The following is a 72089-nucleotide window of genomic DNA, read 5'->3' on the forward strand; positions in this document are numbered from 1 at the left end:
TGCTTCCTGACCTGAGGGTTAGATCTGTGCGAACGCTTGTGAGTAGATTTATTTAATTATTTTATACTCGCTGCTCTTATGGAACGTTATACTTGTACTCCATATACATACTACACATTTTGACAGATTTATAAAGCTTCAATACATTATTACACTTACAGTTACTTAATATTTTTGATTTATAATTAGTTGTGAAACAATTACTGGCCTGAGGGTTCAGATTTATATGACATTTGCGAATAAAATTATTTCAAGTAACCCATATATTCATATTGTAACCAAGTTCTATATTACACTTGATTTTAGTAATAAACTTTTGATTAATTTGATTGTTCATTAAATATACCCTTCAATTATTATTGTATTAATCATTGAGAATAATGTTAGTGGTACAAAAGTTGCAATTAACCATAATTTAACTTTAACTTTTGTTCAGAATCGCTCGCCAGCGTAAATTCGCAGCGAAGCGTCATCCTATATTGAATATATAGTGCATGAATGCATTAATTATTTCAATTTATTTGTGCGAGGCATACCCATTTATTTCAATTATATTAAAAGCGTTAATTCGCTTTTTCCCTTTGAATACCATTAACAGCGACTTTATTCGCTGTGATTTATCCTTTGAAAACATTCGAGGGCGAACATTCGCTTCCATACCTGTCATATACCACGGCGTGTATAGCCGCCATTTTCTCATGCTTTAGCTCGGTATAAGAACATATATGCCTCATTACACAATTAAGTCGCATTTAATATTTAAGTGAATTAAAATCAAATCATACCATTATTTGAAGGATAATTCGAGTATAAACATTAATTTAACATTTGTATTACAAGTTTATTACATTTGTGTACTTAAATCAAGTGGTAAAAGTTCGACTTACACTAATGACAATAGTACGACTTACGCTAGTGACAATTACGCTAGTGACAATATTAAGAAATTGCTGGTGTTACGTCCCGGTCGGCCGCGGTTGTTGATTAACTCGGGCAAAGACACGGGGCTGGATCGCTGTTTTCGGGTATTAACGAATCCGAGAATTCTTCCCGGGGATACCGCGATCGGAGTAATTTCGTAGAGGGAAACGGGTCTAGTTATCGCCAGGTGCAAGAGCTAGAGTGCTTATTTCGTCGCCCTGTACCCGCACCACGGTCGGGTCGGGGAAATCAAGAATACTTTCACCGGCTGCCTGTAACAAACTGAGCAGTGCCGAATATTCGAGCGCACAGGTATCGCAGCTTAGCACCGGAGAGTAAGACGCAAGGTTACTTCTGCAATCGTGGCACGTAGGAATGTATCGTGTGAATCCTACCACTAAATCGTGCTTCTGTATTAGCTCACAACTCAATTTCTCTGAAGTGGAAATGGCGTTGGTATAGCAGTTCCGACAGAACAAGTTTCTAGACTCTGGATGGAAGTAGGCCGAATACTTCATACACGAAGTGGCGGTGGTCCGCAATTGATGATCCAGTATGGGAGGAGGAGGTCGGGAGAGGCTAAATCTACGCGTTATGAAGCGGCACATCACACGTTATTGCGCCCGCTTCCGGGATAAGTAAGTTCTGTTAAGCCGACCGGGGCAGGAAGGGCGGTGCATGCCCCAAGAAGCGATGTTCGCTCTTCGATTTGTCGTAGGGTATAGGGGGGAGAGGGGTAAGGTAAAAGAAATATGCATACAGTTGGTTAGCTTACGCTACTTCGGTAAATTTATTAAACAAACTCCATTTCCTCGGGGAATTCGGTCGTAGTGAGCGAGTGTCCGCTCGAGAAATGAGCGTTATTCGCCCGAGGAGAGGTTATGTTTCCCGACGAACACGTGGCTCGAATAATACACGTTGAGGTTAGACGTTGAGGTTATATCTCACGACAACACGTGGCTCGAATAATAAGTAAGGTGGCACGACCAAAGTGAATAATTAATGGTTTAAATTACGTAAGCAACACTATAGCAGTGGGCTTAAATGTAAATATAAGTTGTACTCACCGTTGCTGGCCACATGTCTATGAGGTTAAAACTCTAGCGTAGCGTGCGTCTACTGGATTTGGAGGTTAGCTGCCTCGTGGTCGTCCTTCTCGTGGTAGATCGTTTGTAATACGCACCACAACTTCGTATTTTAAAACGCGCACACTTATTTATTACTACGTTCGCTGAAGGAAATGGGAAGAATGGATGAGAAAATTAAATAAACAGTGATTACAATTATTAATATGTATAATTGAATACTCTCGAAAGGAGAAGTCGAGTTTACATACGGTATGAAAAATATAAAAGAATCTACGATAATGTAGCGATATCTATAAACGCTTAATTATTAGTTACAAATAATAGTAATGATAGTAGTCGATATAATAATGGTTGAATAAATGGAACTTGGTTGTAGGTTGATTCGCGCTAAAACTTTGAGGTTAATAATGAAAATAGAATCTAACACTAGACCCCGAAGGGATGCGAGGAAGGTTTGGAGGTGTTACCTCGACGACGGCTGCTGCACAAGAGAGCGATCGCGGCGGATGTTCCGAGTATATAGTCGGAGATTTGTGTTGTCTAGTTCCGTCGGGTGGCGTTCCGAGTTGTAACTAGGAACTAGGGCTGGTGACGTTAGTTACAACTAGCGTCGTCTGATGGGTCTAGTTCCGAACTAGGATTTTAGTAACTTGTCCAAACCTTACTCTAGGAACTTGCCCAATTCCCAAGTTTTGTCCAATAGTGTTAGTGATATGTAACAGCTTCTGATTGGTCTATTTTCGAACTAGTGCAAATACTTGGCCAATGGCGTTGGGATTTGTTCAAGTGTTTTTCCTTATGATCTAGCGCTCGCAATTATTACTATATATAGTCTAACGCTGGAGATTGTTATTGTAAAAAGGAAATTTTTAATTCTGCGGTAGCGGTGGACGTGACACTGGCTTACCATAAGGCAGTGCATGGTGAAGTAATAACTTTAATTATGGTTACAGTATATCACTAACAAGATTTAAGTTTAATAAATTACATAAGTTTCGTTCATTGCATTGTTAAGCACGAACATAGATTCATTCGTCTGACCAATTCCTTATGTATACTACGGCTGACCAATTCATTATATATTCTACCTGATACATTCAATTTAGTCACAAGAAGTATATTTTATTTAATTAACGAATAAAGCATTAGGAAATTATGAATAATAATTAATAACGAATTAGAATCAATATTAAATTGTTTTAAATCACTATTTTATTCTTCAACTCCATCACCGTGTATGAGCATAAAAGTGCTCGTCTCCTTACCTTGTGTTACATTCCACTTATAAAGAAAGGCATAGTAACCTGCCTACTTTTCTTTTGAGATATTTTATTTTATTCAATCCTTTGCATATGAGCATTATTATTGCTCATCCTTTTCATTTTTCCATTAGTAAGAGCGAAGTGACGCCCTTATTTTCATATTATACTACTGTCATACACTACACAGCGACATTACGCTGTGATTTTCTTTTCAATATTTTCCTATTCTTATACCATAATTTTGTTGAAGAATTAAAAGAGATAATAATTTAAAATCATTTTTCATTTATTAAATAATAGGGAGATACCAAGTTACAACCAAACGGGTGGCTCAATTACTATAGAAGTAAGTACTCAAGCGATAATCCGCTTTATTGAGCGAAAACCCGCTCAGAGTACTAATTTTTATTATTATTATTTTCGCATGTAGATGGTTAGAAGGAATAAGCATAGAGCGGGCCGCCGTAAAAGGGAAAGAATCGAGTATCTGCTGCAGTTGCGTCGAGCTCAATTTTCCGACTTCCTGCGCAACCTGGGCGACCAACCGCCTAGTCGATCTGTAAACCCTGACAAACGGCAGAGCGAAGAAACCGCTACACCAGATCCTTCAACGTTAACTCAGGAAACCTCTTCATCTCAGTTACCATCACACTGCAGCGAGTCCTCGCCGCAAGTTACTGAATGTACATCTTCCCCAGAAGAATCTGACGCATCTACGGTGAAAGTTTTTGTAAAAGAAAATCAGCCAGTTGATTCAACGGGTGATTCAGATATTGAATTTATCGAAGAAATTGAAGTTATTTCTAAACCTCCCTGTGATCCTATAATTAATGCATATTTTATGAAAATAGAAAAACTTGTTAGAATTACACTAACAGACAGCACCACAAACACGAGTGTAACACACGAATTTCCAGACGAACTGGAATCAGAAGTTGAATAATAAATGATATTGATTATGTTATACTAATCCAAAGGTGCTTATTATTTTATTTGACAGACAACCATTCCTATTATATAATCTTATGACGTAATTGGCCATTTAAGAAGTTTCGTAATTGACTTACAATATTATTATATTTTTGACAATCACGATTTCATCACCGTAAGAGTTAATCGCAAGCTCTCTCCATTCCCGGGTAAAGTCGGTGTATGCAGATTGACCCATAATCAAAAGAGAGCACCTGAAATCAAATCGCCTGAGGGATAGATTTGGGACAGGTACCTGATCGTCTACATTCTCACTTCCCCGGACGTGACAGCTACCTAGAAATACTTTAAATAAAGACTTTCTTATAATAGTCGAGTGATGATACGCTATATTACCTGCAGTCCGGAAATATTATGTGTTGATGTTGCCGCGTCGAAAACTGACGAGAAACTGCCATACAACCGCTCTACAAGTTTTCGGAAAAGTCACTTGTCGATATCGAAATGAGTGAAATGTCACTTATGAGAAAATGCCAACCAGAGAACCATACAGTAGTATTACAATTTACCAGCTATTTTATTAAATTAAGATTTTATTTGGAATAATTATTACGCCGAACGATGATTAAAAACTAAAACGGTCGAATTATTCATGATCGGAGGTATATCGCGAATTGATGAACTCAAGTCTCTACAAGCCTGATAAAATCGCGATCGGGATAGATATGCATCTGATTGTATACGCAATGCTATCTAGAAATGCTTTAAATAAAAACCAAAACGATCGAATTATTCATGATAAGAGCAATGTCGCGAGTTTTAGACGATTAGACGTTCGCGAAACTTCGTTTGTTTATAACTTTATTATTAAAATATTATTAAGATAGCAATAAATTGTAAGTTGAAAAATAAGATGTGCGTGCGTGCGTGCGTGCGTGTGTGTGTGGGGAGGGGGGCGTGCGTGGGTGTGCGTGGGCGTATTTGGGTGTCCGTGAGTGTGCATGGGTGTATGTGGGTGCGTGCATGTACGTGCAAAAGACCTGTAGAGATTTGGTAACATTATATTTACATCTTTTGTACTACACCGTATTACACTTTTAGTTGAGTTGTCTATCTAGACTTTATATACTCCTAGTTACTTTTAACTTCCTTGGCGCGAAGTTTCGCCTTTGTTACTCAGTTACTGTTACTCGATACAGTTCGTCGAAAACCTCCGAACCACACAAGTTTATACGAGTGTACGCGAGTGATACCAATAAAACTATCATTATCAATTACGTTGAGTCTTTATTAAATCTCCACTCGTGCTAACGCTATAACTGGTGACCCCGACGTAATCGCGAAAAAAGACATTTTTCGTAACGTCGCACTTGAGTGGAGGTCGCAATTCGCTCGTGTCGTAAAAACTCGCTCGTGTTGTGCAAACGCATTCGTCTTATCACCGTGTTTTTGCCGACAAGAAACGCAGAACGCGTGACCGGGTCTATGAACGATAATCGCATATTGAGATCGGGATTCTCATACAACCCCGCGGAAGTTCCTGCGAGAAACATGAGTGTGGTGCATTCTCCTAACAAAAGTAAAACAGGAGAGCAACCCGGAGAAGAAACGAAGGGCGCAGAGTAACTTGAAAGCAGCCTCATCGAACTAGATAACGGCAGCCATTGTGGTGAAGCCGCGAAGAAGGACCGGCAAGGCCGCCATTGTGGTGAAACCTCTCAGCAACAAAATTACTTCGCTCCCGCGATGGAAAATCGACAGGCGGAAGCAACAAACTCGAGAACCACAGCCCAGGTGTTGCTCGAACTGCCGTATCATTACTTTTCACCCGAAATGCCGCACACTGGTAACGCAACGTATCGAAGTTACACTGAATACAAGGTAACGTTACACAAATTTATATCTGGCACCAACGTGCGTGCATGGTTCGAGATCGCTGAAAACTAATTTCGCGAACGGAAGACATCGGAAGCGGACAAATTCACAGCATTGGTATCTAGTCTCGACGACGACATTTACGAGAGCATGTGTAGCGCGATTGCGGGACTTCCCTCAGCTCACCGATACCAATCATTAAGGATGTTACTCGTAGAACATTATTCTTTAACGCGAGGACAAGAACTGCGGAAATTGCTATCCGGCTTATCCGTTAAAGATAAAAAACCTTCGCGACTACTTGTGGAAATGAAATCTCTGACCGGCCCTGGAAGAATCGATGACGAGGATTTCAAAACTTTATTTCTGGAATATCTTCCGAGCGACGTGCGCATGACATTACAAGTCGTTCCCGGAGACGTTAACGCATTAGCCACTGTAGCCGATAAAATAATGGAACAGCGACCACCAGACGATAATCGCGAACTAGTGGCAATTCAACAGCCGGAACACGATCTTGCCAATAAAATAGCGGAACTCACGAAACAATTGAATGAGTTGAAGGCGCGTCATGAGTCAACATCTCGTTCTCGTCTGCGTTCGCGTTCGCGCACGCGCACCAGTACGCATTCAAAACAGACGCGTAGTTGATCGCGCAAACCAAAAGTCTGCTATTACCACAGACAATTCGGACAAATGGCGAAGAAATGTACCGAACCGTGCGAATGGCCAAAAGGAAAAGCTAACAAACAAACGTCGGAAAACTAACGCAGCCATCGTTAGCCTCGGCGACAATCGACAATAGCAACTCTTCTCGCCGACCGTTTATAGTTGACAAACAATCTGGACTTCGTTTCCTGATCGATACAGGGGCGAAGGTCTCAGTCGTCCCACCACGTCCTTCAGATCCAACCAATTGCGTTAAAGGCACATTGTATGCCGCCAACGGCTCACGCATTAACACCTATGGCGAATGAGCAATGTTATTAGATTTCGGACTTCGCAGACCGATCCGTTGTCTTTGCTTCATCGCGCAGGTACCATACACTATCCTAGGAGCCGATATGTTGTACCAACACAATTTTACGTTGAATCTTCACGGACACTCTTCGTTCACGGACACTCAAAGATAAGGAGACGGGACTTACGGTCAAACTGCAAGTGGACAAGGCACCGTACACTGGAATACCTAGTTTCAACAAGAATACTCCCATGGCCGACATCCTTACGGAATTTTCGGACCTCACCAAACTCTCCACTGTCATTATAAAACCTCAGCACACCGTCAAACATCACATAGAGACGTTAGGACAGCCAATATTTGAGCGACCGCGACGTCTTCATTCGGAGAGGTTGAAAGCAGCAAAAGTTGAATTCCAGTTTATGATAGATCAAGGTTATTGCCGACCATCGAACAGCTAATGGGCTAGTCCCCTTCACATGCTCAAAAAGAAGGATGGCAGTTGGCGTCCGTATGGTGATTATCGTCGGTTGAACACACAAACACTACCCGACAGATGTCCGATTACACACATTCATGATTTTGCATCAATTTTACATGGAAAGACTGTATTTTCCACAATTGATCTATCTCGAGCATATCATCAAATACCCGTGGCTGATGAAGACATTTCCAAAACAGCAGTCACAACATCATTTGGTCTTTTCGAGTTTTTGGTAATGCCATTTGGTCTCCGCAACGCAGCCCAAACATTCCAACGATTTATCAACCAGGTTTTGGCAGGACTTGATTTTGTCTTCCCGTACATCGACGATTTTCTCGTCGCTTCTTCGTCCTTAGAAGAACATCGACAACATTTACGAATTATATTCGGTCGATTGAGAGATCACGAATTACGTATCAACGCCGACAAATGCACTTTTGGAGCAGAGTCGGTGGAATTCTTAGGATACAAGATCTCTAGCAGCGGATCCACACCATTGCCGAGCAAAGTCAAAACAATACTTGACTTTGAGAGACCTCAAACAGTCCAAGGACTGTCCGCAGATTTTTAGGGGCAATTAATTTTTATCATCGTTTTATCCCAAACGCTGCAGAGACGCAGATTCCGTTAAACAAGTATCTTAAGGACAGCAAGAAGAACGATAAATGAGAAATCGAATGGACTACGGAAGCCCTCGAAGCTTTCGAGAAGGTGAAGCAGCAACTGGCCAACGCAACTTTATTAGTACATTCAGCACCTAACGCCAAGATGCAATTGACGACGGACGCATCAGGAATAGCTATGGGCGCAGTATTAGAGTTATATGTATATTAGAGTTATATATATACTTGTTTTAACTTCCTTGGCGCGAAGTCTCGCTTTTGTTACTCAGTCAGTCAGGCTCAATTATCTTATTACTGTTACATAGTTCGTTAGAAACCTCCGAACCACACACAAGCTTATACGAGTGTACGCGAGTGATCTCAATAAAAACTATCATTATCAATTACGTGTCACGTCCACCGCTACCGCAGAATTAAAAATTTCCTTTTTACAATAACAATCTCCAGCGTTAGACTATATATAGTAATAATTGCGAGCGCTAGATCATAAGGAAAAACACTTGAACAAATCCCAACGCCATTGGCCAAGTATTTGCACTAGTTCGAAAATAGACCAATCAGAAGCTGTTACATATCACTAACACTATTGGACAAAACTTGGGAATTGGGCAAGTTCTTAGAGTAAGGTTTGGACAAGTTACTAAAATCCTAGTTCGGAACTAGACCAATCAGACGACGCTAGTTGTAACTAACGTCACCAGCCCTAGTTCCTAGTTACAACTCGGAACGCCACCCGACGGAACTAGACAACACAAATCTCCAACTATATACTCGGAACATCCGCCGCGATCGCTCTCTTGTGCAGCAGCCGTCGTCGAGGTAACACCTCCAGACCTTCCTCGCATCCCTTCGGGGTCTAGTGTTAGATTTTATTTTCATTATTAACCTCAAAGTTTTAGCGCGAATCAACCCACAACCAAGTTCCATTTATTCAAACATTATTGTATCGACCACTATCATTACTATTATTCGTAACTAATAATTAAGCGTTTATAGATATCGCTACATTTATCGTAGATTCTTTTATATTTTTCACAACGTATGTAAACTCGACTTCTCCTTTCGAGAGTATTCAATTATACATATTAATAATTGTAATCACTGTTTATTTAATTTTCTCATCCATTCTTCCCATTTCCTTCAGCGAACTTAGTAATAAATAAGTGTGCGCGTTTTAAAATACGAAGTTGTGGTGCATATTACAAACGATCTACCACGAGAAGGACGACCACGAGGCAGCTAAACTAACCTCCAGATTCAGTAGACGCACACTACGCTAGAGTTTTAACCTCCAAGACCATGTGGCCAGCAACGGTGAGTACAACTTATATTTACATTTAAGCCTACTGCTATATTGTTGCTTATGTAATTTAAACCATTAATTATTCACTTTGGTCGTGCCACCTTACTTATTATTCGAGCCACGTGTTGTCGTGAGACATAACCTCAACGTCTAACCTCAACGTGTATTATTCGAGCCACGTGTTCGTCGGGAAACATAACCTCTTCTCGGGCGAATAACGCTCATTTCGAGCGGACGCTCGCTCACTACGACCGACTTTCACGAGGAAATGGAGTTTGTTTAATAAATTTACCGAAGTAGCGTAAGCTAACCAACTGTATGCATATTTCTTTTACCTTACCCCTCTCCCCCTATACCCTACGATAAATCGAAGAGCGAACATCGCTTCTTGGGGCATGCACCGCCCTTCCTGCCCCGGTCAGCTTAACAGAACTTACTTATCCCGGAAGCGGGCGCAATAACGTGTGATGTGCCGCTTCATAACGCGTAGATTTAGCCTCTCCCGACCTCCTCCTTCCATACTGGATCATCAATTGCGGACCACCGCCACTTCGTGTATGAAGTATTCGGCCCACTTCCATCCAGAGTCTAGAAACTTGTTCTGTCAGAATTGCTTTACCAACGCCATTTCCACTTCAGAGAAATTGAGTTGTGAGCTAATACAGAAGCACGATTTAGTGGTAGGATTCACACGATACATTCCTACGTGCCACGATTGCAGAAGTAACCTTGCGTCTTACTCTCCGGTGCTAAGCTGCGATACCTGTGCGCGCGAATATTCGGCACTGCTCAGTTTGTTACAGGCAGCTGGTGAAAGTATTCTCGATTTCCCCGACCCGACCGTGGTGCGGGTACAGGGCGACGAAATAAGCACTCTAGATCTTGCACCTGGCGATAACTAGACCCGTTTCCCTCTACGAAATTACTCCGATCGCGGTATCCCCGGGGAGAATTCTCGGATTCGTTAATACCCGAAAATAGCGATCCAGCCCCGTGCCATTACCCGTGTTAATCAACAACCGTGGCCGGCCAGGACGTAACACAACGCATTGTTCACCGGGATCAAGGTCAACTCAACCTCTTCACACAGCATCACCTTCGCCGGAACCATCGGGACCGACGGACGATGCTCGGGCACGCAATTCAGCGACCCCTACGGGACCTGGGACAACGCCGTCGTTCAGGCAACCGTCAAATTTACCATCAGAAGCTTCCAGATACCGGTCAAACACTCTTCGAATGAAGTGATCTTACCGTCCGATGTCCGATGCAAATCCTCGGAGGGCGAGTGCCGCGATGCCGACGGAACTGAAACATATTGGACCATCGCACCCTCTGATAGTTGCCGGTTCAATCAATATGACGCGCTATACGAAGGTACGGCACACAAGCTGACCCGAAAACAGGACAGGAAGTTCCGGTCATATATACGGTTACGACAAAAGAAACGACGTTCGCTCTCGCCAGGACTACCGATTTCGACCTGTGTGGATATCGAATCATTCAAACTGAACACCCAAAACTCTTCATCCTGGAAACACAAAGAGGATGGACGTTCAAGGCACGCACAAGGGTCTCGATCGACAACCTGGACATCTTTTCTTACGTAACTTCTAAATTTATGTGGAAAAGCATTTGAAGACACAACTCACCCAACTGTATGGCGACATCATGTGTGACGTCCTGACGTCCACCTCACACCCATTTTTAATTTTTTTTTATTTGCAATATTAATTATTAATGTATAACCGCTGTTAGTTATTTTTGAGCGCCATCGATAATTACCATTTTTGCTTCACTACTTATTATTAACCACAGGCTTGCGTACAGTAGCCTGTTATTAGTCCACCCAAGAATATTATTTACTTAGCAACCTAACCGACACATTTATTATGTTAAAAGCTTTAGCTTGATAATAGGTTTAATATAAAAATATATGAAGTAATGTTAATAATATTAACATATATAAAGGGAAAAGAAAATATTAAAACCACAAAAACAATATATATGTACAACTTATGTATGAAGGAAATAATTTGTTATAATTATATTGAAGTATCTAGGTCATAAGAGGAAATTAATAGGGACCTCAGATTTTGAAAATAATCATTTTTACGGAAGTGACCAACAACTTTTGGGAATCATCATTTTTAGCTAGGCTGATGGTACCTGTGATGAAATTTTCCTTATCGCACCACGGGATCATTGAGAAACCGCAAAATTGCAAAGTCACTATTTGTTAAACAAATCAGCGTTATTTTTCAATATTTATAGTGTAGAAAGTTTTAACGAAATATTAATAGTTTAGAAGTTACAAAGTCAAAAACAATTAAAGTCAAAATCAATTAGTGAATAATTTAATATAAAAGGAAATAAGTTGTTTAACCCAAAAATATTAAGAAAAGAATAAATCGTTAATTAATTATGAATAAAAGTATATTACACATGGTATTACATTTATAGTAAGGATTATTGAATTTATTTAAAGGAATATTTTATGTTACTGAGCATTAATTTAGGTATATAATTATTACGGATTTAATCCATTAATACTTAAGTATATTAACCATACCATATACGAACAAACTTATATATGTGCGTATAACCCATAAAACAATTATTGGTTATTTAAGATTTTATGAATAAATTAAGACTAATATTGTATTGGAATAATAATTTTATACGGTTTAATTATAATATTAAACCCGGCACACCAATAGTTGCTTTATTAATAACCAAAGAATAGACGTGCAAGTACATACACGTGTATATCTATATATATAGGTATCCCTATAAATATAAGATAATTATTGGTTGAGTGAGATTGTATAAGTTTAGTAGAATGATATATTGAAATAATAATTTTAGATGATTTAATTACATTATTAAAGGCTGATGATACCAATAATTGATTTTACAATAATTTACAATGATTATTATTAAGCTGAGTGCGTTATATTATTAAGTAGGCGTATGCAAGGTCTTATAATAATTCATGCATAAGACTAGGAGCATATAAAATGCATATGTCAAGCGTTATAATTTTAAGAATTAAATTTGTGAGCATTACAGAATTATTTAAATATTAATTTGAATAAGACAGTGAACACAGCGTTAAGTAACAAAGGAATAAAGATTTAAATTCACGAAGGAATATTATTTCATGATGACTAATTGTAAAAGACGGTGGCTTGTCGGCACCTGATTGAAATAATAATCCAAGACCGCTGTCTTAATCAAAGGTTGAATAGATATCTCGAGCAAGATATATCGGCAGGAAGTTGCAGCTGCCATTTGATTCGGAGAAACTCCGGTTGATTAAAAAGTATAACAGATGAGCGATAATTCTGTACTGAGAACTTTATGTTGAACTTACGCGTCAAAATACGTTTATCTTTTGTAAGCGTTGAGCTCACCGTTGAGCTCATCGTCCCCACTAGACGCACCGTGAGACCAATCCCACCACTTAAAGTTTCGATCCCACCATAAGAAGCTTCGAAAACGCAGAACCAATGAGTTAAGTGGGCAGAGCCTCCCTACTATTTTAGTTTTTGCTTTAACCGTAGCGTCCCCACTTATTGTAATCCCTTCTCGAGCTACAGGGACCCCGTCCCCACGCATCATAATTTTCGAGTATATAACGTGGTGCAGCAGCCAGAGAAACTCACTTGACTTTGACTTTTTATTGACACACTTTTATTAAGACTCTCTCACGACTTTAATTATTATTACTTTACATCTTTATTGGAGTCGCTAGCTAGCGTAAATTCGCTAACTAAGCGTAAAATATAACGTAGAGCCAGTGAAGTTTGAGTTATTACCGAAGTCTGATTGACTTATTCTTTTGCTGCTACATCATCAAGTGCTTCCTGACCTAAGGGTTAGATCTGTGCGAACGCTTGTGAGTAGATTTGTTTCATTATTTTATACTCGCTGCTCTTATGGAACGTTATACTTGTACTCCATATACATACTACACATTTTGACAGATTTATAAAGCTTCAATACATTATTACACTTACAGTTACTTAATATCTCTGATTTATAATTACTTGAGAAACAATTACTGGCCTGAGGGTTCAGATTTATATGACATTTGCGAATAAAATTATTTTAAGTAACACCTACATTCATATTGTAACCAACTTCTATATTACACTTGATTTTAGTAATAAACTTTTGATTAATTTGATTGTTCATTAAATATACCCTTCAAATATTATTTTATTAATCAGTGAGAATAATGTTAGTGGTACAACAGTTGCAAATAATCATATTTCAACTTTAACTTTTGTTCCGAATCGCTCGCCAGCGTAAATTCGCAGCGAAGCGTCATCCTATATTGAATATACAGGGTGATTCAAAACAAACGTCAGTCCTTAAAATGACGTATTCCTGAGGTAATTCTAAGACAATTTTTCCTGTAGCTAAATTTTATCCGAAGCTTAGTTTTCAAGTTGTAAGCGAAGATAGTTAGCAAATTACGGGCCGAGTACGGACGATACGCAGGGGCGGCGCAACTCACCGTCGACGCGGGCCCGATTATGCGATCAGCTGCTATCACGCAGTGGTACGCGCGCGCGCACACACACACACGCTCACACATTCTTACCTTATAAGATATTCGATGTCTTCATACTGTTGTAAAAGGCGAAGAATAAGTAAATGTCCCCATGATCGCGGATAACAATAAAATCACAAATTTACATGTAACACACTGAGTAATGAGTCACAAGTCTTTTTCTTTAATACATTGTATCACGTATTTACTCACGCACTCGATTAATTTATAAACGAATCTATCGGCTTATTATTCACTACCGATTAATTATTCGGCAACTGAGAATTACTCGACGAAAAAAACACATTACGCACAATCACAGTAATCACTATCGAGGCAATTACGAACGAATCTGTTGTTTCATCACTATTCACAGTCCACCTCCGATCACTACCGATTCAATCATCACCGATTAATTAATTTTTAAAGTTACTTGAAGGAAAGAAACGCGTTACATACACCGCGCAGTTACACGATGCGGAGACTGCTCGACGCGCGCGGCAACAGTCAGTAAGGTTACGGTGGGTTATGTTGAAGGCGCGCTCGGCAGCGCACTCTCCCGTTTTGTGTTTGAGTGAGTGAGAGAGAGAGAGAGAGAGAGAGAGGCGGTGTATTCATTCCCGAAATTCTGACCGCATGAGAAAAATTCTTTTCTAAAGAATAGGGGCCGTTTTTCAAAGCAATCATTTCAATAACGTAACGATATGATTTTATGATTTTGATATTGATATTAATAAACATTTATGTTGATAATTATTTTCAAATAACAAAGAAGAATGAAGGTGTATTTTATGCATAATGCATCATTTCTTCTTGTTGTTCACTGAATATTAAACAAGGATAAATAATGCATTATGCGTGAAATGAAAATGCACTTTATCTTCCAACGAGTTTGAAAGTTTCTAAGTCGTGTGACTCTGGGATTTTCGTCGCTCCAATAATGCATGTTGTGGGAATTATAAATTCCTTCCCGTGTGAATAGCGATTCATCGCTGAATATGATACGAGAAGGAAATTTGGGATCTCGATCTACTTCCCTTAGAAAATTTTCGCAGAACGTTTTTCTTCTTTGGTAATCTTCTGGTCGCAAATGTTGCACGCATGTGTAGTGAAATGCGTGCAACTTTTCTTCCTTCAATATCCTCTGCACAGTTGCATAGGATAAATCTTGTTCTCGAGCAACAACCCGAATGCTCTTTTCAGGATTATCCTCGAAAGAATGTACTACGTTCTCCACATTTCGTACATTTCTTGCCTCCCGATTTCTTCTAGTGTCGTGTTTGTTAGCAAGGACACTGCCGGTCTCGTGTAATCTTTGTGCCGCTCGAAGTATGACGCGAGCCGATGGATGTCTTGCTCGGTTCGGATACAATTCAGTGTATCGTCTTGCAGCTACGTGGTACTGCCCGTGACACTCGCCAAGTGCCATTAACATGTCATAATATTCTTCGTTGGTGTATGCCATTCTTCTAACGCTTCTTAACGCCTCTAATGATAATCGAAGGATTATTGATTGCAGTATTGATCGCTTCATCCTATTTATACGATCTTCGCGGGGGGTCGATGCCCCCTCCGCGACCCCCTGACCAATCGCGGGTGTCCGCGAGTCGCAGAGACCCTGAGTCGCGGACACCCGCGACACGCGACTCGCGGACACCCGCGATTGGTCAGGGGGGTCGCGGAGGGGGCATCGACCCCCCGCGAAGATCGTATAAATAGGATGAAGCGATCAATACTGCAATCAATAATCCTTCGATTATCATTAGAGGCGTTAAGAAGCGTTAGAAGAATGGCATACACCAACGAAGAATATTATGACATGTTAATGGCACTTGGCGAGTGTCACGGGCAGTACCACGTAGCTGCAAGACGATACACTGAATTGTATCCGAACCGAGCAAGACATCCATCGGCTCGCGTCATACTTCGAGCGGCACAAAGATTACACGAGACCGGCAGTGTCCTTGCTAACAAACACGACACTAGAAGAAATCGGGAGGCAAGAAATGTACGAAATGTGGAGAACGTAGTACATTCTTTCGAGGATAATCCTGAAAAGAGCATTCGGGTTGTTGCTCGGGAACAAGATTTATCCTATGCAACTGTGCAGAGGATATTGAAGGAAGAAAAGTTGCACGCATTTCACTACACATGCGTGCAACATTTGCGACCAGAAGATTACCAAAGAAGAAAAACGTTCTGCGAAAATTTTCTAAGGGAAGTAGATCGAGATCCCAAATTTCCTTCTCGTATCATATTCAGCGATGAATCGCTATTCACACGGGAAGGAATTTATAATTCCCACAACATGCATTATTGGAGCGACGAAAATCCCAGAGTCACACGACTTAGAAACTTTCAAACTCGTTGGAAGATAAAGTGCATTTTCATTTCACGCATAATGCATTATTTATCCTTGTTTAATATTCAGTGAACAACAAGAAGAAATGATGCATTATGCATAAAATACACCTTCATTCTTCTTTGTTATTTGAAAATAATTATCAACATAAATGTTTATTAATATCAATATCAAAATCATAAAATCATATCGTTACGTTATTGAAATGATTGCTTTGAAAAACGGCCCCTATTCTTTAGAAAAGAATTTTTCTCATGCGGTCAGAATTTCGGGAATGAATACACCGCCTCTCTCTCTCTCTCTCTCTCTCTCACTCACTCAAACACAAAACGGGAGAGTGCGCTGCCGAGCGCGCCTTCAACATAACCCACCGTAACCTTACTGACTGTTGCCGCGCGCGTCGAGCAGTCTCCGCATCGTGTAACTGCGCGGTGTATGTAACGCGTTTCTTTCCTTCAAGTAACTTTAAAAATTAATTAATCGGTGATGATTGAATCGGTAGTGATCGGAGGTGGACTGTGAATAGTGATGAAACAACAGATTCGTTCGTAATTGCCTCGATAGTGATTACTGTGATTGTGCGTAATGTGTTTTTTTCGTCGAGTAATTCTCAGTTGCCGAATAATTAATCGGTAGTGAATAATAAGCCGATAGATTCGTTTATAAATTAATCGAGTGCGTGAGTAAATACGTGATACAATGTATTAAAGAAAAAGACTTGTGACTCATTACTCAGTGTGTTACATGTAAATTTGTGATTTTATTGTTATCCGCGATCATGGGGACATTTACTTATTCTTCGCCTTTTACAACAGTATGAAGACATCGAATATCTTATAAGGTAAGAATGTGTGAGCGTGTGTGTGTGTGCGCGCGCGCGTACCACTGCGTGATAGCAGCTGATCGCATAATCGGGCCCGCGTCGACGGTGAGTTGCGCCGCCCCTGCGTATCGTCCGTACTCGGCCCGTAATTTGCTAACTATCTTCGCTTACAACTTGAAAACTAAGCTTCGGATAAAATTTAGCTACAGGAAAAATTGTCTTAGAATTACCTCAGGAATACGTCATTTTAAGGACTGACGTTTGTTCTGAATCACCCTGTATAGTACATGAATGCATTAATTATTTCAATTTATTTGTGCGAGGCATACCCATTTATTTCATTTATATTAAAAGCGATAATTCGCTTTTTCCCTTTGAATACCATTAACGGCGACTTCATTCGCTGTGATTTATCCTTTGAAAACATTCGAGGGCGAACATTCGCTTCCATACCTATCATATACCACGGCGTGTATAGCCGCCATTTTCTAATGCCTTAGCCCGGTATAAGAGCATATATGCCTCATTACACAATTAAGTTACATTTACTATTAAAGTGAATTAGAATCAAATCATACCATTATTTGAAGGATAATTCGATTATAAACATTAATTTAACAATTTATTACATTTATGTACTCAAATCAAGTGATCATGGTAAAAGTCCGACTTACGCTAGTGACAATTACGCTAGTGACAATATTAAGAGATTGCTGACTTACCATAAAGCAGTGCATGGTGAATTAATAACTTTAATTATGGTTACAGTATATCACTAACAAGATTTAAGTTTAATAAATTACATAAGTTTCGTTCATTGCATTGTTAAGCACGAACATAGATTCATTCGTCTGACCAATTCCTTATGTATACTACGGCTGACCAATTCATTATATATTCTACCTGATACATTCAATTTAGTCACAAGAAGTATATTTTATTTAATTAACGAATAAAGCATTAGGAAATTATGAATAATAATTAATAACGAATTAGAATCAATATTAAATTGTTTTAAATCACTATTTTATTCTTCAACTCCATCACCGTGTATGAGCATAAAAGTGCTCGTCTCCTTACCTTGTGTTACATTCCACTTATAAAGAAAGGCATAGTAACCTGCCTACTTTTCTTTTGAGATATTTTATTTTATTCAATCCTTTGCATATGAGCATTATTATTGCTCATCCTTTTCATTTTTCCATTAGTAAGAGCGAAGTGACGCCCTTATTTTCATATTATACTACTGTCATACACTACACAGCGACATTACGCTGTGATTTTCTTTTCAATATTTTCCTATTCTTATACCATAATTTTGTTGAAGAAGTAAAAGAGATAATAATTTAAAATCATTTTTCATTTATTAAATAATAGGGAGATACCAAGTTACAACCAAACGGGTGGCTCAATTACTATAGAAGTAAGTACTCAAGCGATAATCCGCTTTATTGAGCGAAAACCCGCTCAGAGTACTAATTTTTATTATTATTATTTTCGCATGTAGATGGTTAGAAGGAATAAGCATAGAGCGGGCCGCCGTAAAAGGGAAAGAATCGAGTATCTGCTGCAGTTGCGTCGAGCTCAATTTTCCGACTTCCTGCGCAACCTGGGCGACCAACCGCCTAGTCGATCTGTAAGCCCTGACAAACGGCAGAGCGAAGAAACCGCTACGCCAGATCCTTCAACGTTAACTCAGGAAACCTCTTCATCTCAGTTACCATCACACTGCAGCGAGTCCTCGCCGCAAGTTACTGAATGTACATCTTCCCCAGAAGAATCTGACGCATCTACGGTGAAAGTTTTTGTAAAAGAAAATCAGCCAGTTGATTCAACGGGTGATTCAGATATTGAATTTATCGAAGAAATTGAAGTTATTTCTAAACCTCCCTGTGATCCTATAATTAATGCATATTTTATGAAGATAGAAAAACTTGTTAGATTACACTAACAGACAGCACCACAAACACGAGTGTAACACACGAATTTCCAGACGAAATGGAATCAGAAGTTGAATAATAAATGTCATTGATTATGTTATACTAATCCAAAGGTGCTTATTATTTTATTTGACAGACAACCATTCCTATTATATAATTTTATGACATAATTGGCCATTTAAGAAGTTTCGTAATTGACTTACAATAGTATTATATTTTTGACAATCACGATTTCATCACCGTAAGAGTTAATCGCAAGCTCTCTTCATTCCCGGGTAAAGTCGGTGTATGCAGATTGACCCATAATCAAAAGAGAGCACCTGAAATCAAATCACCTGAGGGATAGATTTGGGACAGGTACCTGATCGTCTACATTCTCACTTCCCCGGACGTGACACATGGAACAGAAGTGTGCTCTCGAACGCCAAATCCTGGAGAACGCACTGTCCCTTTCCAGCATCGCTCCCGATGAAATGGCTTTCCGTATCATGAAAACGCCAGGATACACAGCCGTCACTGCTGGCGAAGTCATATATATAATAAAGTGCGTACCAGTGGAATGCCGAGTCCGCCAGACGAACCATTGTTACAACGAGTTGCCGGTAATACACTCAAACGTATCCTACTTCTTGTCGCCGAGATCACGGATACTCCTGAAGGTGGGAACACCGAAAGATTGCAACGAACTTCTCCCCACCATGTTCCGGATGCACGATTCCTGGTACAAACTGATGCCGCGACCGGTAGAAGCACTGCCGCCGCCAACGATCGAGCCGCTTACCAAGCCCAAGTGGAAATACATAAGCCCCTCGGCTCTAGCCACGAGTGGCATCTATTCCACGGACGATCTGGATCGATTACGGGACCACATAATGTTTCCTGTCGAGAAACCGTCCACACTAAACACGCTCGCTCAGGGAGCAATGGGCCACGCGATACCCGCAAACACCATATCACTGTACAATATGTTGGACGAAAAATCGTTGGAGAAAATAGCGGAGAGCACTGGAGAACGCCTTTGGAAAGGTTTCATCACATTCGGATCAGCCAGCGCGGGAGTGCTCGCAATCATACTAATAGTAAGACTACTCAAACTAGTCGTTGACTCAATCATACGCGGATACGCACTCCACTCCATCTACGGATGGAGCCTTCACCTGTTGGGCGCCATCTGGAGCTCAATCACACACCTTCTCCTCCACCTCGGCGCACGGATAGACACCGAAGCCGGTAAAGAAGCAGACGTGGAGGCCCCGAAACACGAGATGCAGCCATTAGTGCCGGAAAAAGAGCTAGTGAACAGTGCAAAGTGCAGTGGTGAAAACGAAAAATAAAACACTATCATGATAAGAGATTATGGTGAACTGAATAAATACTTGCAAGCAAGCGGTAGACCATAAGAATTAAAACATAAAAGCGCTAGACTTTAAGAGTACTATACGCAAACAGCGAGACGACAATTTTAGGATATTCCGGAAAATGCTGGATCATAACATCCAACATTTTCTTCTAAGGGGGGAGGTGTCACGTCCCGGTAAAAATCGAACTTTCTCTTTTCTCTCAACGGTCCGAACGACGCGCACAAGACGCACCTCGGAACCGCCATTTCGTCGGTACTCCTACTTCCACGAGGGACGTCCCACTCTCCACCCCACACTCACGAGAGAGGGGACCCCCACTACCGAACCGCCACAACACCGAGCCGCCGAAAACAAAGGACCTCATTGCAGGATCGGAAAAGTTCAGTTCGACTCGCGACTCCGAACCAAGAGGTTCACTCGACACTCAAGGGCCACGGTTAGCCTTTTTCTATTTCAATCTCTAATTCGAACTTAGAACTTTTCCATTCCTTCGTATTTCGACTTAGAATATTTTCCAATCTTCGTATTTCGACTTAGAATATTTTTCAATCCTCGTATTTCAGAGTTATCTTAGATTTAAACGTTAGCATTAATAACCGTAGTAGTTAACTTAAATTTTGTAAGAATAATTGTATTTCCACCAATTCATTTTATTAGAATATATGTATTTTGTGTGCTTGAATTTACGATTTATTTTTATTTTTGACCACCAAGCCGATTTGATCATAATTCAGCGACTATAAATTTTACGTAGCTTACCTCAGTTTCGGTCATTGTGTGTGAGTGTGTGTGCAACCAGTTAACGAGTCTACAGTGCGGACAACGCACGTTGGTCTCCATTCCGCTGAGCTGACAGTCTTACAGTGCGGACAACGCACGGGGCGGTCACTCGGTAACGCACCCCTTTCCGCACCGCTCTCACCACAAGGTACACTCTAACTGAGGCGCGCACGTTTAACAGTAACTTTTGCGTAAATGACGGAGTTCTAATGCCGAAAACGAGACGAGGAGGAAAGAAACACCGTGCAAGACGTTTAGCTCGTATATTTTCTAACTTAGAATCAGTGAACACCGTCGTCTCGCAGTATTACGGCATCGAGCCTCACTACATTGATCCAGAATACGAGGCACTTTTCCGACCACGCGACCGTGACACTAACAGAAATAACAATAATTCGATCATAACGCGACTCACGAAACCGACCAGCAACTCAGTCGTATCACACCGAGTGATTCTAATCACGAACGGAAGCAACGAAGCCACGTGGGCAACGAGACTGGTCCCCATTTCATGCAACCTGCGGTACCCTCTGTGCCAGGATATTCCCGAGGGGGACCCTCGCCGAACTCATTACGATAGGCTGGCACAAGAGATCAAGGTACAGCGCTGGATCGAGAGTAACCAAGAACCCCTCGCGGTTGGTGAAATTATCATACTATCACCTCTCAACTTACATCGGCCTGCCTAACGATAAATTAATGAAGTTATTGACTCACTCAAAGTAAAATTCAGAATATTACTACAGCTTTCTAATGATAAGTTAATGAAGGTGATTAACTTATTCAAAGTAAAGGTCAGAACAGTATTGTAGTCGTCCATTAATGAGCTAATGAGGTTGATTCATTATCATACAACCCGATGGCACTTTGCGTGATCACGCGCGGATACAAAGACGTCGAAACACAAGCCGCGTTATGCGAACAATGCAAATCCTTACGAATCGGACCCATCTATCATAACGCGTACGCGAAAACGGAGACTCATAAATTGAACATCGGGCCCCGTGTGATTGACGTAATCTGTATCTATTGTTCCGCATCATTAACGACCTACCGACCGGCCCATAGATGCACGCGTTGTTATAACGAAATGATCGGTTTAATTAGGGGGAAGTAAATTCAAATAAATTCGCCATCGGCCACCCCTTTATTGAACCGAAATTTTTCACAAAGAGCGACCCTGCCACCCTTCCGCGGGAACTGCACTCCTGGCGAAATCACTCTGATCACGAGTATCCTCGGGTAGAATCCTCGGATTCGGTAACCCGAAACAGTGATCTAGTCCCGTGCTACACGTCCGAGTCCTGCAGTCCAAAATTTGCAGCCGCGATTAGCCGGGACGTAACACGTGAATACGTCTTATAACTCGATGGATGCCAATTTGAAAAGTTGAGCGTCACGCGTCACGCGTCCCGTGACGCGTGACGAAATTTCTTTCATTCAATTTTAACATAGTCTCATTTTAATTATAATATAATATATTTATAATAATAATATATAGGGTATCTCACTTTATCTTATTATAATATACAAGGTGTCGACTTTGGATTATAATATATAGGGTGTCCGATTTTTATTGACCAACCGAAAAATTTTTATTTGCGAGTTTATAATATTCTCGGTGTCGACTTTTGGTTTAAATATATAGGGTGTCCGATTTGACCAACCCGAGAAACTTGTAATATTGTGATATTGAAAATATACACAGTTGATTGAAACTACTATCTTTCTTTGAACTCTTTCCATTAACATGACGTATTCACGTTAAAAACTTGCGGCCGTGTCCCGACACAGCCTATCCCGACTTTTTATCCTCTGTCGCGCACTGCAGACAAAACAGTTAAGTACCCACCCACACACACACTTACACACAGAAAGGATACTCATACTTATGTCTCCTGCTCCTGGTACTGTCTCAGCTGTCACCACAGATGATACCTGAAACAGATAGAGTAAAAATGTATATACATGTACGTAAACATGTGTGTACGTTCGTCAGTGCGTACACACATGCATACGTACATTTATATACATAAGAATGACTTGAAAAAAAGAGAAAATTGGAAAATTTAAAGAACGCGACGCGATAGGTACATTTTGGCGCTGGATTCATGTAGAGCGCCCCAAAAAACCTAGGAAACGACTACCCACTCGTCCATGTAGCCAAAGTCGCCACCCGACACTACTTACCTCTGAAGTACTCCCAGCGAAAACCAAGAATGACCGGAACGGGATTTCTTTTGTCTATTTCTTCTCTGAATTATTTCTGCCTATTTCGTCTGCCGCGTTCCGAGCGTCGACAGCCCTTTTTATACCTTGGACGAAAGGGTGGGCGTTTAAAAATTACGTATGTGGGGGTCAACTTTGACCAATAAGATTCTGATAAGTGTCTCGAACTTTGGGACCCACGCCGTCGTCGTCTGGTGTTATCACGGTTCTGTAGTGGGGAGGTTCCGCGTACACTTCGCAGTATAGAACTTGCCCTGATCTGTTAATTTGTTAATTATATATATTTGCAATGTAAATATTGCTATTTCAATTGCGCTGTGAATTTTACGGTGTGAAGAGTACTTAACACGTTTTTGAACGGTTGTTCTATCTATTCTTAGTGCGAAGATAAAATAATAAACTATTGCAGAACGATCCGTTTACACTATTCTTTATTTGGAGAGACATTCCTAGCGGCATCGCACGATCATTATAACGGAAGATGTCAGTGGTTATATATTTATAATATAATAAAAAAAATAACGCTGCAGGAATTTCCATGAAACTAATGATAAGCGAGTGTATAGACTCTCGTAGCCCTTTTATGGCCATGTATCACAGCGTGCGCGAGACTCAGGCGCATTCTTGTATCGTTTATTATCGCTTGTTCAAACATTGTGACATTTCGATACGGAATCGGTTCAAAACCTTGCAGGTATAAGAACGAGGTTTTACCGCGACGTAACACATGCAATAAAATACATTCAAATGCAATAAAATGCGATAGAATGCAATAAACTTTCATAAACTGCAATAAAATACATTAGAATGTAATAAAATACAACAACATTTAATGCAATGCAATAAAGTCCAATGTAATGCTTGGAAAATTAATAAAATGTAATAAATTACAATGAACTTCAATGAAAAGTAATGAAATGCAATGAAATGCAATAAAATATAAGAAAAAGCAATAAAATGTAATACAATGCAATAAGCAATGTAATGCAATAAAATGGAAAAGAATGCCCTAAATGGCAATAACGTTAAATAAAATGCAATGAAATCAGAGAAACTGCAGTAATATCGAAGAAAATGCAAGACAACCGAAGAAAATGATTAAAATCAAAGAAAATAGAATGAAATGTAAGAAAATGCATTAAAATCAAAGAATTCACCACCCCTGGGACTGTGACAACTTTCAGAAACAAAACCGAACAAAAAAGTGGGATAGAGGATTGTAGGAGGGTTTAAGCCAGAGCCCCGTTGGCCGTCGCGCGATTCAGAGGACCGCTCGACGTTGTCCGACTCTCACCGCGTGGAGGTGGGGTTGGCACGTGAGCCTCGCTGGTTCTTCTGAGAATCAGGGTAGGGAATAGAAATCGTTGGATTGGGTGCTTCAGCGCAGGAAAAGAAAAAGGATTGAAAGACGTAGGGTTTGTCATGTAAATAACATACACAAGTAAAACTATATATAAGTTTATTTATAACTTACTTAACATTTAAATAAGTAATCGCTCCTCGCGAGTGTGTGTATCTGCAACAAACAAAGCAAAGCAAGGAACAAGTGTCAGGATGTTTTGTAACCGTTGCTTGGACTTACCTTTTGCCCGCGTGCTCCACCTCCTCAGAAGGAGGTGGACAAATCTGATGACATCTCATAAGGCGAGGGACCATCCTCCTCACGGCGCCATACGGGCGATCGTGAGCGCACGTTGTCGGATCCCGGCGACGGTGAGCGGCGGTGCCTCCAATCCCGCCACCACTCGTCATCCGTGAAATTAGATGACGTAGGATGCGTGGAGCGTGCCATCTCGATAATTGCCTCTGAAAAAGAAGAAACCAAAAAGACAAATTAAAGAAACACAATTGAAGTAAAATAATTTAGCCAAGCATGCAGAAAACTCGTATTGTCGATACACTTACCACTTTCGAGCCAGAGCCAATACTCCTCTCCCGAGGTCTCGTCTTCCGACGACTCCTCGTCGAACGAATCCTCGAACTCCGACTCCTCCCCCTTCACCTCCTCCATATGACACGTCCACCACCTCCTCTTCGTCGCGCAGGGGTTGCCTCCGCAACTCCTCAGACCATTCCCTCGGAAAGCACATTGTTTCTGTCAACAGACGAAGAGACAATTACAACTCATGAATTACATGTTAGCGCATGCTCCTACTTACCTCGTTGGTGCTTAATCGTGCTCCTATTTGTGCTTCTGCTGCAGCTGCTGCCAAAACCTGAACAAGAAAGAGAAAACATGTATAAACATGTACAAGCAACGGCATAAATGCCTTCCTTCGGTTATGAGTAACGGTCGGTAACGGCAGATGGCACGACTGTGATGTGGACGGAGGCGACGCGGCGCACACAGGCGAATTCTTACAAATTCAAAACCTAAAATATAAAATTAAGGTGTTTTCGAAATCTAGTTTAATAAATAATGTATTGACTATCAAAGAATCATTTGCAGTTATGAACAAAAATTAACCATTGTTTTTAAAAAATGCCATTTTTAATCTGACGAGTTCATATTTTTGCAAAAATTAAAAACTAAGTTATTGTTTGTATTTTAATAACATTAAGAACTTATCGATCAAAATGATAAGAACGTGCTAATAACATAAGCATCGCCAGCGTAAACATAGTATTGTTACGTCCGGGCAGACTCCGGTCGTCTCGCGCGCATACGCTCGCGTAAATAATACTCGCGTTTACGAAAGAGAATAGGACTTTATTTTAATGATATCGGATCGGATGTATAATTCGTGCAGTTATCGGAGCGGCTCGCGACACGTCCAGCTGGGATCACAGCTGAGCTTCAACTCCTTGTTCCCATCTTGTTTATCCGTTGCCGCGGAGATGTTGATTCGCCCCGGAGACGTCAACTCGCGTCTTCTTTCCAGCTGACTCTCAGCTGCACGCCCGGCTCCGTTACACCGGGTGGCCAACCCGGATGTAACAGTATGTATACATACTAATATATTTTTATGTATATATACTATATATTGTTAAAGCTAAATAATAAATAATAATAATATAAAATTTATTAAGAATATTTTTCAATATATCTATTTAATATATATTAGGTTGTTCATTAAGTTCTGCGGTTTTCTTGATAGATAGCGTTTGTCCATTGAAAAAGATAGCATGCATCGCCTGAACCGCGGATTGCCGCATACTCCGTGACAGGTTAGACAACGCTTGACATTTCGCCAGAGTCTTTGTTGTGTTTTGACGTGTTGTGTGTACGCGCTATTCATTGAAAATGGAGGATCAAAAGGTGCATTTGCGGCACATTTTGCTATTTTTCTTCCGCAAAGGAGTAAAAGCGACGGACGCACAACGTGAGATATGTGGCGTGTACGGGGACTCGGCCATAAGCGCTGACACTTGTCAGTGTTGGTTTGCGCGCTTTCGTTCCGGAGATGTGAACGTCTCCGATGCTGCTCGCTCCGGTCGTCCATCCACCACTGACGACGACCAAATCGTGGCCGCAATCAAAGCAGACCGACACTTGACGACGCGAGAGATCGCGGAGCGCTTCGACATCGCCCATACAACGGTTGCGCAGCGATTAAAACGGCTTGGGATGTCGAAAAAAGCAGATGTTTGGGTCCCTCACGAGCTCACCGAAAAGAACATTTTGGACCGCGTCATGATCTGTGAATCCTTGCTGAAATGGAACTCGCTGGAGGTCTTTCTCAAACGGGTGGTCACGGGAGATGAAAAATGGGTGGTATATAACAACATTCGACGCAAGCGGTCATGGTGCGGTCCGGGTGAGTCGTCACAATCGGTTGCCAAAGCGGATTTGCATCCGAAGAAAGTGATGTTGAGTGTGTGGTGGGATTGGCGAGGCGTCCTGTACTTCGAGCTGCTTCCGCGCGGTCAGACCATCGACGCCGAGAAGCATTGCGCTCAGTTAGAAAAATTGAAGCAGGCAGTGGCGGAGAAGCGGCCGGAATTGGCGAACAGGAAGGGCGTTGTCTTCCACCATGACAACGCCAAACCACACACTGCTTTGGTAACCAAGAAGAAGTTGAAGTGCTTTGGCTGGGAAGTCATGCAGCACCCACCGTCCTCCCCAGACCTTGCGCCGTCGGATTACCATCTGTTCCGGTCATTCCAAAACAATCTCGACGGGCAGCGCTTTAATTCAGTGGACGATATTCAAACGTACTTGAAGGACTTTTTCGCGCAGAAGTCGCGCGACTTCTACAAACGCGGCATTATGTCCCTTCCAGAACGTTGGCAGAAGGTGGTCGATCAAGATGGACAATACATTCTAGATTGAATAAATGTGTAAGTACAATAGATTTATGTTTTAATTTAGGGCAAAAAAACCGCAGAACTTAATGAACAACCTAATATAAGATATATATATATATATTTAATATATGATATATGGAAAGTTATTCAAGAAATATGTTTGAGACTGTTTCGACGTTATTAAATCTTTGGTGGCCCTGAAAAGGAAAGATTTTTGACCCTGAAAAGGATCGATTTTTTCCGGTAAAGAGGTCGATAGTGAATAGTCCGTCAGTCAGTAATCAGTCCAGTATCCGTCACGATCGATAACTTGATTGAGTCGATTAGGAATCGAATCAATCAAATTTGCGAGGAAGTCGGGTTGAAACTGAAGTTCTTCCCAAACTTCTCTCGCATGGGCGGCTAACGCTGCTGTCGTCCTCTCCCTTCTTGGTTTCAATCGTTGAACCATTTGTGCCCAAACATTTTCGATCAAATTTAGATCTGGCGAACGAGCAGGCAATTGGATCAAATGAATCTCCAGATGATTCCGAAACCATGCTTGTGTTTCCCGTGATGAATGGACACTAGAATTATCCTGCACTAATCGAATAACTGGCATGTCCTCTGCGGGGTAGATTTCACGTACTGACAATACTTCTTCCAGTATGCGAATGTACTGCGCAGAGTTCATGCGTGTGGGAATGTCCACCAGCTCTCCGATTGTAGTGCCAGAAATCCAGCCTCACATTGCACAGGAAATCCTTCCACTTCTATGGATAGGCACAACATGATTAGGATTCAACCGTTGATCACGTAATCGCCATACGTGAAGTTGACGGTCGGTACACGATATAAAGACCTTTTCATTGGTCCAGATCGTGGCCTCCCATTTCTCACGGCTTGTCGCCAAGCTGTCCAAAGCAAACGCGACACGTTGCTCCCGATGTTCAGGAATCAACGGAATTTTGTGAGCTGGACGATAGCAGTGAAGTCCGGCTTCGTTTAGTCGTCGTCTTGCAGTCCTGTCCGATATGTCGACGTCCGCAGTCTGGATGGCTTCTGCAACTGTGCCAAAAGGCTGTTGTTGCATTGAAGCGACGAGATTTTCGTCTTCGTCCCGTGTCGTCCGTCGTGGTCGGCGATTATGCTTGCGATGATCATGCAATGCATGATCACCGCCTTCAGCATACCGCTGTATCCACGTGCGTACTGTCTTTGTGGAGCATGGAATATCAGCAGCAATATCTGCTACTGATCTTCCAGCTTGCCACTGTCCCACTATGCGACCTCTCACCTCGGGGCACAAATTTTTAAACATGACTTAACGCGCACCTGCAATAAGTCACAAGATAAAACGCATCGCCTCCCGCGAGTTGTATTTATACGATTTGCGGGAAGCGCTGCGGCTCATTTTCAGATTGTGCATTGTTTTTCCGTGAAATTGTAACATTGGACTCGCTAATTAATCGCCAATAGGAATTGAAGAATTTGTTATATGCATTTCATTGGTTCGCATCGACACACCCCGTTGGGTATATAAACGATGCGCGAGTCCAGTGATGTTATAAACAAAACGTCTTCGTCGAGAGAAGACGGAACTCTCCCTGCTTATTTCTTCTTTTCGAGGCTGCGTAAAGATTGTTCTACATTAGTCGCAAGCGATTGACCACATGCACATTAATCGCAAGTTGCACGAGTCTTATCCCAGCAAACACAAAGTAACAGGTAATATACATGTTAGTTAATAATTGCGACGCTTTCGCAGACACTCAGATTATTAGATCTCAAGTTAGTTAATAATGTTAGTTAATAATTTCCCACTCATTAATATAAATACAACATAACATACGTGTTATGTAACAATTACATTGTTGAGTGGGAAATTATAACTAACATGTATATTACCTGTTACTTTGTGTTTGCTGGGATTATATCATATAGTTGCTATGATAACAAAGCTCGACGCTCAGGTTATTGCAAATCGCAGAGACGCAAATGTCAAATTTGACCAAACTTTGCGACTGCTGCTTGCGAGCAGTTTACGATCGGAAGTAGTGCAGCTTACGTTCATGCGATTGCTTGCTTGCGTCTAATGTAGAACGACCTTTACTCGCAAACAATGAGGCTGTCATCACTGTATGCAACTAAGTCGCATTATCTGCAGTAATATATATTATTTTTAAGGGCCAAAAATCGGTCCTTTTCAGGGCCACCAAAGATTTAATAACGTCGAAACAGTCTCAAACATATTTCTTGAATAACTTTCCATATATCATATATTAAATATATATATATATCTTATATATATTAAACAGATATATTGAAAAATATTCTTAATAAATTTTATATTATTATTATTTATTATTTAGCTTTAACAATATATAGTATATATACATAAAAATATATTAGTATGTATACATACTGTTACATCCGGGTTGGCCACCCGGTGTAACGGAGCCGGGCGTGCAGCTGAGAGTCAGCTGGAAAGAAGACGCGAGTTGACGTCTCCGGGGCGAATCAACATCTCCGCGGCAACGGATAAACAAGATGGGAACAAGGAGTCGAAGCTCAGCTGTGATCCCAGCTGGACGTGTCGCGAGCCGCTCCGATAACTGCACGAATTATACATCCGATCCGATATCATTAAAATAAAGTCCTATTCTCTTTCGTAAACGCGAGTATTATTTACGCGAGCGTATGCGCGCGAGACGACCGGAGTCTGTCCGGACGTAACAATACTATGTTTACGCTGGCGATGCTTATGTTATTAGCACGTTCTTATCATTTTGATCGATAAGTTCTTAATGTTATTAAAATACAAACAATAACTTAGTTTTTAATTTTTGCAAAAATATGAACTCGTCAGATTAAAAATGGCATTTTTTAAAAACAATGGTTAATTTTTGTTCATAACTGCAAATGATTCTTTGATAGTCAATACATTATTTATTAAACTAGATTTCGAAAACACCTTAATTTTATATTTTAGGTTTTGAATTTGTAAGAATTCGCCTGTGTGCGCCGCGCCGCCTCCGTCCACATCACAGTCGTGCCATCTGCCGTTACCGACCGTTACTCATAACCGAAGGAAGGCATTTATGCCGTTGCTTGTACGTATACATGTGCGTACACACATGCACGTACATGGATATATACATAAGTGATTTTTAAAAAATTGGAAAATTTGGAGAACGCGACGCGATAGGTAAATTTGGGTGCCGAATTCGTGTTCCCCGTGCCGAAAACCATAGAAAATGAGTACCCACACGCCCATGTAGCCAAAATCGCCACCCGACCCTCTACTTAGCTCTTAAGTGGTCCCAGCTAAAACCAAGAATGACCGGAACGGGACGCTCTTCTTACCCATGTCGACTTGGAACGATACGTCCGACGGGATCGTCGTTTGGGAGGCTGGTTCGTCTCTTGGAGACGCGTCGAACGCCCTTTTGAACGACCCTCTAGCCCCCCGTTCCCGAGATATCGGCCATTTTGTAAAAATAGTTTTTCGCGAATAATTTCGGAACGGTGCGGCTGACGGGGAGTTTAATAAGGGCGTTGAAAAGGGCTCGGAAATCCCCGTTGAATGCCGTTTGGAACAACTCTCTAACCCACTCCGTTTGCGAGATATCGGGCTTTTTGTAAAATCGTATAAACAGTTTTTCGCGATTAACTCTGAAACGGTAAGGCCCGATTTCACCAACTATCTTGTAATCGGCGTTTAGTTTAACTTCGTTCTGTGTAAGCGAAGATTCTAATCGTGATTATGGTCAAGCGGACTTCACCGGTTTCACAGTAGCACAATTAACTCTAGTTTATTAAATCGAAGTTTAGGTGCAAAAGAACACCGACAACATCAAAAATATGTGGATCTAGATGGCAATGACCATTTGACAGTAGACCATAATAACCTTTTACAATTTGTCAGCAATTTGTTCGTGGGGTAATAAGCCTTACTGAAAGATGTCAACTATTAATAACAAGCGCAAAAGGGATCCGACGTTTCAGCCTGCGGAGAAAAATACCTTAATAGATATTGTTTCTAAACATTACAGTATTGTAGAATGCAAAAAGACCGATGCTCTCAGCACTCGTGCCAAGAACGAAGAATGGGCGAAAATTGCAATGGAATTTAATGCAAATTGTGTGTTTGTGGAAAGAGAGTGGCAGGTGCTTAAAAATTTGTGGGAGAATTTAAAGAAAAAAGCTAAGTCTGTTATGACGCCACAGAATCAAAACATTTTTGCCACAGGTATGTATACTCAAATTATAATTATAGTAAACTCTCATTAATCCGGCACATATCAAACCAAGTGCCGGATTACCGAAATCGCCGGATTATTAAATAACATAAACTACTGTATACTGTGTTTTTATTACAAAACAACAAGATTAAAAAACAAATCGTACTGTATTAGATGTAACGGGCGGAAAACAATACATAGTGAAAACGCCGGATTACTGGACGGACCGGAGTAGCGCACGGCCGGATTATAGAGTCTACTATATATACTCAAATCATAAAATCTAAGTGCATTTCAGCATGGACAAATTTCTAATTTCGCGACTTTCTCCCTGTAGGAGGCGGCCCACCAAAAAAAGTAAAGAGGATCCAACTCTGGAAAGAGTCACTGCATTGATTCGACCCAATGTTCAAGGCTATGTGAATGCCTTTGACAACGATGGACCTCACATCTCAAGTAAAAATTTAAATCCATCACTTGTTGTCTGCATTCCGTAATTGTGAATATTAATCTGAACATCTCACAAATCATATTCACTTCTTTACAGTCTCTGATGAAAATGACAACAACAGTGATAATACTGTTAACGAACTAGGAAATGATACTCAGGTAAGTTTGTGACTGCTTTTGTCTCTTCTCGATTATAAGAATTTTTTTATTCCTACCATATACGGAATATTGTATAATTCGAGCTGGTCTAAATGTAAAATATTTTTCTATCATTGTTCATATTTTGTAGTTTTTATACTGGAAATATATATCACTTTGTTCTAGAACACTCTAAATGGGGATTGGTCGATCTATACACCATCAATGCTCAAAACACACAGGACCTCAGTTCTTCGTCGAAATAAAGATTATTTGGATATCACAAATGCACCAATTGAATATGTCGCTGATTCTGAAAACATCTTGAAAGGAAGCAAACATGTGCCATGCTCCACCTCTTCAGTCACTAACTTATTAACAGACGTGATCTGTATCACTTCGGCAGCTACTCACTCACAATATGATGGCAATACTGAAAAACTTGAAGAAATAAAAGATATTACTCGACCATCTCATCCTTACCTCATGTCCTTTGCACTACAGCATCCACCTCAAGTACTATTAAGTCTACGATGCACTCTACAAGCCGAAGGAGGCCAGTTCTCAAACAATCAGAGACAGAATCACTTGCTCAAACAAAAATAAAAACATTAATTTACAGTAATGAGCGAGCTGGACAACAACATGAAATAACACTGAAAATTCTGGCGTTGCAAGAGAAACAAGAAGAAGAAAATTTAAAACAAGAAAATGATAAGACAGAGCAAGAGAAGCTGCGTACTGAAATCCTTCGACAAGAGTTGCGAAAGTTAAAGGAATACTAAAGTGAAAACGTAGGCTGTGCATCGTATGGTTTATATTTTTCAGTTCGGGAATTTTATTTGTATGTTTGAAGTTATTTACAAAGTTTATTGTAGAAGTTGACGTCATTAAAATATTTTTTCTCTTTTCTATTATATTTATTCAGTGCATCTGCTCTTATATCCTTGTAGCTTCTAGTTCCTATCTACCAATCTGGAAAGGATTAAAGTTGTGTGATAAAACAAAGCAAAAAAGAAATATTAATACAATAGAAAAATATTACATTTTTAAACATTTATTTTATCGTTAAACATTTCGTTAAAACATTAAAACTTACTTTTGAAAATAATTATCCACAAGGGCACGGCACTCTCGATGATTAGGATTTTCTCTCTGTGGTCCACCTAGGCGACGTTGAGGATCGATTGGATGTTCCTCATCGATGTTTCCTTCAGCCAGGAGAATGTCCCAAGGAGCGGGTAATATTATTTCATTATCGTCAGGAGGAACATCTTCTCCTACTTGTCGAGCAATATTATGGAGCACAGCTGTGGCTATAATTATAGGAAAAGAATTTTCTAGACTGACTCGTAACCCAAGAGCCATAACTGGGAAACGTCTTTTCCATACTCCGAACAGGCGCTCAATAGCATTTCTTGTCCGAATCTGAGATTCATTATATAAGTGTTCAGCAGCGTTGTTACATCGGTCCAGTGGAGTCATCATGTAACTCTTACATGCATATCCTCCATCTCCAACAAGTACAGCATTATCGTATCTTCCTTGTAAAAACATTGCTTTTCGATAGCAGTTGTTGAAAATATGGGAGTCATGTGTGCTGCCTGGCCATCTTGCGACAATATCCGTAAACTCCAAATTTGCATTGCAAATAGCTTGTACATTTACTGAAAAGTATCCTTTTCTGTTGCGAAAAACCTCTACATTTGCACCACCTGAAATTCAGTACATATATATACATTAATTTCCAGCGTTCAAATTAAATTATGATCTACTAACTATAATAAAATTAAGTACATAGAAGAGATGTAAATATCTGGCGACTTTATGAACTTGACATGGGTGCAGTCTATTGCACCAATAACTCTTGGAAATCTTGCTTTGTTGTAAAATGCCATTTGTGTCTTGCGGATTTGAGAAGGTGTCTCAGGGAAGAAAACGTGAAGGGGTCGTAGTGAAGCAATAGCACAACTGACCTTATGAACAATTCTATGAGTAGTAGAAGTGCTGAAAACACAAATCTCCAGCAGTGGTTTAAAAACATCCAGTGGCATAAAAACGAAGGGCACATAGCAGCTGATTAATAGGAGACACACAATTATTCCTGAAAAAAGAGATTTCTAATAGTATATCTGTAGCTTGAAACTGAACACTACTTGTTAAAAGAGAGTATCGTATAAAGAGTACTCAAATAAAGCAGAAATAGGAGTCAAAATTGAAAGTGGTTAATTGTGCTTACAACATGCATGTAACCTTCAAATGCAAAAGTTTTGTACACTCTACTGTGAAGGAACATAAGAAAATGACTTTACTTACCTGTCCGTTGGAAATTCAAGCTGATCTTCAATTGCCTCTAAAACAGATAGTATTGTTCGTTTTGACAGCCGAAACCTCATCACAAAATCTGTGTCGTCTAGGCTGTGGAAATGATCTTCTCTATCTCGTATCCACCTTGGTCGACGAACAACAAATTCATCCTCATCATCACTATTCTCACAAACTAACAAATATCCTCTTAGCATTATTATTTCTTGTCGGTTCGATATAATGTTGGGAGTTTCCAGATGAATTTTGATGTTTACAGTCGTAATCGTGGTTTAAATTCGTTAACCGACCAAAATCGGTCAGTTAGTTTTTAAACGTCAATTATTCCTAAACTCGATTAGTTTCTCTTGGTGAAATCCAATATCGAGGATTAAAAACATAATCGAAGTTTAATTTCAATTAATCGCGTTTTACGTTGTTGGTGAAATCGGGCCTAAGTCTGAGGGGAAGTTTAATAAGGGCGTTGGAAAGGGTTCGAAAATCCCCGTCGAATGCCGTTTGAAAGAACTCTCTAACCCACTCCGTTCGCGAGATATCGGGGGAAAACGTTTTTTTGGAAAATCGCCGTTTCCATGGAAACGGTGAGAGATAGAGGATCAGAGAATACGACCTTTTTTACTCGCCATCTCATTTCCTATCGATCCCCCCTATCACCGTTCCCCGTGGGACTCATCGGAAAACCGAGCAACATTTCAGTCACAGAAAAAAGTTACGTATTATCCCGCTAGGAGGATACGGCGGTCACCGGTTTCTCGCTAGAGAAAAATATTTCCCGATCTATATAAGTAGCGACGCCGAGCCGTGGATTAATTGTTGTAACCAAGCGGCGGCTTCTGTTCCTGTTCTCAGGTAAGTAATAGTTAAATTGCAATTTTTGTTTGCCCTGTTCGGGCTTCCTACTGCTTTTTCTGTTCTTCGGTGGACCGAGTAGCCGAAGCGAAGCAGTGTTCCCTACTTTCCACCTCTTGCTTGCAATATAATAAGTCGAACGAGGTGCACTCCTTCCTTCCACCTCTTGCTTGCAATATAATAAGTCGAGCGAGGTGGACTCCTGTGACGGCCAGAATTTTTATGTAACGATGCGTCGTTACGTTGTTGGGGGTAGTTTGCTGCCACCAGGTGGTTTGGTCAAACCACCAAACTTTTTGTGACGTCGTTGCGTCGTTGGTATTGTTGCCACTGAATGTATTTATGTAGCGTGTAACGTGCCGGAATCGTCGTGAGGGTATTGACGTTGATTTCGTTCCTTCGGATCGCTCTTGGTCGTTTCTTCGAGGGTTTCTATCCTTGCAGTTAAGGGATAAAACCCAAGACAAATATCCTTACTTCTGGTGGTTTCCGTAACAGGTAGGATTACAGAAAATGTTGAGTAACTTCTCCTCAATGTGGATTTTTAGATTGGTTTTATTTTAACACTTGAATAAAATACAAAGATACTTTCTACAATTACAAAAGGTACTGACTCGCGTTTGATTCAGAACTGCTCTACTAGCGGATTTAACGCTGTATTATTACAAGCCTACTGTATCTCGCGGAGTACCGTGTTACTACACTATTATACGGAGTACTGAGTTTTAAGACTACTACTTAACAACTGAATTACTACTGAAAACTAACTGACTGATTTAGAATCTGATTGTAAACTGTGCTGCTTGAACTGGCTATTTGAAACTGACTAGTACACTCTACTGTGTCTTTTGTACAACTAGTGACTGCTTGGGAAAATGCGCAGCCTTTTATACTGATTCCAAACAATGGGTAACACGGGTGGTCGTTTTTTGTGTGTAATATGAGCTTCTTATTCTAGGAACGCATGTAACATGATCTATGTTATTTTTAAGAATATAAAATGTTTCTTGGTTAATTGTTTTTCTAAGGAAAGCTTTTCAAAGTAAAACCTATGACTCATTGTGAAATAAAAGATATGAGTCATGCGTACATTAAAGTGTTATCTCTTCACTTGTTATGTTACTCTGATCCTAATATTTTATAATTCGTTAATTTACCAAAAATTAATATAATAAATATACTTCATACATTATTTCTTCTCGCGGATGCACAAGGCATTTACAATAACGTATTAATAATATTAATAATTTGTGTTGGAAATAACGTCATCAATTGGTAACACCATCAGTCAGTAATGTAGTATATTATCATTCGGTAAGGTAGATTTCTAACATCAATATTTCGTATGTTGGTAATGTACCATCGGTCGGTAAAGTAGATTTCTGATATGTCACTGATTGGCATGGTAGATCTGATTCGCCATGTTGGGTGATGTAACGTTGGTCGGTAAAGTAAATTCCTGATTGGTCGTGTTTTGATAATGTGTCATCAGTCGGTAAAGTAGATTTCTGACTGGTCCTGTTTTGATAATGTATTTTCAGTCGATGAAGTAGATTTCTGACGTCGATATTTTCATATGTTGGTAATGTACCATCGGTCGGTAAAGTGTTCGTCTGTCGGTAATTACCATTGGTTGGTCGGTATTATTACCATCGTAGATTTTACTTCTTTACTTGTCATTCCTGATACTAATTTATATTTTCTCATATTTTCACTATTAAACATACAATATTCATTTTTAAAATGGATATATATATTTTATTATTCCTTAAAAGTCTTTTAATGTTAAAATTTAAAATAAAAAATATAAAAAATAATTGACAGGACGCGACCCGTGACACTCCTTCATGGGGACGGTACTTTTCAGTGCCATTATTTTTAGGGGGAATCAACAGGAGCCCGGCGACTCCGATAGGTACTTTTAAGTGCCAATCGTCGGTAGGGGATGGCGACCCCGATTTCAAACGCCCGGTGGACACAGCACCGTTAGGGGAGGATTTCTATCCTCGGGCCCGTAGTACGCTCATACCGGAACCCTTCTTGGAAGGAAGGCGATCCCTGCTGGGTTCGTTCGACCGACCTTGGAGGACCGGGGGATCTGCTGGTCCGCTAACAGACGCTTCTATAAAAACGTCTCAGGGAAAATTGGTACGTACATGTATGTACAACTTTACTTTCTGTTTCAGGATCATCATCAGCAGCAGCGACAGCAGCATTAGCAGCAAACTACGACTATAACTTTGTAAGTATCGCACGAGTAGTTTGTAACGCGCATGTATATATATCTTTACTTTTTTTTCAGGTGTCATCAGCAGTAGCAGCGAGAATAGAGAGAGAGGCTCACGAGAAGTGAGAACTTGGTAAGTATCGCGCGAGTAGTTTGTAGTGTGCTTACGTGCATGTACACTCGTCAACAAAGTTATCGCAACACAAATGCATATAAATTTTCGCATATTTCAAATAAGTGTAACTCTCCAAAAATTTGTCGTATTGAAAAGTTTTTTTTGCATTCTCAAGGGTAAAGTCTATACTTTAAAGACCATTCGTCATTATGTGGATTTATTCTCCCTTCTTTCCGTCATCTTTCCAAAAGTAAAGACGTGTTACGGCTTCAAAAAATTGCATGAGTTGGCGAACTCCATGGGGTGGGATGAATTTTTTTCGCAACTTGATGGTAACCATCGTAAAGTTTGGGCTTTTTCCTACAAATTCAAAAAGAGATTTCTACAGTTCGTTTTGCGGAGTTATGGTTTGTTAAATTTACCTATGCATTTTTGCTTCATGCATTACCGCCAGCATTAACATTACCCGATGCGCACCACGGGGAGGTTGCTAGTCGGATTTTGCGCATCATGTGTGTATGTGTGTGTGTGAAGCAAAAATGCATAGGTAAATTTAACAAACCATAATTCCGCAAAACAAACTGTAAAAATCTTCTCTTTTTGAATTTGTAGAAAAAAAGTCCAAACTACGATGGTTACCATGAAGTGAGTGTATATACATCTTTACTTTATTTTTCAGGTGTCATCATCAGCAGCAGCAGCAGCAGCGAGAAGAGAGGGAGGCTCACGACAAGTGAGAACTTGGTAAGTATCGCGCCAGTAGTTTGTAGGTAAATTTCCGAAAGTAGGTGTGTGTGTGTGTGTGCGTGCAGGGTAAATATTCTGTACTTACCTTAACTATATTTACCTTAAATATCCTATACTTATCTAAAATATCCTATACTTACCTAAATTATCTTATACCTACGTGAAATACCTATACCTTAGCCCGGGTAGCACAAAAATCCAAAGAACATCGCAAAGACGTCCTTTAGATATTTCTATAAAAGAGATCTAAAGGACGTCTTTACGATGTTTTTTTGATGTTTGTGCTACCTGGGAGTGTATACTTACCTTAAATGTCCTATACTTACCTTAAATATCGTATACTTTACAATTTTTACTTTCTTTTTCATGTTCTAGCAGCGTGAGGAGTAGCAGCAGTAGCACAGCTACCGAAGAGAACTCGGTAAGTAGGAGCTTACTTTATTTTATATTTACCTTAAATATCCTATACCTACGTGAAATAACCTATACTTACCTTAGCCCGGGTAGCACGAAAACCCAAAAAACACCGCAAAGACGTCCTTTAGGTATCTTTTGATAAAATAGATCTAAAGGACGTCTTTACGATGTCTGTTTGATTTTTATGCTACCGCGGAGTGTATACTTAGCTTAAACACATATATTTTTCTATATACTTGTACACGTTTTCAGATGGATAGCGAGGCGGAGGACGTACTCCAGCAGGAGTGCCTCCGCCCCTGTCGTGTAAGGGTGGAAAGGCTTTCCATCCCTGTGGGCGAGAAAAGTGAGTCGCAATTTCCTCGCCTCACGCGTCGGCGCACCGCGACGCGTAGACTCTCATCATCCTCGTCGTCGGAGGAGCAGGAGAAGGAGGATGAAGAGGAGCATGAGCAGGAGGAGGAGGAGGAGAGTAACAGCAGCAGCACCATCACCACCACCACCACCACCGACGATGAGGAGGAAGCGGCGCGCACAACGGTGAACGGCCTGTCCCCGACCCCACTCACGGTTTGCGACTTTAAGGATGGTCGTGTACACGTCGTGGGCGACATCGACTCCTTGCTCGTGTGCGCCACGTCGCTGCAACCTTTTCGATGCCGCTATATTGCCAAGGTAAACACAAGACCGGCGATCGGCATCTGCCGCAATACGAAATTATCGGCCTACATCAACAAAAGGGATCGTTTCGATCCGCGCGAGGCGCGTCAGCGCGACGAACGCATTGTAACGAGTGCCAGCTCGCCACGGTGGATAGCAGAAGCATTTATATGCTTTTCCAGACCGAAGAGGCGAGTGCGTTGTACGAGGGGATCCCATTCGACCCCAATCCCAGGCGGAACGAGCGGCTCCGCTCGACGATCAACGCATTCTTCGCTAGGATCATCGCCCGTGCGGTCCGTTGCCTGCCCTGGGAATCGCTGACGGCGCGCGGCGGATTCACGTACCTTCGTCACGACGCTGATCGAATGTATAACGTGATGTGTGCGGATTTCCCGTTCTTCGCGAGCCACGTCGATTATTATCTCCGCGAGACTGACCTCGAACGACATTGCGAGATACGGTATGTCAGATTCTATATGTGCGAACACGGCATGCGGCTGCCACCCGATCGGGCCCTGGCCCTCCTGCGTGAGACCGTCGACGTCGACCACGACGACGTCGACATTGTGCAGGTGCACCGCGCCGACACGCTGCAATTGCCGGACGACCAGCCGATCGTAGTTAAGCTGGACGGCGCAGCGCGCAACGAGGAATCGCTGCGCTCTATGTACGCCGGATCCGTCCAGCTACGCGGTAGACTTGAGCGCTATCGCGTCGGCTTTACCGCCAGCTACAGCTATTTCGTCAACAACGCGTCCCCGCCTGTCAACGATCGTATCGTCACCTTCGCGCAGGCATACTGCTCCGCCGCCAAAATGGCACGTCCCGCAAGTTCCGGACGAATGGCGTCGTACGCGGTGTGTCGCGGCTATACGAGCATCAGCCCGAGCAACAGGGTGATGCGCGCCTTAAGCTCCGGCATCCTCCAGTCACTGCACGATATGGTGGAGTACGTAATCAACTACGTGCGAGTGGGGCACACGCTTCGCGTCGAGGAGGTAATCACCCTCGACAGCAGGCACATCCGTGGCCCCATGATGGACAACATATTCCGTCTCAATATATTTATGGAGGACGTCGAGGGTGACGCAATGTGCATCACGACGAGGGAGCTCCTCGAGCGAGGACTACTCATTAGGTTGCACGAGTGGCAGCGACACATGGACGAATTAATCGGCGATGACATAGAGTTCCTCTTATCTGTATACCGCGCGAGGACCACCGAGGAGGACCACCCGTTGCCGTGGGTGCCCATCACCTACGTGCGCCGTGTAATCAGAGCGGAGTTCCGCTTAATGTATTTCGCGCACGGCCTCAGTGTCGCATACAATTACGCGGTGTGCCGCAACATGTTCGCGCGGGGGACAGAGCTCGCGTCCCAGCTGGGCGGAATGATACGGTTGCGTGCATTAATCGACAACACGGACACGTTACACTACCCGATATTCGCGTCCGACATACCCGTCAGACACCTCGCGTGTCTAAGCTTCGTGTGGAAGGCACAAACCGGCCTGCCGCATCCATCGGAGCTGCAGCAGCAGGAAGACGAGGACGCTATGGAGCAGCTACTCGTCCGTTACATGGTAGCGCTGTATGCGGGTTACGCGTACAGCTACCAATTAATCCACCCGACACTGGTGCACCTCTTCGACGTGCCTAGCAATATCCGCTGTTTCTTCGCCGCGCATCACAGCCTCTTCACCGCGGATCGCCTGGTGAAGCTGATCAAACGGTGGAGACCCCGCTCGTTTCCAGTGACCATCGCCCGCGCCGTTCAGGCCGACTACATTGCCAATGCAATGCTGGACCCGCAGACCCCGTTCGCGACCATCGTCCTCGCGAGCATGGAGCTGCGGGGCTCCCCGTGGCACGCGGGAGATTCAAACGTGTGCTCGTCGAGCACGTGGCGCACAACTTTCAGGTGTTTCCTACGCGTCTCGTCACGGACCGAGCCAAGCCGCACGCATGGTGCGTGATGGGGTCCGCCACCGAGCCGGACGTCAGGAGGGGAGCGGGACAGCCGCTCACAATGGCCAGCTTGCGCAGGCAGGCGCGTGCGCTTCGTTCGCGCAAGAAAACGGGCGCCTCCGCGCCATTTTGTACCGGATGGCAGTAGATACTGACAAGTGATCGTCGTCGTCGCCGATGCACAAACGGACGAAACACGTGCGTCCACGTCGCACGCACCGACGCTGCCGCTACCGCAGACGCCACCACCCACGTTGCCAAGACGCAGTGAAACGCTAGTGCCGTACGTTGTACGGCTTACGCCGCGTGACGTGCAGCGACTGACAACCTCTCAACGGCAGAGTAGTACATCGTCACCACCACCGACGTCGCCGCCGCAGCCACGCACGTTGCCTCGCCGTAGCGAGAGACTGCGGCACGCAGACGAGACCACTATCGTCTTCATTGCCATCCACCAGCTACCAAACCGTGTCCTCGTCGAGGCCCAGTCGCCTCGTTACCGGCAGGAGGGTCGCTTACAGAAGAACCTACACGAACAAGCAAGATAGCGTGATCCTCCGTCACGCTATAAAGGAGGGATCCGTGGGCACGCTTGCGTGTTGGAACTCCCTGCGAAACTAACGCTGTAAAAAATATGTTTAGGACGGGGTGGTCGGGGGGCCAAGCCCCCCGACCGAGCGCGCCACCCTCCCCCGGCAAGAAGCCACCCGGGGGCGGAGCCCCCGGTGGGGGGTTTGGGGGGGCGAAGCCCCCCGACTCTAACAAAACAACTTATCCATTTTAAGAAAAAGTTTATCGTATCCAATCTAGTTGATAGGAAAAGTGAGTTTGATAATGTTACCAAGCTTTCGAGACAACGTGCATCATCTCTCGTGTGGATGACATTTTGTGGCTATCTCAGCAACGGTGCGTTCTACGGTGTCATCGCCTGAAGCGAAGTTGTTGGCCTCGACGAGATGAGACTTTTATGTCCTATGATCCGAGCCTCTACTCTTACCGTTGCCGAGAAAACAGCCAGTTTCCTTCTCTAGAGAAGCGTTTTTTCCTGATATCTGGAGAACCATGCATCCTACAGAGTTGTCACCACGAGGAAAATTCTTCGTCACGAGGAATTGTATCGAAAAGGTCCTATGGTGCAACCCCGTATCTCGCTCCCTTTTCGAGAAAACGGCGTTTTTCTTTCTCTAGAGAAGAGTTTAGCCGATATCTCGAGAACGGTGCGTTCCACGGAGTCGATGCCGCGAGCAAAGGTGTTGGCCTCGAGGAGACGCAGCTTTTATGTCCTATGGTCCGACCCTGTATCTCGCTCTGTTTGTGAGAAAAAGGCGATTTTCTTTCTCTAGAGAAGAGTTTTCGGCCGATATCTCGACAACGGTGCGTCCCACGGAGTCGAGGCTGGGAGCAATCTGTTTGGCTCGAGGAGAGGAGTCGTTTTGGTCCTATGAACTACCCCTCTATCTCGCTCCGTTTGGGTCCTGTATACTTGGATCGAGGATTCAAACTTGCAAATTTTCTAAGTCCGAGTAATTTCCCTCAGAAATCGGTCATCCTGGGACTTTACCAGTAGGTTCGCGAGATCGAGAAACGCGTTTTGGACCCATGAATGTTTAACCTTTTTTTGAGAATTTGAAAGTGTTTCCAAGTGATGGTATATCACTTGGACACAGTTCAATTGGACACATTGCAAATGGACACCGTTCATTTGGACACCGAAAATGGCACACCGCTCAAATGGACACCGTGCATTTGGACACCGTTCAATTGCACACCGTGCAGGTGGACACCGTTAACTTGCACACCGTGCAGTTGGACACAGAAAAATGCACACTGTGCAGTTGGACACCGTTTATTTCGACACGGAAAGATGGACATAGTTTGTGCGCGCGCGCACACACACACCGAAGGGGGGTGCGGGGGGCCTTCGGCCCCCCACTCGCACCCCCTCCCCTCGCAGAGTGTGTGGGTGGAAAACGCTTTTTTTCCGTGTCGAAATAAACGATGTCCAACTGCACAGTGTGCATTTTTCTGTATCCAAATGATACATGTGCACATTAACGGTGTCTAAGTGAACTGTGTGCATTTTTCTGTGTCCAACTGCACGGTGTGCAAGTTAACGGTGTCCATCTGCACGGTGTGTAATTAAACGGTGTCCAATTGCACGGTGTCCATTTGAGCGGTGTCCAAATGCACGGTGTCCATTTGAGCGGTGTGCCATTTTCGGTGTCCAATTGAACGGTGTCCATTTGCAACGTGTCCAAGTAAACTGTGTCAAACTGAGGCGCTCCCTTTCCAAGTCCCGAGGGGTAGTGAATGAGTGAGGTATGAAGAAAAGGGTAAGCGCGAAGCCAGAGCCCCGTTGGCTGCCGCGCGATCCTTTAGGACCGCGCGACGTTGCCCGATTCTCACCGCGGGGAGGTGGAGTTGGCGTGTGAGCCAAGCGTCAGGCTCTTCTGAGAATCAGGGAACGGGATGAGGGAAGGATTAAGGAATGGGGAAGGTGAAGGGAAAAAATGTATGAAAGTTTCGCACGCTTAAAAAAATTCCACTCGGCGTAAAAAGAGTACGTCACGTACAGCGTAAATAAAAAATGAAAACTTAATCGTGCGTGCGTGCGTGCGCAAAAAAATAAACAAAAGAAAACGTGCAGCTCTACAGGCTCAGAAATAACGAAAAAGAAAATAAAACACGTTTGGAAAATAAAAATCGCTCGTGCGCGATGTTGTCGCAATAGTTGGCTCTTACCACCACGACAGTTGCTTGCGGACCTTCTGGCGGAGCTCTGCGATGTCATGCCTATATCTTAAGTTGAACGCTGGAGTTCCGAGTCCCGCCGAGATTTGTGTTACGCGGTACCGCATTTGCGACGCGGTAAATCTAAAAACAATGTCCGTGCGCGCATTACGCACCTTGTTCCACTGCGGGAGAAATGGATCGCATCCGCAACGCGAACCGAAGTAACACCCTATCGTGCTCGGGGGTGAATGTGCAAGCCGCTGAGACTCCACGCCTGATATGCTGGCTCGTTCGTCGCGATGTCAATGTCGTCCGTGTACTCGTGCTATCGGACAGGGCAATAACACTCTGCATATCGTGCGCCACTCGGAGACGCTCGCTGCGGCGCGGCAACACGCTCGTCTCGAGACCTGGTTCTCGGCTAGTTCCAGGCTGCGGCTCCGGCTGCGGTTCCCGGCTGGGTCCAGGCTGAGGCTCTAGCTCTACGGGCACGCGTCTTTGGTCGTCGTTGGTCGGAGGATGGCGGGCCGGCTTCGGTCTCTCTTCTCCGACGAGGCTAGAGGAAGAAGAGGAGGACGACGAGGACGAGATTAAGCGCCGTGGCCTGCGCACGGGTGCTCGGACGGGCGAAGCGTCGTCAGTGCGCGTGACGCGGCCAGCGCGCAAATCGCGTAACTCGCGTTTCGCACGCGGCACAGTTATACAAGTGCCTCCCCGCGACACCACTAACCAAACGTGCATACACGCACCGGGCGTAAGCATGCGCGTCGGGAACACCTCGCAGTGTTGCGAGATGTACGCTGCCAACTTAGCCATAAAACCACCGCGCGACGCGGGGAGTCAGTGACCAGACCGAGGCTCGCCTGTACGACGATCGCGAACGGCGTGTGCGGGTTGAGCATGGCCTTTACGATGTACTGCGCATGAATCATGCGACCTATTTTTACGGGACACCGTCGGGCGCCCGCCTGCCGACACTGATCGAGGAAATACTCGAGCGTGAACGCCTGTTCATAATGCTCAAAATATTGGCGTGCGTCCTGCGTCACGTCCGCCGCCTTCGCACGTCTCTCGGACAGCATCATACGCGTATAGGCGTACGCTGCGTACAGCGTTACCAAGTATCTTATTGCCCACGAGTCCCGATCGTCGCCGTCACCTATGACCGATGGGTCGGGGAGGCCGTTCTGGGCCTGCCAGACAAAGCGTACCGTGGGCATAAATCTAACGGGCACGTGCGTCGTGTACACCGGATATACGTAGGAGTCGTCCGGGTCATCGAGGGGGCGCAATTGGACGATCCCGCCCACGTCGGACGTCGTCTCTGTTCCGTTAAGAAACATGTGCCTCGTAACGGCGAAATTGTACATAAAGTTTTGGCCGTGCACGAAGTACATGACGCGATATTCTGCGCGCATCGCGCGTCTGGTGCGATTCGGCGACGTCCAGACCTGCTGCTCATAGTAATCGCTAATCGTGTAGATGGTTTGTAAGAATCACAAGTCAGAGCCGATGCATTCCTTGACGTGCCCCTGCCAGTTGCGGAAGCGAAAGAGCAGGCCCCCATCGAGAAGCATTCTCGTTACAATACAAATGTCCTCCACCTCAGGATGTTCGCAGAAGATGTTTAGCCTGTCGCTAATCTCGTACGACATTCGTTCTTGGATTCGTCGCGCGTCCAGCGTAACAACCTCCTCTAGCCGAAGCGAGTGGTGAAGTTTCACATGTTGCAACGTGTACGAAACGACGTCGGTGAGATATTGCCGGGTCTCCCCACGCATCTGGGACAGCGTCGCGTCCGCGTGTACGTAACCGCGGCATATTGCGTACGTCGCCGTGAGGACCGAATTGGCGGGTCGTGCCATCTTGGCAGCGGCGCAATATCCCTGAGCGTAAGTGACGACGCGGTCGCCGAAGGATGGGCAGGCGTGGACAGCAAAGTAGCTGTAATTTGCCGTGAAGGCGAAGCGGAAACGGCGAGTAGTGCCTCGCAGCCTTATCGCTTGCGCGAACATTGATCTCAGCGATTCGTCTCGCGATCCAACGCCGACAATCCTCACCACGATCGGCTCGTTATTGGGTAAGGAAAGAACATCGGCGCGGTGAATTTGTAGTACGTACAGGTGCGGATGGTCGACCAAGACGACGTCATTAATAAACTCTTTGGCACGCATCGGCGGTAAACGCATACCGTGTTCACAAATGGAAAACCGCACATAGGCCATACCACAGTCCCGTCTCACGTCTGCCTGACGCATAGCGAGCGTAACCTGCTCAGCGAATGCGGCGTAGTCCGCCTGTAAAACGCTGTACGATCGTTATACATCGTGCGCGAGGTACGCAATACCGGTTCTAGCCGTGTCGCATTACGGATCGAGACGTCGCGCGGCAGTCGCCATTACGACGCGTACGAACGACGCAACCGCTACGTCCGGGCGTTTGTCGCGCGAGGGATCCTCGTCCCGCGGAACGTGTTGCAGCAACAAAGCGCATCCTCGGTCCAATTGGAAAAGCATGTATAGCGATCTACCATCTATACTCGCGATTCGACACTCGTGCCACTGGGCACGCGCTGACGGCGCCTCGTCGTCGTGAACGGCCGACGCGGGAGCGCGGAATTCGAAAACAGTGTCGCGCTTTTCCAGATAGCAGGTCAACTTTACATTCCTGCAACGAAGAATCTTGGACCGCACGTGTAACTTGAAAACGTACCGGCAGTTAAACGTGATGAGCAGAGTTTAATCGTTGCAAATAATATACGACAAAAGGGATAGATAATGAAACACCCTCTCCGTTTAGCGCTTGGCCAGGAAGTAAGAGTTTATTGAGATACAACTAAAAGAATGGTCTGTCATACCGACTCGACAGCCAGCGCCGCGTATGGAGCTATATGGAACCCTTTTCCAACATCCTCACTCATTTAAACATTAACTTAATGACAAACAAAAAAATCAATTATTATATGCTAAACCCATAAACACAAAAAACAAAATTAACTTTGGTTTCATATTGCATCTAAACTTAATTTTAAATGCACAACCCCATCTTTAAAGCACAATATACAGTCTTTTGGCCAAATACAGCTTTCGTTAGGCTGTTGGCCACCATGTCCTCGGTAGGTATGTACATTATCTCCACTTGTCCGTCCTTAATCTTCTGTCGGATGAAGTGGTGTCGCACGTCAATGTGTTTAGATCTAGCTCTGAAACCCTCTGTTGTAGCAAGAGCCAAAGCGCTTTGGTTGTCGCATCCAATCCGTACTGCGTTGGTCCTGATGTCAAGATCCAGATCTTGTCCGAAATATTTCAGCCATAATGCTTTTTGCACAGCCGCTGATAGTGCCATGTATTCGGCTTCTGTGCTTGATAACGCCACCGTCTGCTGACGTTTGCTAACCCATGAAATAGCACCACCACTTAAGCCGAAAACGTAAGCCGTACATGATCGCCTTTTGTCCACGTCTGATGCCCAATCAGCGTCTGAAAAACCTGTTAGACCTGATTGCTTTATCTTAGTATAATGTATCTTGAATCCAGCTGTTCCTTTTAAATAGCGAAGGATCTTTTTGACGGCGATCTAATGAGCTCTACCATAATTGGAGTTAAAACGACTCACGTCATTTACCGCGAACGCGATATCTGGTCTAGTACCCTGCACTAGATATAACAGACTGCCGACCGCTTCTTGGTACGGCACGTTTTTCATTTCAAGTCTTTCCTCATCAGTAGTAGGACACATACTCACGGATAACTTTTGGTTCTTGTTGCTTGGAGTAACTACTGGTTTGCACTCAGCCATTCCAAATCGGTTGAGTACCTCGGAAACATACTTGCTAGTAGGTATATAGGGCCGGTTCTAACCCATGAGGCTAGAGGGTGGTGAGGGGAAGGGGGAGGGGGGAGTTGGGACGAGGGGAGGGGAGGGGGAAATGGGCGGGAGCGCCATTTTGGATTTCCCCGCCACTGGATTTCCCGGATGTGGTTTTCCGGTGAGTCACCGGAAGCGAGTCAGGTCCTGGTGGGAGATATTTTTGGACCGGGTGTGGTTTTCCTATCGATAACGTTCTATTTTTGAACGTCCGTGTCCTCGTGGTGGTCCCGCGACGAGTCCCCGAACCGGATGTGGTTTTCCGGCCGATAACGTTCTATTTTTAGAAATTCCTAAATTTTCGCGGGATGTGGTTCGACGGTCGTCCCGCGATCTCACGCAACATCGGCGACGATCGCGTCACGCTCGAACCAGCTCGGACGCGTTCGAGGTCGTGCGGTTATCCTTGAATTTTCCGCCGGACGAGACGCAACGGTTATCTTTGTATCTTCTCGCGTACGGAAGGGTAGCGGGTTCAACGCGACGAAGAGACGCAAGTTGATTAGGAAAAAAGGCTTTATTTGCATTCTACGATTAGCGGGTTCTAGTCCGAGAATTGAACGGTCCTAGAACCCGCCTATATTATCCACTACTTTATCAACTACGGATACATGTAATATTAAGTAAGATAAAAATATAGCATGGCTAATACGGCGGTGTATAATATAACGAGTAGAATGGAGAGATATATATTTATTGTGCCTAATATGTAAGAAATTAAGGAATTTGGATAGATACGGTTCTGTGCGTCGCGATGCCAGTGACTCGAAATTCAACTATTGCGCAAGATATTGTCGCGTGAGTTAAAGGTGTCGATCTATGATTGGCGGATTGAGATACGAGGATCTCGCGTATCGGCTCGAAGGTTCGCAGATCGCGAGAATAGACAGTCGCTCGTTGGCACTCATACGCGGAAGTCATGCGTACGGAAGAGTCGCCTGTTAGCACTCATACGTAGCAGTCGCACGTTAGACGATAAGTCTAGCATCGTGAGGTTAGATCGGCCGGTCTGAGTCCTTTGTCGTGCAGTCGCTTATGTCGTATCGCGCAGTTGTTGTACATCGTGCGTATTGTCGTAATAAACATATCACGTTGAAGTGCGATTGTTTAATCGAGTTACCAAACCCGATTCCCCACGTGCCTGGACAGCGGAACGCTGTTGTACTAGTAGGAGAAGAAGACTACGAGTCATCCTACCTATCTCTCTCTCTCTCTCTCTCTCTCTCTCTCTACTTGAGATTTGGAAAAGACTCTTACAAATACGTATACATTATGCGCGTACGTGGGAGCTTTCGGTATGCAGCGCCGAACTCAGATATTACCGAATACCACGACGAGCAGTTCGCAATCGAGCAGATCGTTGTTGTCGAAGTCCTTGCTGTCGCGTATCACCCTCGGGGGTCGGAAGGATCCTCGACGCCCGCAGCGGCGTGCTTGAAGGCGCGCAGTTTAGCCTCGACTCGTCCGATGACGCTGGACATCGTGGCAATGACGCGCACGGCGCAGTGCCGCAATCCGTACAGATAGCGAACCGTCGGCGCGGACAGGGTCAAACGACTCGAAGGAGTGTCTAGGCGTATGGTCGGCTGACCGTTGATGCTGGCGAAGCGTATCGTCAGGTCGTCCATTCGCATGGGTGGAGGTGCGATGACGTGCTCGCCGTTAGCCCGCGCGAGGTAGTCGCAGACGATGGCTCTACTGTCCACCAGTCCTTTCCACATCTCGGCGTTCAGCAGTATCTCCTTGCCGGTAGTGTCCCCCATCGCGACGTGCACGGTCGCCGTGTCCAAGGTCGGAGGGACGCCTATGCCGATCTCGAGATACTTGTAGCCGGTTCTGGTGAGGTTGTATCTGCGGCTGAGCAGCCTCATGCGCCGTACGTCGACGTTGGACATCGCGGCGAGGTCTCCCCACCTAAGATATGAGATTCTGATTAGATATAAAAAGATATAAAAAAGATTGATAAAAAGGTATCGACGCAACTTACACGCGACGTCGTTTCTTCATGGAGCTCCCCTTCGCCTCCGAACTAGGAGCGGCGTTATCCATCTGCTCTAGCAGTGCCTTGATTTGATACATCGTGCGGTGAACAAGACGTGCGTCTTCTCCTCTCAGATTAAGGACGCTTGACTGGCGTATACCCAAGCGAGACGCTGATTATATACCCTTCTTCTCCCATGTAAAGGCGCGTGACGTAGATGGGAATGTGCGTGTGACTAATCAAACGCGACGCTCGAACGAGCGAGTCAAGCGAGCAGATCCCACAATTTCCGTAGGATATCCTCCCTAGGACACATCACGCCGATCGCGTCGAGATCGAACTCCCCGGACCTCGTCACGGTCTCGGTGAACTCGTTGTACGCGAAGAAGCGATCCCGATGAATGAAGTAGAGGTGTCCATCGGTGTAGCGGTAGGCCGTGCGCGCCGACGACGGTATACCCGGGAAAACGGTCTGCAGCGTGTGGTACCCGCGAGCCGTCATGTTACATTCGTCCATTTCCAGTACAGCGTAATCGTTGTATATGACGTAGGTGCGACCCGTGTGCGAGTTCATCGCGGCGTTGATCACCGCGTTGGGCGGAAGCCCGAGATCCGTGATACGTCGCGGCCACGACGCGCGTAACTCGAGGGTGGGATAAGATACCATGTACACCCAGCCATCGGCGAACAACACTAGGTCCCCCTTGACCGTCTGATACGCCGCCGACAGGCGCGTGACGGTCTTTGGCAGGAACCTCACCTAATCCCTCAGGAAGAACGGCCTGTCGACGATCTTCCCATCCAGGCCGATCGACCACGCGTACTGCCCTTGCGTGATGAACAAGCGCTTTCTCAGCACGAGCATGGTGTCGATATCGCGCCAGGTGCACGGATCGGGCGGTTCCGGCGATGCCGTCGTCGTAGTCGCAGGCGTCGTAGTCGTTTGTACGACCGTAGGCTCGGCAGGCACCACGGTCGACGGCTCGTCCTTCGCGGCGTCGTAGAGATTCCGCACGGCGAGAACGTCCTCCATACCGAGCACCACCGGCCAGTCCACGGCGGGTGAGTACGCGTACATGAGCGAGTTCTCGTCCGTGGTGTGCGACAGCCCCAACGAGTGACCGATCTCGTGAACGAGCGTTCGCAGCAGATGATGCGAATTCTGCGGATTGGGGGTCAGCGCGATGTGCCACGTCTCGCGGTGGTCTATGTGCACCTCCGACACGTCGTTCCGGGCCCCTGTGGGTAACATCGCGTGAGCGAGCACCTTGCCCGGTCCATCGAGGTCATCGGGACAAACGGCGCCGCCGTACCTACGGTCCAGCATTGTGCCTACCCTTGCGGAACGCTATGATGATGTCCGGTGTGTTCGTGTCGCGCGAGAACGTCAGCGACGAGTTCGCGGCCCAGATAGCGAAGGCGGTCTTAGCCGTTCGCAGGGTAGTCCGATCCGCGAGTTGGAAGTTCCACGTGAGATTCAGCCTTGGCCACCGCAACGGCGCGACGCTGAGCCGACGACGGCGCGTTGCTCACCCCACAGCGTGGTCTAGCCATATAACGAAGCGTCGCGTTGTTCAGTGTACCGTCGACCGGAAGGTGGTAGTACTCTTGAAACAGCGAAATCGCGTGACGCAGCTCGTCGTTCGTTATCAGGGATCGATCCGCGGTGCTGTCGAGATAGCCGTAATGTCGAAGAAAATTCACGGCCCCGTCCCTGCTCCGGTACTCGTCGTACGTGGAAGCGAGCGGAAACGCGATAAGGAGGAACGCGACGACTGCGGAAAACGACATCGCGGCGATAAGACCCAGCGCGTACGCCTCGCGCGAGCACGACGGTGCGACTGACGTCGCGCGGGGGGCGATCGCGGGCAGGCGATCGCGGGGAGGCGATCGCGACGCAACGATCCGTCGCCTCGCGAGGATGCTGCACCGAACCGATGACGCTCGGAGGACACCGGCGCGAGCGCGCCGATTTTGGCTACCTCTCACACCCATGGGAGGAAAGTCACAGGAAATTGACTGTGGTTTTCCGTCATCGCTCTTTAAATATAACGCTCTATGCAGCGCGTTTTACCACAAACGATTATATTTAAGGAAAACTCAATGCCTAAGATACTAGTAGACCGCGCGTTTCCTGCAACATGCTCCATGCAATACACGACGAAGCGCATCATGCATCAGTGCAGAATATCGTTCGCGACAGAGTGCAACAAAAAAAAACGATGGAGACATCGTGGACGCAGCTGGTGGAGTGTACGCCGCATCGGTGATGTTCACCGATACGGCCGAAATGTTGACGAGACGTATACATCACGTAGCGCGCAACATGACGCGCATCAACGCCGAGTTTGACGTGCATACTACGACGTACATGATGCAAGACATGTAAGTACTAAACTATTCTTCCAATCCTAGCGTATATTATTGTGTATTATGAGTATATTATTGTGTATTATGCGTCTTCTAGGGGTTTATTACGAACGTATCTCCTGGAGATGGCGGAGGTAATGAGGCAGCAAATATTGTTCCTGGAGGTGGTGGATCGTGACGTCAACCTAAATATCGGGACTGACTACATGGTCGCCGATACACTACCTCCGGAGTAAGTGCAACCGACCGCGCGCACGTTTCGTTAAAATAACGCTTACTTAACCGTGACTCTCTTTTCAGACAACCGTGAGCGAGAGAGGACCACACACATGTTTATATTATAAATAATTTATTATATAAAGTTTCTTATTATACCTATAATATGTAATTCGTAATATATGTAATATATGTAATATATGTAATATGTAATTCATAATATATGTAATATATGAGTATAGGCTTAGAAATATATATCTATCACTAAACAGCGATTGTCTCTCTATTACGTATCGCGCGGTCGACGATCCTTCCGGCACCACCACGCGTGCAACCTCAGCGCGTTCTCCAGCGCGCAGGTCCCGCTGTGCTCGCAGCAGCGATACGTCCCGCGATCGCAACTCTCCAACTCGCTGAGACGACCGATGTCCGCGTAGTCCACGTCGATGGATCTGACGGTCGCGCGACGTTCGCCGACGAGGTCACCCAGTATGTCCTCCAACCACTGCCTCTTCTCCGCGCCCTTGACGTAGACGAGCGCGTTCCCTCTTGTGCCGGATACCGCTCTACGGATTAGAACGCTCGCGAATCCGTAGCTCGCGGTACCGTCCGTCTAGCGTAGGCCGTGGTGGTTGGTCGTAAGCCAGTGGACCTGTGACTTCTCCCTCCTTAGTCAGGCGGCTCCATGGCACCGGTGCGCGGAAGACGTGATGCGCTAGCGCACGTTCCGCCGTATGCAGCACGGCCACTTCCTTCACCGCGAAACCGCCCTTGACGATGAAGCTTTGTAAATCGACGAATATCGGTTCGTCGGTCATGGTTACGACTATACGACTCGTCGAATCACGCTCGTAAGCGGATTGTACTCTACTACGCGCTCGTGAAGTATGAGGCAGGAAGCCGTGGTCTCGGGCGGGACGTTACGTCTGCAGTCGAACTCTATGCGTACGTCGACGGTGGCGCTCTTCACCGCCTCGTTCTGCCTAGAGCAGTCTATAACCACGAGCGGACTGCAGTGTAGGAACTTGCTCATCGTCAGCATCGCACCGTCATCGTCCCGATCGAGCGCGTAGTACGCTCTGCGGAATCTGGTGTACATGTCGTACAGCACTGCGTACCGATTTTTCGTAAAGTCCAGATGCATGTCGTCGTAGGGGTAGAATTCCGAATTGAGAAACAGCTTCACGTTGGAGAGGTCGCATTCGTCGAACAGAGAGGCGTCCTTCGTCCCGAGGTTCCTTCGACCGGTCTGCAGCGCGAAGATGACGTAGCGCGGCTTTTCCAGCTGCGTAGCCGCTTTAACGGCCCAGGTGTGCGCGGTCGTGCTCTGCAGAAGTGGGAACTCGTACAGGTCCCACGAGTGAAACGCCATGCTGAGAAATCACCCGCTCTCGAGGGTGCGCAGCAGCCGTAGTTTGTTGATCTCTGTATCTGATGCTGCGTAGAGCTGATCGGTGGAGCAGCTCGATTCGGATCGCCCAGCGCTGAGTACAAGAGTCGTGCACTCTAGATTCTGGAAATCTCGAGCGGGAGTGGACAGGAGAAAGTATACACAAGTTATCACTCGATTTCGTCGATAGAACAGCTGACTTTATTTTGATCGCGAAATTAGGTCACGGCCAAGAGCTGACGCATGGACAATATTCACTTCGTGTGGTCGGAAGCGTGGACTGATTGTTGAGGAGCCTCTGACAGTGGTCAGGCGGAAATCTTGGCGCGTAAGTCTCTGACAATGTCAGGCGGAAATCTTGACGCGAAGACGGCGTAACTTGCTCTCGGACCGTTCGTTAGGAAGATTAACAATAATAAAAATAACAAAAATTATAAAAGTTTAAGTAGAAATAGAGCACAGTTTGAGAACCCGCTGGAAACGGGCGACGAAGCTGATAGCTCGATCGCGGAAACGGCTCAACGGCACTGGACGCGGCTGACCGAACACGAAAACGAACGACTGATATGTACGGTGTACTCCGAAGCGAATCGGTATAACGATTGATCGAGATTCGGAGCTGCTGGTCGCAAATAGGCTAGCAACTATCGGCTGTTTATCTCCGGGAGAGTCGGAACAAAGACATTCAACGCCTTCCGAACGGTGAAACTTCCATATATGGTATCACCGTTTCGAGCGGGGCGGTCGCGCTTCCCCGTGGTACCTCTTCTTCCGTCCTCGTCACCACCCCGTAGAACGAGCATAACACTTCGCTCTACGCAGCGCGCGACCGTCGAACGTGCAGGCGCACCGCTATCTCTTCGCCGCGGAAGTCGATCGGGCAACCGTTCTGATCGACGACGCGCACCGTGATGTCCGTGACGCTCCGCGCGACGAGCGGAAGGTAAATGATCTGGCCGGGTCTCTCGGACAGTTTATATCCCGGTGGCACGTTGGGTGAGAACTCGTGTATCGTGTGCGCCGGTCTGTCGTTGGTGTACGCTCCCGCGGTGACATTGCACTCCAGGCAAATGACGTTCACGCTCATGATGTTCACCGGTTCGTCGGAAGCGTACCACCTGTTGGGTCGAAGAACGCAGGGCGAGAAACCCAAGAGCGGGCCGATGGTGCCGGGTAGAGCGAAGTTCACCCTGTAGGCGCACTTTATCTCGCTTCGCATGCTGTTGTCGTTCGCGCGTAGAGCGAGCGCTCCCTCCTCACCGTCGGACATGTCGTACGCGCCGAGGTAGTTACCGTCGTTGTCGTCGTCGCCACCGTCGAGGCCCTCCGTCACCGTCGCTCCGCGTCGACGGAGTAACGCGTTCCTCAGGAACCGGCTTATGGCACTGAGCTCGTAGGATCCCTCTGGAATCGTTATCAACGCGTCCTTCTCGCCGAAGTAGAATCTGTTGTTGGTAGCGACGACGTTCAGTATCGAGTTGTAGGTCTCGAAGTCCGCGAGACCGAGCTCGTAGCGGCCGTCGCTCAGATCGATGGGTGGGAAGTAGCTCACCGTGAGGACGCTGCTTCTACCGGTCAGCGTGAGCGTCAGCGACATGGCGAAACGCTACCACTCGACGTTCCGGAGAGAACGTAGACACAACTGCCCACAGATCTGCTCGTCGTACGTCTGATAGCGGTGACGATTGTACGCGATCGTCACGTCACCGCCCAGATAGCGCTCGAGCGCACGCGGCGGTTGCAGGTTACCGAAACCGTCGAAGTAGACGGCTCTATCGCCCCTTTTGGAGTACGCCACCCAATGGGTCCCAGGACCCGCAGAGTCGTCGAGGTTCACGACGCCGCACTCGTTGCGACGAGCGCGCGCGGGTAAGGCGTCGCGCATGAACACCCCTCTGAAGAACGGCACGCGAAGGCGCGCGGCCTCCGCCGCGAGCTGCGCGCCCGTCGTCACGCCCGGTGGCAGTCCTAGCGTCGACGGGGACGTTTTTTTCTTAACGCGTTCGCCACTGCCGGACGCAGCGCACCCAAGCGCGTACGGCGCGAGATACAGGCCACGCGATTGTGACGTTGCAGTTTCTCTAGCTGACGGCGTTTGGCCTTGATGTCGTTCACCGCCTTCGCGACCGTGGCCGCGCCGCCGATCAGCGACCCGAGCGCGCCCAGGACCGGCAGGAGCGGCAAGAAGCCGCCGCGTTTCGCTATCGGAAGACTCCTCGCTGGTCTCTTGGTCACGGTCGTTGTACCCCTCTTCCTCCTCGTTCTCGTTCCACCAACCGTTCGCTTCCTTTTCGCGCCCATTCCGAGTTTCGTCTTGGCCTTGATGGCGGCCCATACGGCCGCCACGGCGGCTCTCTCGCCGAGGCTCGAGTCGCCCGCCCAGACGTGATCGCGCGTTCTGTCCGCGAGCACAAGGTCGGCCGCGTGCCGATCGTCCGTCCGTCGGCTGCGCGAGTAGGCGATGTCGTGCTCGCGGCAGGCAGCGTCCAACGGATTGACGCCGCGATCGCCCCGCGCGAGTCGCTTCGCGAGTCTCGTGCCGGGTCCGCAGAACTGGTAGCCGGGAACGTGAAGCTCGATCGGTAGGGCGTCTATGGCGCGATTGAGCAGACCTGCGCCACGAGCGGCCAGACGCATTCGTCGTTCGCCGGAGCGGTCGTAGGCGCGTGCGGGGGCAATCTCACGTACGCGACTGATCGAACCGGTGGTGTGGATCAACTTATAAATAGCCGGGCTCCTCCGCGCACGCGAGCGATCATGCGCGACATGCGCTACGTCAAGCAGCCCGCGCGGATACGAGTGTCGAACCTGTGCGACAGGATCGGGGGTGGAGAGGGGAGAGCGAGCAGACACGGTTCCCTGCTACCGAATACCATACGCGCCCTGGTCTGCGGCCCGTCGGAATGCGGCAAGACGAACGTTGTGATCGACCTGCTCGAGAGTCCGCACGGCGTGCGCTTCGAGAACGTGTACGTGTACTCGAAGTCGCTGGGACAACCGAAGTACCGCTACCTGGAGCGTCTACTGGGATCGATGGAGGAGATCGGGTACCACGCGTTCCCCGACAGCGGTGACGTCGTACCGCCGCACGAGGCCCCGCCGCACTCGATATTCGTTTTCGACGACGTCGCGTGCGACAGATAGGACGCCATGAGGGAGCACTTCTCGATGGGCAGGCACTCGCTCGTCGACTGCTTCTACCTGTGTCAGACGTACGCCCGGATACCGAAACACCTGCTGCGCGACAACGCGAATCTGCTGATCCTATTTCGACAGGACGGTACTAATCTGCGGCACGTGTACAACGATCACGTGAACACCGACATGACCTTCGAGGAGTTCGTCGCGCTGTGCCGCGACTGTTGGCGCCGGCGGTACGGCTTTCTCGTGATAGATAAGGACAGCGCGCTTCGCAACGGTAAATACAGGCGTGGATTCAACGAGTACGCCGTGCTATAGACGGGGGACGGGGTAGTATAGGGGGCAGTCGTCGCGGGCATATCGAGTGGGGCAGCAGCGCCCGCGCTGCAGGAGCGCGAGGCGATCGCTGAGGAGATCGCGCGCGCGCGATTCGATTCGCAGGAAGCACCGGAGTCTGAGAACCGGCAGAATGGAGAACGAGTGTGCTCTGGAGAGCCACTTCAAGCCGATCGTCGAGCCGTTGAAACGGCTGGTCGAGTACTCCGTCGACGAGCCCGAGGCCGTGGACGCGTCCCGCGTGAAGAGGAAGTTCGAGCACGAGGACGCCGACGCCTCGTCGTCCGCGATAGTTACGCCGCAGAAGCTAAAGATAGGTTGACACAGACTGATTGCCACGTCATCGCCGCTGATTAGCTCGACGCCCGCGCTCGCGGCGCCCGAGACACCGGTGCCGATGAGTCCGCTGGAACGATCCGTCACCGAGGTCATGCAAACTGACGTGAGCAGGAACGCGTTGCTAGCCACGCTCGGACCGCTAGGTTGGAGATACGTAGGCGTAGGTGCTCTGTTCACGGACAGCGGCAGCGGCCCCACGAGCAAGACGAGCGCCATCGACAACGTGTACGGGGTGTACATCAGTGAGACCGGCACGATGCTCGGCAATAAGCGCTTCGACGTCGGCGCGGACGATTCCATGTTTGTGGGCGGTACGCGGTACGAGGGTACGCCCGGTCTGTACGAGCTTATCTTCATGCGAACCCCCGACGAGAGCGTGTACAACGTGCATGATACTACGCTATACTGCAGGATCCTTTTGGCGAAGAACGCGCACAAGCAGAGACATCAGGAGCAAGGGCAGATCAAGGTTAACAAGGGACACAAGTACAGGACGATCATCGCCCCGTTGATGGGCGTTCGCCCAACCGCGGATCGCGGGGGAGCCGGCATGGAACGTCCGCCACCCCCGACCATGAGGGTAACCGACAACAAGATAGACTACGTGCACTGGAACGATCCGAACGAACTGGTGGATCGCCTCAGGCTCATCGAGGCGTCGCGCGGCGCGGGCAATGACTCGCACGACGCCGAGTTCCTGTCTATAATCGAGGAGCTCCGAGAGGCGGGCGTCATTGCGCCCTGACGCGCCCGTAGCGACGCATCGATGCCCGTGAACAAGTTCGGCGCCACCCTCGTGCGGAGCGGCGACTACACTACGGGGTTTCGAGCCAGCGACGCTCGCGGTTACGTGCGCGACAACGCTTACTGCCTCGCCCCGGACGGCGACGAGTACGACGCAAAGGGGCGTCGAATACGGAACGTGACAGTGTCGCAAGAGGAACACGACGCGGTGAACCGGTATCACGTAGACCAGCGGGTCGACTCGTTGTCCGAGGCCCAGCGCAAGGACTACCGCGACCTTCGCGAGGTGGTCGTCGCGCTGCGAGCGGACGTCGAGGGTGCGTCCGCGTCGCTCTCCGCTAGGATGGATGCGCTGGGAAGCAGGATCGGGGCTCTGGAGATGCGCACCGCCACGACGGACGCGCACCGAGATGAGACGAACGGTCGGATCGGCGAGTTGGTCGCAGCCGTCGAGGAAACGAGGAAGCTGATCGTCGCTTAGGAGGAGAGATTCACCGCGTCGTTGTCGCGGCTGCAGTCCGATACGACCTCCCTGAGGACGCATTTGGATTCGCACCACACGAGGCTGAACTACCTCGTGGATAACGTGGCGAAGGCCCGAACGGACGTTAGAGCAAACACGATCCGATTGGACAAGGTCACGACGACCGCGCAGTTGTGCGAGGAACGGGCCACCAATATCGAGGCAGCGGTGTCGAAGGTGAGGGACGAGCTGAGCGGACTTCGAGAGTCACCGTCGGCTTTCTCGTGAGATCCAACGAGGCTGCGAAGGATCCCGCGGGCAACGTCTATAACGTACCCGTATAATAACCGCGACGCAACTCGAACGTCGCGGGCTTTATCGCGCAATACGAGGAGAATCGAGGGACCGGCGCATCGGTGGAACAGCGAATCGTACGGACGCAACGAAGATCGACGGGACCCGCTCGCCGTCTCGCGATGAGGACCAAGTCGAGCGATAACGTCAGTTCGGAGAGGTTACAGCTGACTCGCGAATTACACGCGCCAGCGAAAAGAAACTTTCCTCGCCGTCGCGTTATCGTATGCGGGTACGACGACCTGTGGCAGGCGGATGTGGTCGACGTGCAGTCGTACGCGCGTCAAAACAGAGGCTACCGCTACATACTGACGATCATCGACGCGCTGAGCAAGTACGCGTGGGTCGTACCTCTCAAGCGCAAGTCCGGAAGCGAAGTCGCCGGGTCGTTCGCCAGTATATTTCGCGACGCCGGCAGGTGTCCGCGGAACCTGCACACCGACGAGGACAAAGAGTTCTACAACTCGCACGTGCGAGAACTGACCCTTAAGCACGGTATAAACCACTATTCCACGCACTCGGTAATGAAAGCCTCGATAGTGGAACGTTTCAATCGTACGCTGAAGAATGAAATGTGGAAAGTGTTTACGCTCAATGGATCGTACAAATGGGTGGACGTGCTATCGCGTCTCGTTAGCGAGTACAACGCTCGGCGTCACCGCGCTATCGCGATGCGTCTGGTCGACGTCACACTGGTCAAGGCTGCACAGCTGTTATACACTGTTTACAAACGCGTGAAAATCGCCGCTCCAGCGAAATTTCACGCGGGCGATAAGGTGCGCGTGAGCAAGTATAAGACCGTCATCGCGAAGGGCTATACACCGAATTGGAGCACGGAGGTGTTTACGGTGGCGAAGGTACAACGGACCAATCCCGTGACGTACCTGTTGCAAGACTATAGCGGTAAACCGATCTCCGGCGGATTCTACGAGCACGAGTTACTCAGAGCCCGTTACCCGGACGTCTACCTCGTGGAAAAGGTGCTGCGGCGGAGAGGAAACAAGGAGTACGTCAAGTGGCTCGGAATGGACGCGTCGCACAATTCTTGGATCAGTCGGGACGATGTGTTGTAATTGCACGCGTATATATGATATAGTATATATTATATAATATATATATGATATAGCATGTACTTAAAAAATTATTTATCATTATTACAATAAAAGATTGCGACAATGCTAACACGCGCCGAGTTATTTCTCTTTACTCTCTTGTGACACCTCCATATATAGAAAAAGCTTAATGTAGAAAAAACCGAGAGTTCAATGAATCACGGCGTCACCGCGCTATCGCGATGCGTCCGGCCTTGCCCACACAGCTGTTATCCAATGCAGCGAAATTTCTCGCGAGCAAGTACAAAAGACCGTCTTTGCTAAGGTACGTGTACCGAATTGAAACGAATGCGTATTACTATTTATTGCATACAAAAGCGTATTACTATTTATTGGATTATACTAAACGATTACAATGTTACACATGATATATACGAATGTGTATTACTTGTTATGTGATTATTCTAGAGGATTAAACGGTTTTCTGATATACGAATGCGCATCACTATACGAATTATTACATCGTAAGAGTTCAATGCGCGGCGTCAACGCGCTATCGCGACGCGTCCGGTCGACGTCACGCCGACCTTGCCCGCCCTGCCGCTATCCGACGCAGCGAAATTTCGCGCGAGCGAGTATAAGACTGCCTTCGCGAAGGGCCATGCACCGAATTGGAGCAATATCGCATACGGTTTACGATGAAATCATATATACGTATGTGTATTGCTATTTATTTTATTATACTAAAGCATTTAAATGTTACACATGATATATACGAATGCGTATTATTACTATTTATTGGATTATAATAACATATTAAAATATTTCGTACAATACATTGTATACGAATGAATGTTGGATTACAAAATTAGATACGATATATTATGCAAAAATTTTTTCGCAGCAATACGAATGCGTATTACCGCAATATTATAAACACGCTCTGCGTTCCCCTTACGTGTCACCGTCGAATACCGTAGTGCCTCCACGGGAGGGTGCTGGTTGAGCCGGGTACGACGTACCGTTTGTCGTCGTGCGGGCTGAGGGCTAGCTTCGTCTCCGATACGGTGTATACGCGATGCAGTTTCGACTGCATCCGCGACTGCCGACAGGATATTTCCGTCCATTCCCTCAAACAGCGCGCGTAGTCGTCGAACGTTATCGTTCTACCCACGACGCTCCTGCACACGCCCTTGATCCTCTTCGTGTCCCTCTTTCCACGTACCCTCAGCGCGTACATCTTCGACCTCAACCCGATGAACTCTGTCATGACGGCGCCGTTGTTCTCATCCTTCATGAGACCCGGTACCTTCATGTTCCGCAGGGGCATACCGTACGCGTTTTCCGCGGGATAGTCGCTCGTGTCGAAGCGCGCGATGTCGCGCGCGATGTCCGCGTACGCGTCCTCGCACTCGATGCTGTATATCAGGCTGTCCGTGTCCGTGTACATGATTCGATACTTTTTACCGTACAGCGGTGCCATGTACTCGTAGTGAAACTCGTACAGACGCGTCTTCGAGATATCCAGTATGCATATGCCAACGTATATCGGCCGGTTGAACGTCGCCTTCAGCTTGCGCAGCTCCACGGCGAGGAGATTCTCCCCGAAAACGGCCCTGCTGTGAAAGTTCGGTCGCGCGATAAGAGCCTCGGTGCCGTATCTCCCGTCCCAGCGCGTAACGAGTTTAACGTCCGCGCGATTACGCACGTTCTCCATCGTCTTACCGAATACCGCATTGTTCATTAGTTTGTATAAATTTTTTTCGAAATCGTTTTTCGCGACCGTTCTAAATCGCGTATTCAACTCGATGTAATCACGCAGTCATGGGGATTGCGCGAATTCTAAAACGCGGTGAATCTTTGTGACGCGAAGACCGTGGCGCGTGCATTGCTGCAAGGTGCGGTAGTGTATCACGTACCGCTCCTTATCGCACAGAGTCGCGAGGAGTTTTTCCTGCCGCTTATCGGGCAGTGCTTCGCGCGTAGGACAGAACGGCAGGTCCGAGTGCGCGTCGTGAAGATACCGCGGATACTCCACGTCGATCTCGAGGATGTGTCTGATGGGCGAGTCCGCAGGGATCGCGCTTACGTCGAACGTAGCCACGTCCTCGATCCAGCGAAACCTCGCTCTGGGCAACGGTTGACACATTGCCCATCCGTACAGATTGTTCACGTCGTAGTATATCAGGTACGTCGACGGTTCGCACGGATCATAGGACGGTGCGTGCCTGTTGTTGGCTCGGGTGTATCTGTACGAGCATTGACTCAGACCGCCGCGCACCCCGCGTTCCACGAACAGCACCATATCCACGTCCGTCAGTAGCTCGAACTCGATGCCTGTGTGCAGCAACATCGCGTCCCAAATGTAGCCCGGTAGGGTGAAGTAGTGTGCCGGGTCCAGACCGTAACTCCGTATACACGTTTCGCGGAAATTTTGGAACACATCGGCAAGCAGGAGAACGTCCGTCTTCAGGTACAAGTCGCTGTACTGTCCGAGAGTCTCGATAGAAAACCTATTCTACACGGTTATCGCGTGCGCGTAATCATCACTGGATACCGTATCACCGGTCAACGAACTGTGGAACGACTCGCGTGGTGGTAAACGAGTCTCGAGCAGTTTCTCGGCGCTATTGACGTACTCGTACGGAAATACGCCTTTCCGCGTAAGGAGCTCGAAATCCTCCTCGGAGATGCAGAAATTCCGTAGGATTCTCATGTGACTCTTGTCGAGATAGGACGCTAGCGTGTCGAGACTGGCACTCAGAAACTTGTACGAGTCTACTGTTCTCACAAAAATGTTCTTGTTAGGTAGGTGGACTGGCGGGTTAAAATTAGGTAACTAACAGTTGCAAATTGAACTTAACTTTATTGTTGGAGCGTAATACAATAATACGCGACCCTACTCGTGAGGGGACTGTTGAACTACTGACTGGATCGCGGTTTGGCGACCGACCCTGTCTCGGTATAATAGTCGAAATCACTCGATAGCCACGTGAAAAACATGAGTCGCTATAAGCGAGGCGAAGAGCGAAGCGTGCGGGAAGGCTGTAAAGCGTATGAGAATAATACATCTAATTTCTCCGAACATCTACGAAGCGTAGTTTCACGCACGTTCCGCACCCGTCCTCAGTGTTAGTGACGTTCTTCGTGAACGCGATGTACCGCTCCTTCGTCAGCGGCAGTAATTTCACGCTACCCTCGAAAGCGTTCGCCACGTCCTCGATGATAAAGTGCGCGTCGTACCCCGAGAGATTGTGAAATATCACCGGAATGACGTGCGAGTCCTTGTAGTTCAGATTGCACGCTGAGTGCGCCGGACCTCTGTAGCGACCGGTAAGGTGGCAGTGATCGCGCACTCGGGTGTCAGCCGCCGCGAACGGCTTACGGCACACGTAGCACAGCGCGGTGGCGTCGCCCAGTTCCTCGCGCTGCTCAGGGGTGAGGTCCCTCATGGGCGCGTCGGACGCCAGGATCGCCTTGACGCACCTCGCCAGATCACCGAGCTCCCCGACGAATCACGGCACGCAGTCCCCGCCGCGGTGCGATCTGTACGCGGACAACGACTCGTCGTAGACGCAACGCACGTAGTATCCCACGCTGAATGCCCTGTGCCGTTGATACGCGCCGGTGTTCGCCGTACCCTCCTCATCCTCGTTCTTCTCAAGCGTACACTCGAGGTCGGCGTAGACGACGAACGGTGCGCGCTCCTTCCTCTTGAAGTTCCGGAAGGTCAGCAGCTTGTCCTCCTCGCTGGGAAGATTTATCGCGCAGTCGTTGATAACACCGCAGTCGACGGCGTGCGCCGCCAATCACTCCGCGTTTACGAAGTAGTGTAGGCACCTGTGTAACGTTATGATTATTTTTCTACATTGGCAAGCGAAAGATAGATACAAAGGATGATAAACCTACCGATCGCAGATGTACAGGGTGGGGAAAAATTATTGGTCAAGCTTTCGCCAGTCGATTCTACTCATCGAGATCGCCAACATTGCATCATAAACATGGTGCCGCAAAATTAACTTTCAAGGTCATTTTCAATGTCAAATTTTTTATTGGCTTAGTCGATTCTACTCGTCGAGCTGAACAAAAGTCTCAAAGGGACCATATGCCGGAAATCAATATTTCATAGAGAAATCTTCGTTTGAAGTTGTTTTACCTGAAATTAAAAAAAAATCGATTTTTATGAAGTCAGAAAATAAATCTGACGCTTATAAAGTTCTTAAAATCATGTTCTGAATATCCTGATCATGATTAGCGAAAATTACCCCCCAAAAATGACCCTGAAAAATTCGTTTTCAAGGTCAAAAATCTGCTTAATCTACTCTTAGCGCTACCCAGGAACAACGACGCGGACGTGGTAGTTTTCCGATCCCTTCGGGGTGACTTGATTACAGTGAGTTCCCCTCGCCTCTCACCTCGGAGTGACTTGATTACAGTGAGTTCCCCTTGCCTCTCACTTTATCGTCGTCGACGCTACCTACGAACAAACAGAACTGACCCATCGGCGCCAATAGCTCTGAGCAGTTGTGCTTGTCTGCCAGCTTCAATGTGACCACCACCGTTATCAATGCAAGCTTGGAGTCTCTCCACCAAATTATCTCGCACTCTACGGAGCACAGCTCGATTTCGTGCTAAAGTAGCAACCGCCTCTTCAATGCGATCTCGTAAATCCTGAGCTGTCCTTAAAGCCCTGCTTGACCCATAAACAATGGCTTTCAGAGCTCCCCAGAAATAAAAGTCCAGAGGGTTCAGGTCAGGTGAACGGGCGGGCCATAAGTGTGGCGCAGGATTACGACCGATCCATCGAGTTCCAAAAACTCGTTGTAAAAAAGCACGGACTTGCCTGCCGAAATGCGGTGGAGCACCGTCATGCATAAAAAAAATTCGATTACGGGCATTCCTCGGAACCATACGTCGCAGTCGATTCAGGAGAGTATGACGTAGAAACCGCAAATACTCAACGCTTGACAATCGGTTTGAGAGAAACACAGGAGCAATATAATCATTCCCGAGTATCCCTGCCCAAACAATGACTGAAAAACGGCCCTGCTGAACTCTTTGGACCATTGCGTATGGATTGCGTCTGCGCCAGATGCGAACGTTTTGCCGGTTCAAAATGGAAGTGCTGGAAAAACTGGATTCATCAGTGAACACTATATTTTTCAGAAAGTGCCGATATCTTCGGATCTTGCGAAGCATCCACCGACAAAAACGAAGACGAGCTGTGCAATCACCAGGTCGTAACTCATGCACTACCTGCACTTTGTAGGGTCGTAGGCCTTCCTCACGGAGAATGCGCAAGACTGTTTTATGATCAACCCCTACTCGCGCGCCTATGCGTCGTGATCCCATGACAGGATAAGTTCGAGCTAGAGCAATCACACGTTCCTCAATTCTCCAAAACACACGAGGACGACCTGCCCTACGGTGGCCAGCACCTGCAAAATTCATTTGCTCCTAATCATGTAATCGTTCATCGAGTCGTTGAAATTCTCGACGATCAGGCACGGACCCTGGACGTAATGGTCTGCCATTAGCTTGGCGTCGCAACCAACTAGCATAAAGAGCTCGTGCTCGTGTGTAATTACCATGAGCACGATCAATTGCTCGAAGCATTAGACGTTGGTCACGCCCATCCCGAAGCGTCCGATCACAACCACCACGGCCACCACGTCGAGGCATGCTACAGCAACGTTATTCTTAGAAAAAATTTGGTAAAAAATTAAAACAATTTTTTTTTATTTTACACTGAAAATTGATTCAAGATCAGCGGCGGTCTTCTAATAATCACGAAAAAGGTCTGGATATGGATGGAAAGCTTCTTAAGCACAAGTAACGAATGTCTTATGGAGCGATATATTATTCCTCTCCGAGGCAAATGATCGTTGCATTAAGGAACTAACAGCCGTTGAAATGTTACTGGGTACCAAGATACCCCGAAAGGGACAAAAATCTACCACTCCCACTTCGTTGTTCCTGGGTAGCGTTAAGAGTAGATTAAGTAGATTTTACATTCATCACAATTAATTTTACGAAAGTTTTTGGCTTCTAAAAACTTCAAACGAAGATTTCTCTATGAAATATTGATTTCCGGCATATGGTCCCTTTGAGACTTTTGTTCAGCTCGACGAGTAGAATCGACTAAGCCAAAAAAATTTGACATTGAAAATGACCTTGAAAGTTAATTTTGCGGCACCATGTTTATGATGCAATGTTGGCGATCTCGACGAGTAGAATCGACTGGCGAAAGCTTGACCAATAATTTTTCCCCACTCTATACATTTTGTGGTTGAAATATATCCTTTTATGGATTAAGCTCGGATTTATTATTCTATCGTATCGGTGTATCATTCGTATATAGTTCGTTCGTATCAACGCGCTATACAGTGCCGGCATGGCTAATGGCTCCGCTAAAGAGAGCAGTGCGTATTCTAGTATTTGTGATTCTAGAAAAATTTGACATGACAAATTAAACTTTATTTATTCCGATGATTAATTATAATATACTGGGTGTCGACTTTCGATTATAATTTAAAGGGTGTCCGATTTTTATTGATCAACTTGATAAACTTGTATTTGTGAGATTCTAGAAAAATTTGACACGAGATTAAACTTTATATTTTCCGATGATTAATTATAATATACTGGGTGTCGACTTTTGATTATAATATATAGGGTGTCCGATTTTTATTGACCTACCGAAAAACTTGTATTTGTGATTCCAGAAAAAGTTGACATGATAAATTTGACGAGACTCGACTAACGACTGCCTTTCGATCCGGACCTATTTTCGTGACTTTGCGAGGACAATACCGCTTGTTTGTCGAGAAGGCCTTCTCGATCAGAGGCTTCAAATGTCCATATATGGAAGTGTTGAGCCGTTTCGACTGAGTTTGATCAAGTTAGGAAAATATTTGTCGGCTTTTAGAACGAACATGTAACTCGCGTCGTCCTTCGAACCTTTGTCCGCACCGAAGGCTGGGTATATGGAATTACGACGGAAATCGCACTAACTTAGCTCCAAACATACCGCCCGCCTCGAAACGCAGTTTTGAAACGCGCCGACGAATCTCGTAACGCGGCAGCATTGAACAGACTGAAATAAAAAAAAACTCGATGAATTGTTGAGTCGGACGGATGCCTAGTTGCTCCGCCCGCCGTGATCCGCTTTCGTAGATTCTCTCTGATAGAGCCCGCTGGAATCCATGGAGATCGTTCGAACGAAAAAAGGATCAAAATTTTAAAAATCGCTAAGGCAGAGATATACAATGATTAAGATTCGCATTCGACCGGCAACACGCAGAGCCTTACAATGGGCCGCTTGAGCTCTGAATTTGCGGTCTTGACGCTGACTACTCGCACGCATCCGTCGGCTTCGAGGTGACACTGGGTCACACGGCCCAGCTCCCATTTACACGGAGGCAATAATGCATTTCGCATCAGCACGAGCTGTTCCGGTTTTATCGATGGCTGTTCCTTACGCCATTTCTGTCTTTGCTGCAGGGTGTTGACGTAGTCTGTGGCCCACAGCTTCCAGAACCGCTTGGTTAGATGCCGGACACGCTGCCATCGAGAGAGACGGTTCTCGTTGATTGCAAGTAAAGATGGCTCCGGATGAATAGTCAGAGCGGACCCGATTATGAAGTGACCGGGTGTTAGACACTCATAATCATCGAACGACTTGGAAAGTGGAGCAATCGGACGCGAGTTGAGACAGGCCTCGATATTATAGAGCAACGTAGTGAGCTCCTCGAACGTGAGCGTGTTATTCCCGATGACTCGACGCAAGTGGTACTTAACACTTTTCATTCCGGCCTCCCAGATTCCACCGAAGTGCGGAGCGGACGAAGGAAGAAAATGTCAAGCAACGTTATCCTGCGCGATAGAATTTTGAAAATCGGTATTTCGGATTGCCGTGCGATATGCTGCAGTTAATTCGCAATCGGCTCCGACGAACGTAGTACCGTTATCCGAGTAAACGGAACTCGGCAAACCCCGACGAGAACAGAAACGCGAAAAGGCGTGTAGAAACGTTGGAGACGAATAGTCGGAAACCAATTCTAAATGCACAGCCCGCGTGGCCAGACAAATGAATAACGCTACGTAAGCCTTGCGTGACGCATGTCCCCGACCCGGGGATGATCGGACGAGGATTGGACCCGCGTAGTCCACACCGCAGTGCTGAAAGCAGCGAGTCGGAGGAGATACTCGCACGGAAGGCAGATCGCCCATCAATTGTGATGGTATCGCAGCGCGTTCGCGAGTACAAGTGACGCATTTAAAAACGATACATCGAGCAACGCTTCGAGCGCGGAGAATCCAAATTTCTTGGCGCAGAATACTGATTGTAAGTTGCAGGCCGGCGTGGAGGCCTCGTTTGTGCGCGTGATCGATAATTAGATTAACTAATGGATGCGACGCGAGCAGGATAGGATGCCGAGACACGAGCGGGATCGGAGCGCGACTCAGCCGCCCCCCGACGCGCATGATGCCATCACGGTCTAGAAAAGGGTGAAGCGATAATATTGAACTCTTCGCGGAGAAACAGCGACCATTTCGAAGCAACGCAATCTCACTCGGAAACAAAACCGACTGAAGGCGTTTAAGCCAGAACGTTCGCGCAGCGAAGCATTCCGACGCCGAGAGCGCAGTCCCAGGGCCACGGCACAGCTGATCTTGTTTGTATGTACGGCAGCGGGCAATGAACCGGTGGATATACGCAGTGACTCGAAGCAATTTTGGCCACGAGGAAAAGCGTAGGGCTAAGTCCCAGGCCGGTGGTTCCCCGGTTGCGAGCAGTGTCACCGGTTTTGTCTCTAAGAGAGATGTCGCGGGTAACTGACGGTCGACCTGCGGCCAGGAATTGGCAGAGGAACGTAACCACGGAGGACCGTGCCACCACAACGAATGTGAGAGCAGTTCGGAACCGAGGAGACCCTGCGAGGCACAGTCTGCAGGATTTTCTGCAGTTGGCACGTATCGCCAGTCCACGTCAGGCAAGCGAGACCGGATTTCAGCGACGCGATTCGCGACAAAGGTCTTCCAATGGGAAGGATGGCAATCGAGCCATGCAAGCACGATAATCGTGTCAGTCCAGCAAATGCAAGACGACCGGTCGATTTCCAGCGCATCCCGCACGAACTCCATGAGCCGAGAGAGAAGAACCGCTGCGCACAGTTCCAGGCGAGGAACAGTGAGGGAATTGACGGGTGCCACGCGAGATTTTGCTGCGAGTAACGTGACTTTTACATCACCCGAGCGCGAAACTACCCTGAGGTACACGGCAGCGGCGTAAGCGACGTTGGAGGCGTCCGAGAAGCCATGCAGGTCCGCGCGCTCGGAGTCAAGCTCGAGGGCCGCCCAGCGATTGAGACGAACTTGGTTCAACTGAGAAAGATTACCATAAATAGAATTCCAACGACAGGCGATAGTTTCCGGGATGGGGTCATCCCATCCGACTTTTGACCGCCACAGCTGCTGCAATATAATTTTCGTGGAAATAGTCGCGGGAACGACCCATCCGAGCGGATCGAATAGTCGCGCAATGGTCGAGAGGATTGCTCGTTTGGTGAATAGTACGCTCTCCGAGACGGACACGGCGACTTGGAAAACATCGAGGCGTGGATTCCAGCCTATTCCGAGCACCTTAAGATTTTCGTCAGCGGCAAAGGAGCTTTGTGCACGCAAGCCCGTGATTTTGGGAATCGATATCGGTTAGAAGCTCGGGTGAGTTAGTTACTCACCCACTTTCGGAGTTCGAACCCGCCGCGATTGAGTAAACCAATGAGTTGATCGCGAATCCGTTTTAGTTCCGCGATGTCGTGGTGACCGAAGAGGACGTCGTCGACGTACACTGCCGGCCAAAAGTTTAGATACATCGACATATATGTATTTTATATTGTCTTAACGAGGGACCTAACCGTTTCAAAAGGGATTTTTTAGTAATCAATTAGTGAACTCATTAATAATAATATCTATCAAAAGTTTCGCGGCCTGTAACAAAAATTTTCAAAGAATTATCACATGAGTTTCCTAATCTATGTAGATTACTTTCCATGATCGATAAGACATTAAGCTGCATACTTCAGGTAACTCAACTTTTCTATTATTATTTTATCTTGTAATACATTGTACATGGTTTATGTGAATTTCAATAAATAGTACATATTGATTTAATGAGAAATACATGTTGTTATCATCATCACTCGGAACGCTTTAAAGCTTTAGTAAATAATCGTGATCCAAATAGACAACATGGGAAAACGTAAGGAAATTAGTATCGAAAAACGAAGTGCTATAATCACTTTATACAACGAAGGCTATTCTTACCGCGAAATAGCAAAACAAATGAAAGTCTCGCTGAAAGGAGTCCAAGTGACTATTGAGCGATTCAGAAACACTGGCACTCATCGTGATCGTCCTCGTACAGGACGGCCGAAAGTGACCACTCCGCAGGAGAAACTACATATAGTGGTAACCAGTAAAAGGAACAGACAATTAACAGCATCGGAAATCCGCGCAGATATTAATAAAATCCGGTCAAACCCAGTATCACTTACGACAGTAAAAAGACGTTTAAGAAGTGCTGGTTTAAAAGGCTGTGTAGCAGTTAAAAAACCCTTGCTACGTCCACAGAATAAAAGAAAACGTCTTGAATGGGCCCTACAGCATCGGAACTGGACAATGGAACAGTGGAAGAATGTACTATTTACTGATGAATCCAAATATGAAGTGTTTGGATCTCATCGACGTATTTTTGTGAGAAGAAGGAGCTCTGAAAAGATGGCCCCTCAGTGCATAATACCCACAGTGAAATATAGAGGTGGCTCTATCATGGTGTGGGGTTGCTTTTCTGGCCATGGCACAGGAGATTTTATAAAAATAGACGGTATCATGAGGAAGGAGGACTATAAAAGGATTCTCGCCAAACACGCAATACCTTCTGGTCTCAGACTAAACGGCCGCGGTTTTGCTTTACAACAGGATAATGATTCGAAGAATAGTTCCCGTCTTTGCCAAGGGTATGTGGAAGAAAAGGAAGCTGATGGTACTCTCATAAATATGGTCTAGCCACCACAATCACCGGATCTTAACTCTAGCGAGCTTTTATGGAAAGAGCTTGATAGAAAGGTCCGAATTTCCTGTCCATCCTCTTCCACCGAATTATGGCGTCAACTGCAAGATGCGTGGGCTTCCACAGAACAAAATACGATTAATAAACTAGTGGAAA

General features: G+C 46.1%; 5 protein-coding genes across 5 annotated transcripts; 1 reads left to right on the plus strand and 4 right to left on the minus strand.

The window, feature by feature from the left end:
- The first annotated feature begins 38617 nt into the window (after positions 1-38617).
- On the plus strand, positions 38618-40182 carry LOC113561953 (legumin J-like). Its single transcript, XM_026969630.1, has 5 exons — positions 38618-38625; positions 38758-38811; positions 39201-39246; positions 39495-39714; positions 40085-40182. The coding sequence occupies exons 1-5, from the start codon at positions 38618-38620 to the stop codon at positions 40180-40182; spliced, it is 426 nt and encodes a 141-aa protein (XP_026825431.1).
- Positions 40183-50719: 10537 nt separating this feature from the next.
- LOC113561954 (matrix metalloproteinase-17-like) lies at positions 50720-51121 on the minus strand. The gene has a single exon (XM_026969631.1). It carries the CDS (start codon positions 51119-51121, stop codon positions 50720-50722), a length of 402 nt encoding a protein of 133 aa, XP_026825432.1.
- A 93-nt stretch (positions 51122-51214) lies between these two features.
- Positions 51215-51781, minus strand: LOC105279125 (hatching enzyme). The gene has a single exon (XM_011338695.2). The coding sequence runs from the start codon at positions 51779-51781 to the stop codon at positions 51215-51217; it is 567 nt and encodes a 188-aa protein (XP_011336997.2).
- Positions 51782-53866: 2085 nt separating this feature from the next.
- Positions 53867-54412, minus strand: LOC105279124. The gene has a single exon (XM_011338694.1). The coding sequence runs from the start codon at positions 54410-54412 to the stop codon at positions 53867-53869; it is 546 nt and encodes a 181-aa protein (XP_011336996.1).
- A 14307-nt stretch (positions 54413-68719) lies between these two features.
- Positions 68720-70737, minus strand: LOC113561958. The gene is made up of 3 exons (XM_026969634.1): positions 70603-70737; positions 69665-70504; positions 68720-69040 (listed from the first exon to the last, which is right to left on the minus strand). Exons 1-3 carry the CDS (start codon positions 70735-70737, stop codon positions 68720-68722), a joined length of 1296 nt encoding a protein of 431 aa, XP_026825435.1.
- Between the last annotated feature and the right edge of the window lie 1352 nt (positions 70738-72089).

Source organism: Ooceraea biroi, chromosome 5, assembly GCF_003672135.1.
Source record: "Ooceraea biroi isolate clonal line C1 chromosome 5, Obir_v5.4, whole genome shotgun sequence".
Classification (NCBI taxonomy): domain Eukaryota; kingdom Metazoa; phylum Arthropoda; class Insecta; order Hymenoptera; family Formicidae; genus Ooceraea; species Ooceraea biroi.

Excerpts from the sequence above, each read along its gene's own strand:
- LOC113561953 (XM_026969630.1), top strand. Across the intron at positions 39,247-39,494 it reads CAGCTACCGAAGAGAACTCG|ATGGATAGCGAGGCGGAGGA; the intron begins GTAAGTAGGAGC and ends ACACGTTTTCAG. Across the intron at positions 39,715-40,084 it reads GCAGGAGGAGGAGGAGGAGA|ACCGAAGAGGCGAGTGCGTT; the intron begins GTAACAGCAGCA and ends ATGCTTTTCCAG.
- LOC113561954 (XM_026969631.1), bottom strand. The coding sequence starts at position 51,121 with ATGGTATCTTATCCCACCCTCGAGTTACGCGCGTCGTGGCCGCGACGT.
- LOC105279125 (XM_011338695.2), bottom strand. The coding sequence starts at position 51,781 with ATGCTGGACCGTAGGTACGGCGGCGCCGTTTGTCCCGATGACCTCGAT.
- LOC105279124 (XM_011338694.1), bottom strand. The coding sequence starts at position 54,412 with ATGGCGTTTCACTCGTGGGACCTGTACGAGTTCCCACTTCTGCAGAGC.
- LOC113561958 (XM_026969634.1), bottom strand. The coding sequence starts at position 70,737 with ATGTATCTAAACTTTTGGCCGGCAGTGTACGTCGACGACGTCCTCTTC. Across the intron at positions 70,505-70,602 it reads GGTTCGAACTCCGAAAGTGG|GTGCTCGGAATAGGCTGGAA; the intron begins GTGAGTAACTAA and ends GAAAATCTTAAG. Across the intron at positions 69,041-69,664 it reads CTCTCTTAGAGACAAAACCG|CACTGCGGTGTGGACTACGC; the intron begins GTGACACTGCTC and ends CGCTGCTTTCAG.